General features: G+C 41.0%; 2 protein-coding genes and 1 pseudogene across 14 annotated transcripts; 2 read left to right on the top strand and 1 right to left on the bottom strand.

The window, feature by feature from the left end:
* Nucleotides 1-12320: 12320 nt before the first annotated feature.
* On the bottom strand, nt 12321-42121 carry LOC133493818 (oocyte zinc finger protein XlCOF6.1-like). 12 transcript variants are annotated; one of them, XM_061807701.1, is made up of 5 exons: nt 39568-39738; nt 39469-39494; nt 38699-38758; nt 32326-32471; nt 12321-17794 (listed from the first exon to the last, which is right to left on the bottom strand). In XM_061807701.1, the coding sequence occupies exons 1-5, from the start codon at nt 39607-39609 to the stop codon at nt 16650-16652; spliced, it is 1419 nt and encodes a 472-aa protein (XP_061663685.1). In that variant the 5' UTR covers nt 39610-39738; the 3' UTR covers nt 12321-16649. The 12 variants fall into 12 exon arrangements, with proteins under 12 accessions (XP_061663685.1, XP_061663689.1, XP_061663686.1 ...); XM_061807705.1 differs by having other exon boundaries at nt 38652-38758; nt 39185-39494; nt 39568-39682; XM_061807710.1 differs by lacking the exons at nt 39469-39494; nt 39568-39738 and adding exons at nt 30033-30130; nt 39745-39872 and having other exon boundaries at nt 17672-17794; nt 38652-38758.
* On the top strand, nt 42063-64408 carry LOC133493825 (gastrula zinc finger protein XlCGF17.1-like; annotated as a pseudogene).
* Nucleotides 64409-64479: 71 nt separating this feature from the next.
* LOC133493835 (uncharacterized) lies at nt 64480-70679 on the top strand. 2 transcript variants are annotated; one of them, XR_009793171.1, is made up of 7 exons: nt 65318-67178; nt 67553-67738; nt 68451-68808; nt 68873-69004; nt 69295-69478; nt 69858-69977; nt 70216-70679. XR_009793171.1 is itself a non-coding variant. In XM_061807737.1 (6 exons), the coding sequence occupies exons 3-6, from the start codon at nt 68580-68582 to the stop codon at nt 70384-70386; spliced, it is 900 nt and encodes a 299-aa protein (XP_061663721.1). In that variant the 5' UTR covers nt 64480-65134; nt 65291-67178; nt 68451-68579; the 3' UTR covers nt 70387-70679. The 2 variants fall into 2 exon arrangements, 1 of the variants encoding a protein (XP_061663721.1); XM_061807737.1 differs by lacking the exon at nt 67553-67738 and adding an exon at nt 64480-65134 and having other exon boundaries at nt 65291-67178; nt 68451-69004.
* The last annotated feature ends 1410 nt before the right edge of the window (nt 70680-72089 follow it).

The following is a 72089-nucleotide window of genomic DNA, read 5'->3' as shown; positions in this document are numbered from 1 at the left end:
ATTTTATTCTATCTTATTATTATTATATAATATTACAATATTATATTATCAACTGAATTATATCACATAATATAGAAGTAATATGTTTGAGTTAGACCACCTTGATTATATCAAATCTCATGGAAGTGATGGAGTTGAGTTGGAGTTGCAAAAATAAATGGATGGAAAACCTTCCCAAAATTTGCGTGTTTACCCAATGAGTCATTTTTTTAGCGTAGTCTTCGTAGTCGTGTAGCAGAGATGAAAACACATTTCCAATTGAATTTTTGTTTCCAAAAATTTAACTTAACAGCTATAGTGGTTTTGTCTTGGCATTTTTTGTTTCACCCACTTATCCTCTCGCACGGCCCACCGAGCTGAAATTCCTCCAAAGGCATAGATTCACTTTCACCTTCAACCCCCCTCCCAACCCCTGTTAATGTTTTTTTCAATGTTTTTTTCCTCCTCCAACTGCTGCAACTTTGCCTTCTATAGAGATCGTGCACGTGATGTCACTGTGTTTACGGCACCATATTGCCGGTCAAGCAAATAAGTAGAAGGAAAAAAAAAACACAGTACCTTTCAGTACTCTCATCTATACTTCTGACAATATGGCAAGTCAACAGATACATGAAAAAGATTTGGTGTGTTGCATGTTATAAAACAATTTTAACAATGGGAGCACACTATATAGGATGGTTGTTATGTGTCACTAAAAACTATAGGAGTACATAATATTTACAGCTGTGCTAAAAAATAATGCACCCCTGGGATGACATGATTTCAATCCATGACTGTTTAAAAAGACATACCTTTGACATACTGTCACTTGGAGCCAGTGGCCACTTTTTCTGTTTTACAGCTGCTGTTTGGCTACTCTTCTTCATCACGGTCAGGTTTGGACAACTCTTTCTTTTCCCTTTATGCACTCCCGCTATGTGTCCATATGGCTGACATTTATATAACATCTGAGAGGTCGTACCGGAACAATCACATCATTGCATCCCTTGAGAGCGACCGGACACCGACAACAGCTCGCTGACAAGCAATAGATGAAAAAGAAGCAGGTGAGGTGAACACGATAACCACTATGGAAACTGCTGCTGCACTTATGACCAGAGGCGAACTGGGACTAATTGACACACAAAGATAGATAACAAAAATAATAATAACCATGTGCAAAAGAAACAGCGACACAACTACTATCGACACATTCAGGAGAAACAAGTCATCGGGTCTTCATGAGGACACTTGTAAAAAGAAGAATCCTCTTTGTTGTCAGCAACATGCATGCATGAACACAAAATTTGTCCTCTGCATTTAATCATAATTTACACATACACTTTTTATTGGAACACACTGGAGCAGGGGGCAGGGAGCAGTTCAGGGAATAGGTGTCTTGCTCATGAACACCACAGGAGTGAGTTTGAGTGATCGAATGTTTGGGCTCCCCATGGTGGCAGCCGAACAAAACCCTTGGTCCATGGCCATCAAGTTCAGTCATTGTGTAAAGCTGAAATCAAAACAACTTTCATACAATTAGTTTTAAGATAAGAAAAACAAAACCATTGATGAAAAGCCGTGACAAACAGCTGCTTGCCATCTCAGTTTGATTTTCTTCTTTCTGTCTGTTTTCTGGTCCTCTCAGGCCCATCCACCTGAACCTCGATATAAGTCCTAATCTTTTCAAAATAAAAAAAGACTTAATTTAAAAAGTGAAAAATGGTAAATTAAATCTTTAGAATGAAATGAATTTAAAGAAAAAAAATCTGATGCTTAAATAAAAATTAACGAGGGGCGTCAAGATCAGAGTTCACCATCAGATTGGTGAACAAGCAACAAATGTGATCCCTAATTAACTCAAATAAACTTTGATAATTGCCAGATTTACTTTTCTACTGCGCAGCATTCTGAGCTAAAATGAAGAGTTCAGACGAAAAAGCAGATATATCCATTTTTGTTGTTTCTGAAGAAATAAAGAATCTACAGAAACAACAAAAACGGACAGTATCTGCATTTGCATCTGAACTCTTCAAATGTTCATTTTTAATTTCAGCAATCCTCTTTTGATGCCTTATTTGTGGGTCTGAAATTGTTTTGTTTACACTTTACTTTGTGTCATAAATGCCTGCCCCAAGGTCGGATGTGAGCCACAATGCAGAAGGATTGACCGACCTTTTCATTGGAGCACGACGACGGGTGGGCACAGTGGGAAAATGGCAAAATATTGCATTAAATAGATCTTGTATTTGTTCTCCAAATAGTTTGCATTACAATATTGTGAAATACTTCAATCCCGATCTATTGAAACCATCCTTGACGCCTTTTTTCTGTGCGGCCTGACTCTGTTATTCAGACATGACCTATCATTTTAAATATGAACAAATGAGCAGGATTACTTGATAAAAGAAAGCGTGAACACCCGCCCCCCACGCCCCCACCCCAGGTGGGTGTGTTTGTAATTTATGGCATTTTCTTACATGGATTGCCTTTGTGTATTAAGAACATAAGAGTGATTAATACTACTTGAGGCTGCAGCAAGCCCGGTTCAAATCTGGTACACAGCAGGAACCAATCCTGAAAGTTGATTTTTATAGTGCTGCTGTTTATAGTTTTTATGGGACCATGACAATCCTCAAGAGAGTCTTGGGTAGGGCTTGAAGCCATTCTGAGGCTAATGGATAACACATTTAACTATGGATCAGAGAATTCTAGCTTTGACTACAAGCTCTCTTATTTACAGTTTTGCATTTGTTCATACCACGTGATTTCGGTCATTAGCCTGAAAATTTGACCCCAATGGTGGAAAGTAACCAAGCCCAGTCACTTATTGCGGTCCCGCTGTTTCAAAGACTTTTTTTGAAAGCATAATTGCAGTTGTTGCTCTAATGTTATGTTTGTATAATTCATGCAATCATTCATCTTCTGCTCCACTTATCCTCACTCGGGTCGCAGGAGGGCAGGCAGGAGACGGGGTGCACTCCGAACTGTTGCCAAGCCAATCGCAGAGCAAAGAAAAAAACAAGTCAGGCTGGTATCCACACCTACAGGCAATTCAGTCTTCAATGAATGGACCATCCATGTTTTGGGGATGTGGGAGGAGACGGGAGCACCCAGAAAAATCCCACAGAGGTATGGGGAAAAATGCAAAAACCACACAGGTGGGGCTGGGATTTGAACCACACCTCAGACCTTTGGTGTGGATGACCTAAACACTCACCCTCTGCTGGAGGACCAATCCATCTATCATTCCTGTGATGTTTATCCTCACGGAGGGCACATGGGTGCTGGAGCCCCTCTCAGCTATTGTCAGGCAGGAGGCAGTGTACATGCTGAACTGTTTGCCAGCCAATCACATCTTGTAGGATCCTCTATTGTTAAAATGTTGGCATGTAATACACAGCTGTGTGTTTTTCTGGCACTTATTACACCACTGGTCGTGTCCTACAGTGTTTCTGTGTCGGCTCTTTAAATGAATTGCAACCAGTAGAAAGTAAAAGCTCAAGATCTGAGGGTCCCGAGTTATGACAATTCTGCTCGCGTTGTTGTGGTTGCACCTCATATTCTACCCTATGATAGAAAGGTTTTGGAAAATGGGCTTTTGTTGTTCTTTCATCTGTGGTCGTGTCCACCGCTTTGGCTGTTTAGGCCTTTTGAATGAGTTGCAACCAGGCAACGGGTTTCAAGACATGAAGCTGTAATAGCTCAGTTGGGAGAGCGTTAGACTGAAGATCTAAAGGTCCCTTATTCAATCCCTGGTCTCAGCACAGCTTTTTAGGTCAGTTAAATGAGTTGCAACCAGGTGATGTTTTCTCAGGAACCAAGCTGAAATGGCTCACCTGGGAGAACAAAAGACTGAACATTAAAAGGTCGCTGGTTTTTGAATTTACTACAAAGCTGTATGGTTTTCAGGCACTCATTACACAACTGGTCTTGTCCTCAGGTGTTTATCTATGGAGGTTTTGCAGCTACGTTACCAAAACCACATGACTTATTTCTTACGGTGCCATAATAGGCAAGCTTTTAGAAGGCAGAGGCTTGTAGTCTTATCACAGTGAAGAAGTTTTTAAAACGATATCTCAATGTAATACAGAGTATAAGACAAGAATGGTTACCACTTGCGTGGCAGTGAGCTGTCATAACAGACAGGATAAAACAAGAAAAAAAGTCATTGATTTCCTGCAGACCCACAAAAAAAAAACAGATGTGGATTGTCGCTATAGGGTTGGCAGTCTTCCAGTACCAGCCGTGTTTCCAGTGATGACTTTATAGAAAGTAAGTACATCGAGACAGAAGCAAATAGAATTTGTTTACATTTTAATTATCCTCAAGGAAAGAAATACATATATCAAAATACCTGTACAGTAGATCTGTATTGGTGTAAATGACTGTTTGCTTATTACACGATCATGATGTGTGGCCTACGGTGCAGCACACACTAGCTGAAACAATTTACATGTAATTTAATTTATGAAAAAAAATAATCACCATTGTTGTCCCATCATAATTTTCAGATATAGATCTACATAGGTTTTATTTCAAGTAGCCCCAACTAAATGTGATTGGATCTTAAAAAATTGTTTTAAACATAGTATATATTGTGTTCTTTCCCCAGATTACATTCTGACCCAGTTCAAACATGTCAGCTCATCCCAGAAAAGAACGTGCCAGCAAGTGCTGGAAAGGTTCCACAGGTGAGATCTTTCTAAGAAAAAAAGATCACGTGAGAACAACATCAGTCACAACAGTTTGCTTTTTCACAAATTTGGCCAAAACCAATCACCTCTACATATATTTTTACATTTGTAAACATATGACACACAATCACACATATTCATATACAATCAGCACATAATGCACAGAATCATTAGTATATGGTTATCAAGAGTAAATAAAATATTGACAATATAATGTATCTGTTTACAGAAGCATCAAAAACAGAAGCAGCTGAACAGTTGTGTGTGTGGGGGGGGGGGGGTCTCCTCCTCAGTTTTTCACATTTCACAGGGGGTTCTGGTCCCTGTTAACTGCGAAAACACAGGGTTACTGTACTTAGAAGAGAATCTTTTTTCACAAACTGGACATGAAAAATGTTTCTCACCAGTGTGCGTTCTTGTGTGTATTTTTAGGTTTTAAGGTTAAAAGCTTTCCTACACTATGAACATTTCCAGCATTTGTTGGAAGTGTGACATGTCATATCACTTTCCGATTGTTCATTTTCATCATCATCATCATCATCATCATCATTATCATGACCGTCTGTTCTGATTTTTTACAATGGTCTCCATCACTTGAGCTGTTCCTGTTTGGAGGCTGCGCCCCTTGTCTCTCCTCACTTTGACCTTCATCTTCACTCTTCAATGGACACCAGTGGATGGAACCTGGCTGATTTCCTCCTGCTCTTCCTCTTTCATGTGTATGACCTCTTCCTCCTCCTCTTTGATATGCTGAACCTCTTCACCTTCTTCTTCCTCTTTGATGTGACTGGACACGGACTGCTGCCAGACCGGATGAAGATTTTCACTGATATCTGTAAGACAACAGACAAACACAAAGTGGTTAAATGTCATTTGTTCACAGTATTTAACCAGAACTGCACTTTGTAGTCGAGGAAATGGGGTGTTATTACTCAGTGACTCAAAATCGCGGCAGATCAGCACTGAATGAATTACTTTTGTTGTGATGGAAAACAAACATTCAGAATGGAAAAAAAGTCCTAGTGGGCTTGGTTTTTGACATGAGTATCAAATCCAGAACTGAAATGGGTCCCCATTTACACAGTACATAATTCTTCATAAACTCATAAATTGTCTTAATATATTTTTAACACAATACAATGTCAGTCATTTAGAACAGCAATCAGTTTTGATTGTACTTGAAATGCTCCTTTTTTATCAGAAAAATTGAGCAGTCTTGATTTAACATCAATGCCAGAAGTGGAGACCAAATTTACTGTATAGCTGGTGTGGAAAAGGGAATTTTTTTGAAGGGGCAGTTTAAACTCATTTTATATAAAATCGCTCTCGGGCAAAATTTCACCACATTGAATTTGATCAGTTCTCATGGCAATAAAAAATCTTGATTTTATAAACATCATTTTGTTCTAGTCAATGTGATACTTTGTGACTGTCATGTACCATTTAACACTCACATGAACAAATCACTTCCCCAGAATCCAGAATTATGTTCAATTTAATCAGCTGAAAAATCAAAAATTTCCAAGGGTGTTGTAGCAGCCTGGTTGAATTTAAAGTTCCACTGACATCCCTATACACATTGCAAAGTAGATATTATATGTATTTCTAATAACAATGTGATTCACTTTAATGTCTATACAAAAAACAAAACAAAAGGGCAGAGAGCGTGTCGTTCATGCGCAAAGTTGCGGAGGTCTCACGCGACATCCAATTGCCTGCTACGTCATTTGCAGACATGACACTGGGACATTCGCCATTGTAAACACATAGTGGCACCTGCTATGGGAGAGGAACAACGGAGATATTCGGATTTTTCTGACGCCCCTTCTGACACGGAAGCTCTTTTCGATGAAAATAACATCTATCAATCGAGTGAAGTGACTAGGGCAATATTACCCTATTGTTTTGAGCCTTATTTAGATGATATCGGGATCACTTACAGACTGCCCGACATTATGGATGACAGTATGTAGCGTACTCAGCCGCGAGCGACAACGCCGCAGCTGGCCACGGTCAAGTGAAAGCCCCTTATAAACAAATCTTGCCTGATAACAACGATGAAGAAGGTGAAGAAAGTTCCAACCAACCTCACGCCAGCACGAGCACTGCAAGGAATGATTCTCCCCCTGGAGGACCTGGCTTTCCCGCAACCAAAGGCTGGTTCGCCAAACTTCAAAAGCGCTACGGCTTAAAAAGCGTTCCTCTGTATGGTGAGGCTTACTCAGTGGACACCAATGCCGCCCATCGTTATGCTGAGGAGAGATTTCCGAACCTCATCAGCGAGGGAGACTACCTCCCCAAGCAGGTCTTTATCATGGACGAAACAGGTCTCTTTTAGAAAAAGAGCTCGCGCACATTCCTATTCAGGGAGGAAGTGAAGAGGCCAGGCTTCAAGGTCATCATGTGTGTCAATGCATCAGGTTTCCTGCTGAAACAAGGCTGTATTTATAAAGCATAAAATCTACGAGATTAAAAAAAAAAAAAATAAGGCTCTGCTCCCAGTTTATTGGATGCACAATTTCAAGGCTGGGATCACAAAGGCACTTACAAATGAGTGGTGCCTCAATGGACTTTTCCGACTGGCGATTGTCAGCTCCGCCCCTCTTAGCGACAGTTGCCATACAATCTTCCAAAATGGCAACTGAACATAACAGGTTTGAACTGGATTCTCTATTGCATATTCCAGATAATATTGGGGTATGTTTTTTGCCAAATGCGTCAGACTTGTCCAAGAGAGTTCTACAGAGGAAGTTTCAACTATTTCACGCAAGGATATGTACACAGAATCAAGATTTTGGACGGAGCAGGACGCAATGTCCAACTAACAGCGAAACGTTGGCGATTGATGCAAAAAAGTTTACACCTCATAAACTTCATATTGAAATCCTAGAGTATAAAATAGTGGAATCGTACTGCGCATTTAAAGCAGGGTGAGTACTTTTTACTTGGAAGATCACAAGTAATATCATTGTAGTCTTCTTAGTGAGTGGGTGTATTCATTTGACTTGGCTCGTAATGGAACCCAGTGCTATGTCAATGTATAAAGCACTGATAATAATGGAATCAAACCCAGAGAAGACACTTCTCCCTCACTTACATTTGAACATACAGCCTTGTGTTTGTTGATATTGTCCACACTTAGTTGTACGCGGGCCCTTCCACGAGCCTTAATCCATCGTAGACACTTCTTCAACTGTATTTTAGGCTTTGGAGAATGCATCAACCGGGCCCCTTGTAATCTAGAAGGATATCTTTCATCAGAACTGCACGTTCCCCAAGCACATCTGAGGACCATTTTGTTCATAACATTAACGTTTCCAAGCGTACACGACCGATAACCAGCATTGCTTGTGGGACATGATGATTAGAGGGGTGTGTCAAGTCAGGGGTTACAACAATGCGACTATCTGATTGGCTATTATTGTACGAGTTAATGACAGGTCGGAAAGGTCCATTGTTTCATCCCTCAGGAAAAGTTGCATGTGGCTGAAAATGGCCTCCCCTTTAAGGTCCTTCTCCTGATGGACTGTGCATGAGGCCATACAACGGACCTGCAGTATGATGGGGTCCAAATAGAATTTCTTCCGCCAAACACCACATCTCTTATTCAGCTGATGGATCAAGGTGTCATTCGTGCCTTTCAGGCACTCTAACCCCGCTCCACGATGGAGGGCCTCATCTCTGCGGTTGACGACAACAGCAACGAATTCAGTGTGAAAGACTACTGGCGTCGTTACGACATGGGCACGTTTGCGTAGTATTCAGCAGGGGTTAAGGGAAATGAAAAGTGAGACGATCAAATCAAGATGGAATAAATTATGGACGAAAGTGGTGCACGACTATCTTGGCTTTATTCCTTATGAAATTCATCACTCAGCAGTGGAGAAGAGGGTGAAACTGGCTCACATTATTAGGGATGAGGGATATGTGTACATGAAACAGCAAGACATGTGCGCCCGAATTGATTGCCACTTGGAGCCACTGACTGACAATGACACTCTTGACATGACAAAGTCTGAAAGTGAGGAAGAAGATGATCGCAAAGACAAGGAGGAACCTGAAAACCGTTGCCTTACCCTGAAGAACCTGCAAAAAGCGTCCAACATGAGAAGGGAAGCGCAAAACCTCACACTGGAAATAGACAACACATGGTACGAGCTGTCGAGTTTGGCAATTGTGTTGAGGGGGTTATGTCTTTGTACAGAGGAATGTTGGAGCAGAACAAAAAACAAAAACAACTCCCCATCACGATGTTCTTCTCCAAAAATAAACCTGTTGCACCGTCTGCACCTCCTGCAAAAGAATGACCTGACATTATGTAAAGACATCTAGTTGTAATGCTGTCATATTTTTTGTCTCAAGCATGCAAATTAAAAATCCTGTACTGTTGACATACTTTAAACATTTGGGTAACCACACACACATACACACACGCACACACACACCACAGGAATTTTCATGGAGGTATATGTGACTCACTAACGTGGTGTTTTGCTTTCCGTGGGGCTCTTATTTTTGGAAAGCAGGCCAAGCAGCTTTGTTTCCAAACAGGGACCTCACATGTATGAAGCGAGTATCACAACTCCAGTTCTACAGAACTGAAACTGTTTCTTGCGTGCTGTCTGTCAGCTGGACCATTCGGTAACAAGAGTGGCCTGAAAGTGCAAAGCATAACAAATTGTGAAACATTTCAACCATCCGGAAAACAAAACAAAGAAGAAATTTTTTTCAATTATAAAAACACGAATATGGAGGTAATTCATTGCTATCAGAGTTTGAATTGGAATTTCTAATCTGGAATTTTTAACATTGAAATCCAACATGTAAAAAATTCAACATCTAAAAATATGTCTGAAAAATACAGCACAACACAAAGAGTTCTTATTTATGTAACAATGTGAAGATAAATTCAATGCAAATTCACCTTTTAAACAACTTAAATATTTTAAACATAATAACAGCATCTCGAGGTAGCCATTCAAGGTATATCTATCCATACAGGGTTGCGGGATTATTGCTGGACCCATTGCCAGCAATCTTCAGGGAGGCGGCAGGGGACACCCTGAACTGATTGCCAGCCAATCACAGGGAACATGGAGACAGACAACAGTCGAGAGCAATTTAGAGTCTCCAATGAATGCATGTGTTTGGGATGTGGGAGGAAACCAGACTGCCTGGAGAAAACCCATGCAGTCACGGGGATAACATGCAAACTCCACACAGGAGGGGCCAGGATTTGAACCCCGGTCCTTAGAACTGTGAGGCCATTGCCCTCCAGCTGCGCACTCGTGCTGCCCTGATTTGATCCATATAAAATAAAATATTGAGATGTTGTAATATCTTAAGAGGTTGAAGCTGCCAAGAGTAGAGATGTCTGCCTAAATTTAGGTGATGATTGTTGAGTTTTTTGGGTTCATGCATGAGGCCTGCAAGTGTAGTAAAATTTTGTGTCAAAAGTTTTTTTTCCTTTTCATAACTATATACATTGTAAAATACATATGAAAATTACAGAGCGGCATGGTGGCTCTGCTGGAAAAGCATTGGCCTCAAAGGTCTGAGGTCCCGGGTTCGATCCTGGCCCCACCTGTGTGGAGTTTGCATGTTCTCCCCTTGTCAGCGTGGGTTTTCTCCAGGGACTCCAGTTTCGTCCCACATCCCAAAAACATGCAAAATTAATTGGACACTCCAAAATTGCCCATGGGTGTGATTGTGATTGTGGCTGTTTGCTGACAACCAGTTCAAGGTGTACCCCGCCTCCTACCTGTTTACAGCTGGGATCCGCTCCAGCACTCCCCGCGAGTGAGGATAGGCAGCTCAGTAAATGGATGGATGTGTCACGACCCATCGGAACGGGAGTAGGACACAAATGCAGGACTCGGACGATACAAGGTAGTTCGGGGAGAAACGTTTATTATTTCGTGGTTGGGGATCAGGCAGCCAGTCAGGTGCAGCAGCGGTAGTTGGGACGTCGGGCAAAGAGAGCAGGTGAGCGGGCAGGCAGGAGTCGGTACACAGGAGAACGATCAAGGCAGGCAGAAGTATCAAAGGAGTCAGGCTTACAAGGTTGGTCGGAGAACGGGCGAAGGTCGGTACACACGGGTTGTCGATCAGGGATACGGGAATACTCGAACGGGACATGAAGCTCAACAATCTGGCGCCGCCCAGTCATCATCGGGGTCATATAAATACACAGCATAATCAGCCCGCATGAGGCGCAGGTGTGCGCCTCCCAATCAGCGCAACCGCGCGGGCACCCGCACAGCCCGGGCTGGAGCGGCAGGATCATGACAGGATGGATGAATGAAAATTACATGTTATTCACTTCCTTATCTATACAAAAAAATAAATATGAGAGGAGAGCGTGTCATTGATGCACAAAGTTGCAGAAGTCTCACTCGACATCAAAGTTGTAGCCATATTGTCTGCAACATCACCAGCAAATGTCCCACTGGAACAATCGGCGTAGTGGCACCTGCTTTGGGAGAGGAACAACAGAGATTTTCAGATTTTTCTGACGCCTCTTCTGACACGGAAGCTCTTTTCGAAGAAGAAAACATCTCACAATCAAGTGAAGTGGCTGGGGCAATATTACCCTATTGTTTTTGAGCCATAGGGTTGTTTAGATGATATGCGGATCACTTCTCACTCACGACAGACTCCTGACAATATGACAGTATATAACATACTCAGAGCCACCCCAGCCCAGTGCCGCGAGCGTTGTCATCACTCGCTGAAAGGATTAAGTCGTTCCCCCAAACTGTCATTTGGAACCCACGAAGCTCTCGTCCCTTGCACCTGCGCAATCAATTTTTCATGACGGACCGGGTCTTTTGGAAAAGTGTAGAAGAATGAAGTCCTAGACAGAGAGCGTCCCTCAGTGCACATTGTGTCCGGAAGAGGGAGACACCGCGTTGTGAATTCCTGTCTTTTCACTTTGCTCCTTCTGCAGGTAAAACTGCCATCAACAGCTTCAACTGTAGATGAAATATGTTGAATATTGTTCACGATCTGCCGAGTTTTAATTTTGGTGGCACACGCATTATTTTAAGGACGATATTAATGTCAGATGACGGTTGTTCTAGAGTTGCGTTAGTTACGTGGCAGTGCAGAGCCCTCCATTTTGTCTAGCGTACATGCGCCGACCTTATGTGTTGCGTGTCGTTGTGTTCCATGCTGTTGTGATTACTTTGTGACTGTGTCGCCGTATTTTCCAAGACAAAATGAAGCAAGTTTATTGGTACCTTGTTTATTGCAGTTGCAGAATTTAAATGCACTTTATTTGAATTGTAAATATGTGAAATTAACACTTTAAAAACGTTATACGTGTTTCATATGTGAGGAAGACATCGCCTTGTGGATATAATTCTTATCACTTTGCTCCTTCTTCAGAGGAGCACTACATTTAAAATCACCTTCACACTTTTTATGATCTTCGTCAGAGTGAGGAGAGTGTGACGTCATGTCGTCACTATCTGATCGAGGCCATCTGCTTGTGATACTCCACAGTGCCCATATTTAGAGTTTATCAAATTTGGGATTTTGTGCTTGAGCCAATGTTTTGCTTGAAAGTGCATTGGATTAAAGACATTTTAATTCTTTTTAATGGGGAACATGGATTTGATGTGCAAACAAATGGAGTCAGTCTCACCGGTTGAAGTGTATTTTATGAAGGATCACATACACTTTATCACCAAAAGTCAAAGTTTCTTTCCAGTCTATTTCAATTAATTATTCACATATTTGATATTGACACCACTAAGACATGGGACAAAATGCATGGATGCACAAGAAAATAATACATTTTGGAGCAATTGGTAAATAAAGAATTCCCTTTTGTACACTCGTTTTTCATCAACAAAATCCAACATTAAAATCAGTAGCACAGCTGTAGAGGGAAAAGGAATGTGCTGTAAAATGAAGTAAATCGTAATCAGTATTTTTTTATACATTCACATTCCTTTTATACATGATAGAAATCGGGTGGAACAAAAGAAATTATGGATTGTGAAATATTAAGGATGTCATAAAAATGACAACAGGGCAACAAGTATCACTTTCATTAGAAACCTCACCAAAGAAATGTGGCTTCATGTCCCCAAAAATATATGCAGACATTTCGACTCAAGGCAATTTAATACTGTTTGTTCTTAGGACCGGGATTAAAATCCCAGCCCCGCCTGTGTGGAATTTGCATGTTCTCCCTGTGGTTGCGTGGGTTTCCTCCTACATACCAAAAACATGCATTGATTTGAGACTCCAAATTGCCCCAAGGTAAGATTCTGAGTGTGATTGCTGCCTGTCTCCATGTGCCCTGCGATTCGCTGGCAACCAGTTGCGGGTGTACCCTGCCACCTGCTCGAACATATCTGTGATAGGCTCCAGACCTCTCGTAACTCTTGTGAGACTAAGCGGCCTAGAAAATGGAGGGATGGATGGATACATATATTTTGAATTGTTAGCCCAATATTTTAGCTTTTACGGATCAGATAAGGTCAAATGAAATCAGCCGCCATTTGGGTACAAAAGACCGTTGTTATGGATTGAAGATGCAATAAAAGCTTGTACACAGAATACAAGAATATTATTAGAGTAATTACTTTCATTTTAAACATTGACTTTTAAGGGCTCTTGATCATGGATTTTCCTACCGGCACACTTGTGTGTGCGAGCCTGATAGTTTGAAGAGAATCTTTGACAACGTACTAAGCAGGAAAAATGGTTTTCTCCAGTGTAAATGTTAATTGTTAAATTCTTGATCAGCGAGCCTACTATTTTTTTCTGCCTTGTGCCTGCTGTGTTAGGATACTCAGTCACAGCCTGCTGGTCCAATCATTATTGGTATTAGTAATTTATATGTATATTGCCAGTTCTCCCACTTAGGAATCATGGAGGAGTCTGAAATTTTCATCATAGGTGCATGTCCACTGTGATAGAGACAATCTAAAAACAAAAATCCAGAAATTATGATGCATGATTTTTTTAACAATGTATTTGTGCGATACAGCTGTAAAAAAAGTATTTGAACATCTGAGAAAACCAATGTTAATATTTGGTACAGTAGCCTTTGTTTCCAATTACAGAGGTCCAACATTTCCTGTCGTTGTTCACCAGGTTTGCACACACTGCAGGAGGGATGTTGGCCCACTCCTCCACACATATCTTCTCTAGATCAGACAGGTTTCTGGGCTGTTGCTGAGAAACACAAGAGTTTCAGTTCCCTCCAAATATTTTCTGTTTGGTTTAGGTTTGGAGACTGGTAAGGCTACGCCTGAACCTTGATATGCTTCTTACAGACCCACTCCTTGGTTTTCCTGGCTGTGTTCTTCGGGTCATTGTCATGTTGAAAAACCCAGCCAAGACCCATCTTCAATGCTCTGAGTGAGGGAAAGAGGTTGCTCCCCAAAATCTCACAATACATGGCCGCGGTCATCCTCTCCTTAATACAGTGCAGCCGTACTGTCTCATGTGCAGAAAAACACCTCCAAAGCATGATGCTGCTTCACAGTAGGGATGGTGTTCTTGGGATGGAACTCATCATTCGTCTTCCTCCAAACACGGTTAGTGGAGTTATGACCAAAAAGTTCCATTTTGGTCTCATCTGACCACAAAACTTTCTCCCATGAATCCTCTGTATCATCCAAATGGTTATTAGCAAACTTCAGATGGGCCTTGACATGTGCTGGTTTAAGCAGGGGAACCTTCCCTGCCATGCATGAATTCTAAACCATGACGCCTTATTGTATTACCAACAGTCACCTTGCAAACAGTGGTCCCAGATCTTTTCAGGTCATTGACCAAGTCTTATCGTTTAGTCCTGGGCTGATTCCTCACCTTTCTAAAGATCATTGAGACCCCACGAGGTGATATCTTCCATGGGGCTCCACTCCAATTGAGATTGACCGTCATGTTTAGCTTCTTCCATTTTTGAATGATTGCGCCAACAGTGGACCTTTTTTCACCAAGCTACTTGGCAATTTCTCTGTAGCCCTTTGCAGCTGTGTGGAGTTGTACAATTTTGTCTCTGGTGTCTTAGGACAGCTCGTTGGTCTTGGCCATTTTACAAGTTTGATTCTTACTGATTGTATGGGGTGGACAGGTGTCTTTATGCAACTAACGACCTCACACAGGTGGATCTGATTCAGGATAATACATGGGCTGGAGGTGGACTTTTAAAAGCGGACTAATAGGTCTTTGAGGGTCAGAGATCTAGCTGATAGACAGGTGTTCAAATACTTATTTGCAGCTGTATCACACAAATCGCTAAAAAAAATCATACATTGCGATTTCTGGATTTTTTTTTTCAATTATCTCTAACATAGTGGACATGCACCTAGGATGAAAATTTCAGACCCCTCCATGATTTCTAAGTGGGAGAACTTCCAATATAGCAGGGTGTTCAAATACTTGTTTTCCTCACTGTACATTGTATTCTTTGAGACTGGACGAAAGAAACAATATCAAGGAAACCGCTCAGCTTTTAATTTTTATCAGAGGGATTAATGAGAATTTCGAGATAACGAAGTTTTGGGATATGGAATCCCTGAAAGGAAAAATACAAGGAGAGGATTTTTTTCACAGCGTGGCAGTGGTCATACAGAAGCACAAGTTAACTAGAGTATGCTTGCCAACGTTACCGCTGATGGATCACCAAATCTGACCGGAAAAAACATTGGGATGCTCAAGAGAATTCAGGACAGGGCGAAAGAGGAAAACCCTGAGGAGGAGGTGATTTTTCTCCACTGCATAATTCACCAAGAAGCACTGTGTGAATCCGTGTTGCAGCTTGACCACGTAGTTAAGCCAGTTGTGAAACTTAACTTTATTCGAGTGAGTGGACTTTACCATTGTCAGTTTATTGATTTTCTTGAAGAAACTGACCCTGACCACATGGACTTACTTTACCATTCTAATGTCCACTGGTTAAGTTTAGGAAAAGTATGTCTAAGTGTGTGGGAGCTCAAATATAAGATTATTTCATTTTTGGAGAAAACTGACAATTTTTCTGTGCTGAATGACACAGATTGGTTTTGTGATTTAGCCTTTACCATGGACGTACAGACACACATGAATGAGCTGAATATTCAACTACAACAGAATTACCACCAGACTTTGATGAATAGGCTGAAATGTGTAATCAGCAACAGTGTTCTCTTCAAAAGATATTTTAATACTTCAATGACTTTTTTGTGGGTATGTTTGATATGTACTGTTAAAAAAATACCTTTTTTTCAACTTGAATTGTATCTTGTGCTGACCCAGTCCGTCTGTCAAATTTATAAGTCAAAGTGGCCCCCGAGCCAAAAAGTTTGCCAAAAAAGGCCCAAAAATCTTTGACCACAAACTGCGCAGGAAAAATGCTTCTAGCCAGTGAGTGTCCTTTGTGTGTGTGTGTTTTTTTAAAGTTCCTTTTTCAGAGAATCTTTTACCACAAGTTCAGCAGGCAAAAGCCTTCTTTCCATTGTCCATTCTTGTGTGTATTTTTAAGTAAGCCGTCTGTAAGAATCTTTGACTGCAAGCAAAGCAGGCAAAAGGTTTTTCACCAATCTGTGTGAGTATATCTTTGAACACAAAATGCAGAAAAACGTTTCTCACCAGTGTGTGTGTTGTTGTGTGTTTTTAAGTTTCTCTTGTTAGGGATTCTTTGACCACAAACTGAGCAGGAAAAAGGTTTCTCTCCAGTGTGGATTCGTGTATTTTTAATATTCCATTCTCAGTGGAACTTTTATCACAAACTGGACTTGAAAAAAGTTTCTCACCAGTATATGTTCTGGTATGTATTTTTAAGGTTCTCTTCTGAGTGAATCTTTGACCAGAAGCTTAGCATCCAAAAGGCTTCTCACCTGTGTGTATTAGGGTTAGGGTTCTGGTCCCCATTAACTGAGAAAAATGAGAGGTTACTGTACTTAGAAGACAATTTTTGATCAAAGTGAGCAGGCAAAAGTTTCTTACTAGTGTGTGTTCTTGTTTGTTTTTTTAAACTTTCATCACAGAGAATTTTTGGCCAGATTCTAAGGAGGAAAAAGGTTTCTCACCAGTGTGTGTTCTCGTGTGTATTTTTAATTTTCCATTCTCAGTGAATCTTTTATCACAAAACAGACATGAAAAAGGTTTCTCACCAGTGTGTGTTCTCGTGTGTATTTTTAATTTTCCCTTCTCAGTGAATCTTTTATCACAAACTGGACATGAAAATGGTTTCTCACCAGTGTGTGTTCTTGTGTGTCTTTTTAATGTTCCATTCTCAGTGAATCTTTTATCACAAAGTGGACATGAAAAAGGTTTCTCACCAGTGTGTGTTCTTGTGTGTCTTTTTAAACTTTCATTCACAGAGAATCTTTGACCACAAACTAAGCAGGAAAAAGGTTTATTACCAGTGTGTGTTCTTGTGTGTATTTTTAAGCTTCTCTTGTCAGAGAATCTTTGGCTACAAATTGTGCAGGAAAAAGGTTTCTCACCAGTGTGGGTTCTTGTGTGTATTTTTATTTGTTCCTTCCGAGTGAAACTTTGACCACAAACTGAGCAGGAAAAAGGCTTCTCACCAGTGTGTGTTCTTGTGTGTCTTTTTAGGTTTCCCTTCACAGTGAATCTTTGACCACAAACTGAGCATGCAAAACACTTCTCACCAGTGTGAGTTATTTTGTGTATTTTTAAGTGTTCCTTCTGAATGAATGTTTGACCACAAACCAAGCATGCAAACTTGTTCTCTCCTATGTGTATTTTCATGTGTTGTTTGAAACTCCTCATAGAAGCAAAAGCTTTCCTACACTGAGAACATTTCCAGCAATTGTTGGCAGTGTGAAATGTCACATCACCTTCCAATTGTTCATCATTATCATCATCATGACCATCTTTTTGTAATCCTCCACTGTGGTACTCTCCATCACTTGAGCGATTCGTGCTTGGAGGCTCTGCCCCTTGTCTCTCCACACTTTGACCTTCACCTTCACTCTTCAAATGGACACCAGTGGATGGAACCTGGATGATTTCCTCCTGCTTTTCCTCTTTCAAGTGTAGAAACTCTTCCTCCTCTTTGATGCGTTGAATCTCTTCACCTTCCTCTTCCTCTTTTATATGACGGCATACTGACTGCTGTCGGTCCGGATGAAGATTTTCACTGACGTCTGCAAGGCAAAAGTCAAACACAAAGTGATTAAATCTCATTTGTTCACAGTATGTAATCACGACTGCACTTTGTAGCGGAGGAAATGTGGTGTTGTTATTACAAAGTAACTCAGAATTGTGGCAGATAGCCACTGATAGAGTGACTTGTGTAGTGATAGAGGACAAATGCGTTTGGTTTTAGCCACCACTAAAAAAAAAAAAACATAACTGAAATGGGGAAGATTAGTTTCCATAATTTGTCTACAAATTGTCATATTTTTATGCTCAATACAATGAAATTGCCAATCATTTTCAACAATATCAATCAGTTTGGCCAATCATTAATTGCACTTGAAAACCTGCCCCTTTTTCCATCACAAAATTGAGCCATCTTTGTGTAACATCAGTGGCAGAAGTGGAGACCAAATTCACTGCATAACTGGTGTGTAAAAAGCAAATTACTCAAGTGGTAGTATTCGCTAATATTTTCTGTAAAGTCACTGTCAGGTGGAATTTCCTCATTTCCATTTTGACCAGTTTTAAGGGGAAAGATAAAAATCTTTCTCAAATTTCATCGCTTTGTTCAAGTTGGTATGATACCTTACACTCTACACAAACGACTGCACCTCGAAGCACCCGACTGTCAAACTCCTGGAGTTTGCAAATGACACCACAGTCATCGATGGCAACAAGCCTGTATCTTGACAGGAAGTGGCAAGACTGGAGCCGTAGTGTGGCCAACACAACCTGACATTGAACACTAAAGACTGTCAAGATGATTGTGGACTTCACGAGGCCCCTGATCTTGTCCAACTGTTTTGCATCAACCATCGAGACCTTCAAGTTTTTTGGAATTACAGTCTCAGAGGAGCTGAAGCGGGAGATAAACATCAACTCCATCTCCAAAAAAGCCTAGCAAATGATGTACTTCTTGCAGCTTTTGAGGAAGCATAGCTTGTCACAAGAGCTGCTGAGACAGTTTTACACAGTGATCATCCAATAAGTCCTGTGTGTGTGTGGCACATGGTGTTTGGAGTGGAATGGCTAAGACATTAATAACAGTTTTAAACATTGTTTTCATTATTTTTGGCCCACTCAATACACAACACATATACATTTTAATAAAAAACACTTTACCCCTCAAATTCAACTCTTGCGTGACTGGATATTTACTGTAATTTCTCAAAAATAATGTGCAAATTTTTCCCAAAATATTTTCAGAAAGTTAACAGAGCGCACTATATGTAGGTACGGATGAAAAATAAAAAATACAATTACATTGTATAGTTGTATACAGGTACATAGTTACACATTTATATTTATTACGGTAATGTGCGCTCCCAACCTGAACTCTGACCTCCTCGGGGAGATTGCATTTTAGGTCGTTACATCGTTAGTGTAGCATTTTTGTGCGACTGCACCAAAGATCAGAAATGACTGCCCGTGAGTTTGTTTGAACTTAAACAAAGACAAAAACTGATGACTACAACTGCTCGTTGTGTTTAAAAGAAATGTGTCATAATTCATGTCAATGACACCGCCAACCTGGAAGTAGTGCCGCAGTCCGAAACAATGATAGCTCGCCTCAATGGCTTCAGGTGGGTATAAAAACAACATGAGCTCAAACTACGTAATACAAGCATCATGGGCACATTAAAAAAACGGGAGAGCCCACATCATTGAAATGGTTACTTTTTTTAAATAAATGTGCCCATTACCCTCGTTTCTACGTACTTTGAGCTCACATTGTTTCGTTAGCCACCTGATGCCATTGAAAAGCTATGGCATCGGAAGGGCGAGAAGCTGCACTGCGAAACCAAAACTCTTCAAAAAATGTTTCCCCACAAACGCCATGGATGGCACAGAGGATGACATGCTGTGGGAGTAAAACAGGATCATTGTTCATGAATTCAGGAGGCACCAGAACTGGAACAAGTCACCAACGCTAGCTTTGATGGATATTTTTCAGACTGGCGATGAGCCAGATGTTGCTTTTGAAGTCTTGGATGTATAATGTAGAGGATAAACTGAACTATGCACATATTTTTTTATGCACAAATATTTAATGGAAAAAATGTTCAAGTCAAACAATGTTAATTATTAAAGACTGTAATATGTGTTATCAACAGTATTAATAAAATGTTATGCCATGATTGAGCAATTATTTCAGTTGGTTGAGGGATTCTTTTCTGACAATTACAGGGACCTTTTTCTCTGCAGATGGATGAGAGCTGTGATGTACATGGCAATGCCAAGCTGCTCATCTTCTTACATTGGATAACTGGAGACTTTCAAAGAATGGAGCAGGTAGAAGCCATGCAATCCTATGAAAGGGAACACCACTGGGAGAGCCTTGTTTCCAGAACTAACTACATGTTTCTGAAATGGGACAAGCTCGCAGGTGTGACAATGGATGGTTGTCCAAATCTGATTTGGAAAAATTATGGAATTTTGAAGAGAAGATAGGATAAGGTGGCAGAAATTAACCTTGTGCAGAAATTGACATTTGATTCTTCATCAGGAAGTTTTGTGTAAATCAGTTCTAAAAAATTATCCATGTCATTGGTGCTGTCACTACGAGGGTCTTTCAAAAAAAAAAAAAAGGTAAATATTTCTTGATAAGGACTTCTAATACAGATAAGTTTACTTTTAAAAGTTATCTTTTAAATCTTTTCCACAGGGATTTAATTTCTTTTCCATATTAAAAAAATACTTTGAGAGTTTTGGCGATTAAAAAAAGATGGCAGACCAAGAAGCATACTCCAGGATCAAACGGCAGTCAGTTAGTTAGCAAGTTTTTGGTTGGTGAAGGGTACAAACCAGTAGAAATTCAAAGGAGATTGTCAACTGTGTATGGTGCCATGTGTATCAGCTGAAAAAAAAAGTCTACAAGTGGCCTAAATTGTTTCAAATATTTTGGGCTCAAACATGTTTTTTTTTGGTTTCATTCGAGAATACTTCAGGAGGCCCCCGTAGCTCAGTGGTTAGAGCACTGGTTTGGTAAACCAGGGGTTGTGGGTTCGTATCCCACTGGGGCCTCCACTCCCTGAGAAGGGTTGCGTCAGGAAGGGCATCCGGGCTAAAAATTGTGCCAAACATGTATATGCATTCATCTGAGATGACACGCTGTGGCGACCCCCGAAAGGGACAACCCGAAAGAAACACACACATTCTAGAATACTTTAGTGTCCTCTTTTTTTTTTTTTTTTTAAGTACGAAGATTTGAACTTTGAGTGTTTAAATGAGAAGTGTAAGAAAATGTTAATCCCTGTCTGAGAAAAGTTGATGAAGTTGGGGGTTTAACAGCCTTCAAGCAGGAATTGAAAAAACAGGAAATAAAACAACTTAGCCACTGAGTTTCATCTATGTAAGGGCCCGTATTTCAAGAGCACGCAAATTCCCATTGCCAAAGTTTTTTCTTTTTTCTTTTTCTCATCCCCAGGCATCTTTATGCAGGCTTTTTTTTTGCTGCAATCAGCGGCCCTTGGTATTGGGACCGCCACTGCAGCAAAACAAGGGGGTACGCAGAAACGGTGTGGGGGCAGCCGCCCACCACTGTGCGACGGTCAACAATGCTCTACACTCCCTGAGCTAACTGGGATGCACCAGATGATGTGCGGTTTCCCAGAAGAAAAAAAATAAAAAGCCTGCTAAACTATAAAAAAATCCACAAACAAAAAATCCATTTGAATGAATGAATGCAATTTATTGTCATTCTTGTGCACCTTCTTGCATGTCTTTTGACATAAAACAAAATTAGGTTCAGTTCAGGTTGTACCCTGCCTCCTGCCCGATAACAGCTGGGATAGGCTCCAGCAATCCTGCGACCCTTGTGAGGATAAGTGGCTCAAAAAATAGCTGGATGGAAGTTAGCACTCATAACTTCTGTCTTTTATGTTGGCTCTAATTAATAAGAATATATGAACCAGACAAGAGCAGTGATTTCCAAATTTTATAGAGTCAAGGAACATTTTAGAATTGGAAAATCTCACAGCACACAAAGATGTCACAAAAAGATACATCTGCAAGGAGACCATGAAATCTGGTCTGTGTCACGATGCCTCATTGGCATGAATAGATTAACAAAGATACATTATTTATTGTAAATATGTTTTTACCTACCAAATTTATATCGTAAATGAACAACTTATTTCATTATGATCAGATCTTTTTTTTTTTTTAAATTCGCTGATCAGAGATGGGCCCCAAAAATCCTAATGGTTTTAACGTAAATATCTTAAAGTAGTATATTTAAAGTAAGTAAGTATCTATCACCGATGTGCACGTGGTCGTACGTCTCCGGTGTCCTTCGCAAAGCCACCTCAGACATTCAGCCAGATTTCAACACACCTTGTTCAAACCCAAGACAGACTGGATTATGCTCACTGAAGAGGTAAAATGAAGTGAAAAGTAGTTACAAATTTCAGTGTTTATGGAGATTAACAAATTCAAAATTAATTGCACTGATTTGATGTTTTGCGTATTACCTTGTAGGAATAATTGTGATCATAATTATCATACATTTGCTTCCAATAAAGAAATGCTTTGCTCTGCCCTAGATAACGTGGCAGCCTCCTAGCAGGAGATAGCAAGAACAAAAACATCTAATCATCAGAACTGTTACAACTGCTGCCTGTTAAAGAAATGATGACCACACATGTATTCAGCAATCTTCCACACATGCACAAGCACATGAACAAACATGTATACTTTGTTTCAAACTGTTTTGCTTGTCGTCTCCTTTTTGTAACATCCATGTAAATAAGGGGCGTCTCAAAACTAAATAAATAGAGGTGCTGAGGAGAGGATAATCAGAGAGTGCAGTGGTGAATTGTACGAGACAGTTCCTCTCCTCTTTCCTCGCGAGACTTGAACTGGTGTTTTTGCTTCCTTTTTTTGTCCTGTTTAATGAATGTCTGATTGGTGAACCTGACATTTACTTGGATCTCAAGATACATGAGGTTTCCAGGGGCTGAGTCGACGTCCAGGCAAAGACCGTGGCCACGGCACTTGAGACCCTTTCAGGGACTGGGCCTCGACTTTGCGTCTGGAGGCTGAGGGTTGACGAGAAGCCGAAGGAAGTGAAGACATCACTGGTGAGTAAGAAACTCCCACACTCATGAGGAATGAGTGAATGCGCATCTGGGTGACTGCGGCAGAACCAAACCTTGAGAATACTAGTCACTATCGAGTAGACTAATTAGTCTATAAAACTGAGAAAAGTGTCCTGTACGTGAGCTCCGTGAAACGTGTGCATGTGTAAAAGTGTGAGTGGAGGTTCGGTACCTCATTTGAACAGGAAATTGAGTGACAACTGTTTGAGGATGCAGAGGTAAGAATTCTCCGCCACTTGTGGTAGAAGCTTGAGAATTACCTCAAACGGAACGTAATTGTCACCCTGTTCAGGGGGAAGTCAGTATAGTCACCCTAGGTGAACCACTGACTCCAACATGGGAAAAACAAATAGCAAAATAGTTGATAAATAGCAAAATAGTTGAAACACAACATCTGAAAAAAAAATAATAATAATGATGATGTCTAAGGTGTAGAAGTTTGTAGAAAGCAAATGTCCTACTAAAACAAAACATCTAAATTTGTGGATAACACAATATGACTTTGCTGGCCAGCTCAACATACACACAGAAAATATATATAGTTAACCTGCAGAATAAAATAAAAGAAACACACACACACAAAAAAACAAAAAACAAAAAAAAAAAATGCTGGACTCAAGATGATGTGAAAACGGCCATAAAAGGTATCACAACTCATAAAGTTGATGTAACATAATTCGTCCAGGGAATGGAAGACTTGAGAAAATCTTACCACTTAAATGGTGTGGAAGTACAATAAATTTGGATGACAACAAAGTACTTTCTCAGAGCAGCAGGGAGTTTGAGGGTTAATATCGTGCACCTCTGCTAGATTTACAAAAAAACCCAAATTGTTCTACCATTGCAAGAGCAAAATAAAATGACAATGAACCATTTGAAGAATATATAATTGGAATGACTGCATGTTTTAAAGCAAACAGAGGCATTCCTGAAGATCACACTCCAGGAAGTGTGTATCAAGGGCAATTAAAAAAATGCTCTTCATGCAAATTCAAATAATCCTACAAAACAATGGATTGAAAAACATTGGGTTGACAAACCGATTGGTAGCCTGTAACATTGCGTTAACCAAGCACTACACGCAGAAAGAGTGCTACAAAATAAGAAAAAGAAAGTTGACACCTTTCTGACAGAGGAAGGACAAATTTATGGAGCCTAATGCCAAACATTTAATAATTGTGCCCACAGATGAGGAAGAGAGCAGCCATCTCCCATCAAAAATGTCACAACTAATGCTCCCAAAATACAACGTTTTAATTTGCCCCGTACGTTTTTTGGGAAGAGATGGCTTGCTGAAACTAGGACTGGGCTTAATTCCCTCTCTGACAGGAAAAATAGAAGTAAAAAGAAAAAAAAAAAATTACTGGGAGGACAGTTAAATATCTTACAAAATAGGAATCCAGCGCTCTATTATTACACCTTAGATATTCCAAACAAACCTCCCACAAGAACAGATTTCTTGCTGCAAACAGCTCAAGACGTGATTGAACAACCACAAAATGACGTAGGAAGTAACTCATTGCATGTGACAATGTAGTATAACATAAACTTATAACAGCCCACACCAGACAAAATCATGATTATCTGTACTCAGATGGTATATCAGTCGTGGTGACAGGAACAAGACTGACTGACAAACTAAATGCACTACACAAGGAATGGACACCACCACACAAGTCATTACAACAGGAGTGGGAGAGTTTGGGACAATTTGTTTTGGTAGTACGAAATGTTCCTGATTGGACAGAAAAAGAACCTGATTTGGATTGGGACGACTGAACTGTACAGACAATATCTTATTGGACAGTCTTAAACAATCTGGGACCAGATGCTGCTGTATTCACGGTGGTATCACAATCTACACAGACAATACTGGAAAAATAGAGGACTAGCAACAACTACAGGGAACACAGTGACACATGCAGAGCTACTACAAAATTTGCTCATAGCAGTTCAATTACTAAAAAAAAAAAATAGCCATATGTAAATGTGCAGTACACACATAAAATACAGACAAAGAATCATGAGGAAATGGATTTACAGATAAAATAGCAAAAGAAGCAGCAGCCAAAACCTCTATGGGATTAGCTGACCATGTAACAAATGAAGACATACTTTGAGATGTGTTAAACAAAATGCAACAACAAAGCTTACCAGTAGAACTAAAAATGTGGAAAAAATAAGGTACTACATTACAAAATGGGAATTATGTGAGCACAGATACAAAAAAAAATAATAATTCTACCAAAAAACATTTTTTAAGTGGGCGGCAATCTTGAGCCATGGGAAGTCTCAGGTCTCAACAGGGGGAATGGTAGCCCTGGTACAAAGGCATTACATGATCCATGGATTTAACTTCTATGCAAAAAAACTTTTGTAGGGCTTGTTTGATCTGTGTGCGTCATAATCCACAAGGGAATGTGCATCCAAAACGTGATCAGTTTCCTCAAGCTACACATCCATTCATCCCTCCATCCATTTTCTTAGCCGCTTAGCCTCACAAGGGTCGCGGCGAGGCCTGTACCCTATCCGAGCTGTCAACGGGCAGGAGGCAAGGTACACCCTGACCTGGTTGCCAGCAAATTGCAGGTCAAATGGAGACAAACAGCCGCACTCACAATCACACGAAGGGGCAATTTGGACACAATGATAGATTTAGTCCAACTATACATACATTCCAAGCACGTAAGGGTCTCATTCCATTCAAAACACTATTTGGGAGACCATACAAATTACCAATATTTTCCACACAATGAGAGATAGACAAATGAAGAAGGAAAAAAAACACACACAAGTGGGTCCCTTTCAGGCGTTATTAACAACCCCAAACAGCTTAAAAAAATTGCAAAAAGGGGTACTTGAGTTCATTTGTTCATTGTAGGAAAGTTTTTGCTTTTGAAACCATTGTTAACACAAACAAAACTAATTTGTTTTTATTGGCCACTTGTAAGATAGCTGTTCTCATTCCCACTGCCAAGGTCGCTGTAGTCCGGTTACACATGGGAGTGAGACTGCTGTCATAATGGCAACTAAACAGTTAAATTTTACTGTTGGGTGTTGGATAAAAACGCAACCCTTTATTTTCATTTTTCTGTTAGAGTGGTACAAAACAAATTGGATAACTACATACAAAAAACTTGTCCAAAAGATTGTGTTGTTCGCATAGATCCAGAGATAATATAAATGCTATTAATTGATAACAAATGCAAAAAAAATAAAAATATAAAAGTTGGGGGATTCTGTGTATCCATTAACTTCTCTTGAAAAACAAAAAAAAAACCTGTTTTCTAATGGCGTGTCACTCGGAAATTTCACATGCATCAATTTGATAGGACTAGAAACAAATTGGGAATTTTATCAGCATTGATGTGTAAAGCCATTTTTGTGTCATTGTCATGGTGGTGCGGCAGTAACTGTCTTTTTGATTTTTTTTTTACGCCGTATGCCTTTCCTGACGCAACCCTTCTGCATTTATTCGGAGAGAGAGCTGGAGCCAATCCCAGCTAACTTCGGCCAGCGGCAGACTACACCCCGAACTGGTCGCCAGCCAGTCACAGTGCAGATGTCGACACCATCACTGAGCGGGAATCGATCCCATGCTGCCTTCACTCGAAATGTCCCTCTGAGGCAAACCTGAACTACAACGTGGCCCGCAAGAGAAATGAGTTTGACATCCCTGCACTACACTATCAAAAAAAAAAATGTAACAAGTTACTGTGCTTTAATAACCTTATTACTGCCATTTGTTTATTCATCCTATGTCTGTTTATGAATTAACCTCTACTGTCCATGCAGTTTTACCCAAACACTGGCGTAGACTGAGCAAGAGCTGAATGACATGGACAAAATAGCAGAAAGAAACACGTTGATACACTTTACACACTGTAAAACGTCATCTCAGCTGAGTCACCCAAGGGGAAAGATGAGCAAAGACCAGCATACAGTGGGTGCAGATTTATAGTATCTGAAAATACCTGAAGGCTGGTGAAGATTTAAAAGACACTCAATTAGGGGTGACTTGATCGATATGACTTCAAAATGGCTAAATAATATGATAGCATGTTGGGCTGCAACATTGACAGCCGTAATGATATTTTTGTTCATATGCTACTTTTGGACACCTTTAAAGCTGACAAAAATATATAACAACAGAACCAATAATTATACTCAGTCAACTATGGCGACCACACATAAGATAAAGAGGCGCAACCTCATTTCAAATAACTGTGGTAAACAACTATGTGGGAGGCATGAGGCATGAGAGGAGGACTCCATGTGTGCCTCCCAGTGAATCAGTTCAGCACTTTTTCAATTCCTTGGCAGAGTCTAATTGCTGGGGATTCCATCCTTGGGCTTATGCTAAATGAAAAACCCCACTTTTTTCTCACCATTTGCCAATTTAATGCTACCTTAAACCCAAATGCCATACAAAAGAATACGTATACTATGGAGGGAGTATTTTAACCGAAAAGGCCTGAGGAACATTTTTTCATTATTATGATTGTCTTTTTTACAAATAGGAAACAAGACTGGTTGTTATTAATGTAGAATGCAGCTAACAATGTAAGCTATACTTAGATCACATGGATGGGCCCTGGGCCACAAATGCGTGTAATTCCAACAGAAATCCCAACACAGTGTACCCTGGAGGTAATGACTAAAACAACTCCCAACACCACTTGTTAGAAATGGAAAAGTGTTTATCCAACAACTAAGGCAGTAAATGATAAACTGATATTTTCTACTTATGTTGCATTGGCTAATTTCTCCTGTGTTAGCTTTACAGGGACAGATTTTAAGGTGGGAAATCTCAACAAAACATGGTGTCATGATATCCATCTGCAAACTCCCCCACTGCTCCCATGCAGCGATTTATTGTGGTGGTGTGTTGGTCAAAAGTTGTACGACACACTGATAAATGCAGCAGGAATGTGTACACTGGTATCACTGCTCTTATCTGTGACTGTGTTTCCATCCAAAGCAGAGGAAATACAATTGGCCGCATGCATCTTTGGACCTCCCCTTGGGTTCTCCCGAAGGCGAAGGTCCTCTTGAAAAGATGGAGATCTGACATACATTGATGTAAATGGCATCCCAACTGCATACCAGATGAGTATAAATTGGTTAACGAGATTGCTGCAGGATGGGAATCCATCTTGTTATGGATAACTCTGAATAAAAACGTTGACAGAATCAACTACATACATTACAATGTACAGAAACTAGGTAATTATACGGAAGCAGGCTTTATTGCCATAAGGGAACAACCAGCTGCAACCTCACTCATAACGTTCCAGAACCGCATAGCGGTCAACATGCTCCTGGCCGAAAAGGGTGGCGACTGCTCAATGTTCGGTGACCAGTGTTGTTTATTCCAAATATCACAGCACCTGATGGGTCACGCACACGAGCCATTCAAGGCCTCCGCACCCTGAACCACAAGTTGAAGGAGCACTCTGGTGTAAATACATCAGCTAGGTCTGAGTGGTGGGAAAAAAGTTTGGTAAATCTAAAAAAAAGTTGGTGTTCTCTGTCCTAGTTTCTATCGCTGTTTGAAGCTATACTTGCATTGTGTGGATGTTGTTGTATTCCCTGCATAAAGGCATTACTTAACCAACTTATAACCACTGCTATTGCCCCGACAAATTCAAAATTGGCAGAAATATATCCACTATTGGCACAACAGAGTAATGACAGTGATATTGTTGACCACGATGATGACGTTATGACTTCTCTTCCAGACCTGTTCTCTGATCCAGAAGATTACAAGTAATTGGTGCTATAATTTCCTCCGAGTGTAAGCCGAAAGGGTGATCTATTAGATGATTTGAGCAAATGTAGGATAAACAGGAGGATAATGTAGAAATAATTCTAAATACTATTAAGTAACTGCTTGTGACTGCAATGAAGAAATGCTTTGCTCTGCTCCAATTCAGTTACTGCTCTGCCTGCAATGAAGAAATGGTTTGCTCTGCTCCAATTCAGTTACTGTTTCTGCCTGCAATGAATAAATGCTTTGCTCTGCTCCAATTCAGTTACTGTCTCTGCCTCCAATGAAGAATGCTTTGCTCTGCTCTAGAAAACGTGGTAGCAAATGTAGGATAAACGGGGGGAAATGTAGGAATAATTGTGATCATAATTATCATACATTTGCTTCCAATAAAGAAATGCTTTGCTCTGCCCTAGATAACGTGGCAGCCACCTAGCAGGAGATAGCAAGAACAAAAACATCTAATCATCAGAACTGTTACAACTGCTGCCTGTTAAAGAAATGATGACCACAGATCTATTCAGCAATCTTCCACACATGCACACGCACATTAACAAACATCTACACCTTGTTTCAAACTGTTTTGCTTGTCGTCTCCTTTTTGTAACATCCATGTAAATAAGGGGCGTCTCAAAACTAAATAAATAGAGGTGCTGAGGAGAGGATGATCAGAGAGTGTAGTGGTGAATTGTACGAGACAGTTCCTCTCCTCTCTCCTCGAGAGACTTGAACTGGTGTCTTTGCTTCCTTTTTTGTCCTGTTTAATGAATGTCTGATTGGTGAACCTGACATACCTCTACAGGGGTATTTTCTTATTTGGCATATTATGACTTATTTGACCTCTATATTTGAAATGGAACTTTCATGAAATACATTATTTTTAGCATGTTATTGATGAAAAAAAGGCAGCCAGAATGCACCCATCCGTTTTTTCACCACACAACATAATATTGACGTACATGGCTTTTTGTTACTAATCGGGGAATTTGTTTTTGAGAAGAAGCAGGAAGTGACGTACAGGGCAGTACCGCACTCAAACAGCCTTGTATGTTTCCATTAGTTTTACCTGCTGGAAGGTAGCTCTTTGCTGCTTCGCGTTAGCCAAAATGCCGGCTCTCTGTATTGCTGGATGTTGTTTGAACGCGGGGGAGGAGGGATTCATTCTTCATACTTTTCAAAAAGACCCTGTGTGTCGTGAAAAATGGATTGCACGGGTACACAGGACGAGAGCTTCTTGGGTTCCAAATGACAGGTAGGTATGTATACAACTACTATGGAAAAAAAAAAAAAGTTTGGGGGGGGGGGCGTAATCCTCTCAGAATGTAACAAAAGATACCCGTACGTAAGTCGGGGGTGCTAAATGGGTCGATTTACCAGTTGACGCCGAGCACGACTTTGGCGGCGGCTCGTCCCCCTCGGATGGCTCCAGCTGGGGTGGCTCATCGCGGCGCCCCCCAAGTGGCTCATACACACTGTCAGGGAGTCTGTTGTTAGTTAGAAGTGATCCACATATCATCTAAATATGGCTCGAAACAAAGCAAAATGATATGGTAATATTGCCCCAGTCACTTCACACGATTGTGTCCACGGCGGATGGCTTCGGCAGCGGCTCATAACGGCGCCGAGCTGGCCCGCTTCACAGTGTTGTCGTCGCTTGCGACCAAGGCGTTCAATGTCGTCGCTCGCCGGCAGGGAGGTATTTTTGCGCATGCGTGAGGAGAAACGAGTTCTCCCCCCCCACCAGCCACAGGTGTTTCGCCCAGCATGGGTCCTCCTGATTACGCTACATACTGTCATTCATACTGTTGGGGAGTCTGTTGTTAGTTAGAAGTGAGCCGCATATCATCTAAATATGGCTCGAAACAATAGGGTAATATTGTCCGGGTCACTTCACTCGATTGTGAGATGTTCTCTTCTTTGAAAAGAGCTTCCGTGTCCCACAGTAGGTGACCCAGTGTGTTTTCAATAGCGAATGGCCCGGTGTGACGTCACTGACAGACGTTGAAGGCAATATGGCTACCACTTGAATGTCGAAGGAGACTTCCACAACTATGCGCATGGATGATGCGCTATCCGCTCATATTTATTTTTCGTATAGACATTGAAGTGAATAATGTTATACGTACTTTTCATTACAATATCTATTTTAGAATGTTTATAGGCATGACACTTGACCTTTAAATACAGTGGAATGACGAAGGTCTCGAGTAATGAAAAATTTAGGTTTCAAAACCCCTCTTCGGAAAAATAGGATATAAAAGGAAAAAATAGGCACTGGATTCCCCAAGTACCACTGGCCATAAACATCCTGTATATTGGTTTGTGTGGCGCGATAGAGCAGCTCTTCCATTCGCTTTTACGAAGAATTTCCTTTTTTCCATTGGCTCGGAGGGACATCAATCTTTACCCATGATGCACTTCCTGTATCTTGCTATGTGTGGCGCGATAAAGCTGCTCTCTGACATGCGACTATCACCAGATCACACTTGCGCTGTCACACACTATCACAAGCTAACACACATTGAAAAACTTGTTTATGTTTTTTACAAGTTTATTCATTTTTTCACTATGGACCCCGAGAAACTTTAGTGGAATTAGGCTGTGTTCATGCGTACGTTCATACATATGTTTTCTCTTGGCTGTCAAAGTTTGCCTTCTCCTTTCCTTATCACTTATGCTTCTTTATGCATAGTCACCCAATGCCAAGGTAAATGAACATACTTTTTTAAAATTATTATTATTGTTATTTACATTATGTACTTTAAATGCATATTTTTGGTGGTGGGGATCAGGAAGGATTCCGGAATTTACATATAAAATACATTTCGACTTACAAACAAATTCAGGTTACGAAACGAATTAACGGAACGAACAGATTAATTTCATAAGTAGAGGTACAATTGTATTGGCATAACACTTCGATTCCAATTCAGTTGATGGATTCACAATTTAGCTAACCAATTTTGAGCTGCTTATCCTTCACAAGGCTTGTGCGAGTGCTAGAGCCGAGCCTGCAGTTTTTGTGTATTACTTCTATAAGAGTATTTTCTCATTTGACATTATTTCACATAAGACTTATTTGACCCATTTACAGAAATATTGACAGTTTAATACTTTTCTTCCAATTACCAGTACAATCTATTCAAAATATACACATTAATGCATTTTACAATTGGAACAAGTTGAGAATTACGTTATGGTGCAACCCTCTGACACAATTCTGGTTTCTCATTTGGCCCCTTGCAAAAATCAATTACTCAACCATGATTTAAGTGAAGCAGCCTCAAAAAGAAACATTTTGATTTGGGCAGTTTACTACAGACATTTTGTTGCTCTGTTTACCCCTTTGGGAGATATTTTTTCCTCAGAACTGCAGACACATCCCGTGTGTGTGAGTGTGTGTCTGTGTGTGTGTGCGTATGTGTGTATATATAGATATATATCATCCATCCATCTATTTTCTTAACCGCTTAACCTCACAAGCGTCATGGGCATGCCGGAGCCTATCCCAGCTGACTTCGGGAGAACAGCGGACTCCACCCTGAACTGGTCGCCAGTCAGTCACAGGGGGGGATGTGAATAATATGTTACGTAAAATGCATAATCAAATGGGGCCCATAAATAAGAATATCATTCAAATTAGAATGCATGCAACAAGTGAAACAACCTGCTCTGCGTAGGACAATCAGAGGCTGCAGATTGAACACTGCATCCAGAAGTTGACGTTGTGGCTCCTCCTCCTTTTTTGGTCCACAAACTTCTTCCTCGTACACTCCAGGACTTCTTGCACACATTTTCACAACACTTTCAACGCTGCATAAGATGGATGAGAACACCAAGTGAAAATCGAACACCCTAATTGTATCAAGATTCAGATTTGGACATTGTGTGTTAAACAGTACATTAGTGAAAATAGCAAAGCACCAAAAAGTCAATAAAAGAAAGCCTAAAAAGATAGAGATAAAGCTTTTTTTTCTTCTACTCTGGAAGAGACAGTTTGTGAATCCATTCATCCATTTTCTTTTACGCTTATCCTCACAAGGGTTGCGGGGAGTGCTGGACCCTATTCCAGCTGTCAACGGGAAGGAGGCAGGGTACACCTGAACTGGTTGCCAGCTAATCGCAGGGCACATAGAGACAAACAACAATTCACACTCACATTCACACCTATGGGGAATTTAGGGTCTTCAATTAGCCTACCATACATGTTTTTAGAATTTATACCAATTGTATCAGCCAGTTTGGAATTGGCCAATAATTAGCATTTTCTGCTGATCGGCCACTCAGTTTTCATGTCATGTCTGCAAAAGACATTTGTCATCGACGTCTTGGACACTATATCTGAATTCAAAACCCAGTTTATTTTTATGTAGTACTATTTATTTGGCTTTACAAGATCAGGATCCACCAACACAATTCCTCCTCCCCTTTTCTTTGATAATACAGTTGACGTAAGCCACTCTTGTTGTTGTCGCTACGGAAAGGAGTGTATAAAGTCGCATTTGAGTTGACCAGATAAAAACCCACTGTTCGTAAAAAAATGGATGCAGTGGTATCGGAATGCAAGATTTTACTGCAGCAGTCTGGCATCGTGCAATCGTGAAAGAGCAAATATGTCTTGTATTCTGATCTGCGCATTATGTGCTCTCGCATGTGGCTCGTCTCTCGCATCATTTGTTTTATTCTATTGGCCATCAGATATTTAAAGTACTGCGTCAAACGACGTGTGAAAAACTATATAAAAATAAACTTGCTTTAAGATTGCGATATACTGTGCATGATGGTGATGCAGAGTAAATGTCTTTCCCGGAGCCAATAGATACTTTTCCACGTGACGTCATGAATCACATGACATTTGTTTACCATGCCCACTTGATGGCAAAACTACAATACAACTCGCGTGTTTTAGTAATCTTTTGGTGAATATTGGCATCTTGCGGCCTTTTCATTAAGTGGCTTATGGTTGTAAGAACAGACAGAAAAAGGGGTCTGAGACTTCAGGCATTGTTTACCTTTAGCTGGGCATTCAGCTAATTTACTGTGGTGTCATCCACACTTGTTACATATTATTACGGAGGTCTTTGGGCTGTCCATATGCCTACTAGCATCCACAGTGAAACTTTGCTTTGCAGGTTTGCGGTGGATAACGTGAACTTTGTGGCTGTCACTAGCCATAGCCTTTAGCTGCACTTTTGATAACTCTTGGGAGCTGGCGATGCCGATCGCTTTTTTCAAGCGTGAGCGCCGGCCCCTGGCTGAGTAACTTTTCGCGCACACTCAGTGAGTTGGTGAATGAGTCTTTGACCATCTCATCGCTGTTTGTGTAGTTACAGTCTTTAAGCAACAGGTTGAGCTCTGTCACAAAGTGCTCAAATGACTCAGTTACCTTGGCTTTCTCGTGAAACTTATATCTAGCAAATATGAGGTTTGCTTTCGGAGTGAGGTAATCAGAGATTTTTTTGTAATAGGTTTTTACCAACTTATCTTCGTCCCCGGTCAGTGTCCACGTATTGCTGAAATCCTGTCCTTTTTCGCCAATACACAGCCGGAGGAAACTGCACTTTTCCTCTTCACCTCATGAACATGAGTTCAGCGTGTTGCTTGAATCTATGGCACGCATCTGGTAAATTGGATGAGTTGGAACACAGAACACCTCCTTCTCATCTTCGTTCACCCCCCCCAGTTCATTTTTCTTTTTTTCCTATGAGTCCGTAGTTATACTTCCATCACTCTGACACCATGTTATGATCTTGCTGTCATGTGATTGAATAATGTAGGAATAATTGTGATCATAATTATCATACATCTGCTTCCAATAAAGAAATGCTTTGCTCTGCTCTAGATAACGTGGCAGCCTCCTAGCAGGAGATAGCAAGAACAAAAACATCTAATCATCAGAACTGTTAGAACTGCTGCCTCTTAAAGAAATGATGACCACAGATCTATTCAGCAATCTTCCACACATGCACACGCACATTAACAAACATCTACACCTTGTTTCAAACTGTTTTGCTTGTCGTCTCCTTTTTGTAACATCCATGTAAATAAGGGGCGTCTCAAAACTAAATAAATAGAGGTGCTGAGGAGAGGATAATCAGAGAGTGCAGTGGTGAATTGTACGAGACAGTTCCTCTCCTCGCGAGACTTGAACTGGTGTTTTTGCTGCCTTTTTTATCCTGTTTAATGAATGTCTGATAGGTGAACCTAACAAATAACGTTGACGCGAGTCCAACTGTACTTTTTAAAGTGGGTGATATTTATGTCCCCCTCTCTCCCTCCAACCTCCCCCACTGATGTCGACGCAATGCTCTCGAGTTTCACATGTAGCTTCTTTCTTTCATTCTTTATTCCTCAAGCCAGCACAAATGCCTCAATCACTTCTGGTTACAGTGTTTGTCAAAGATACATTTATCGCTTCCTAGCCACTATATGTAGACACGATCTTGCCGTCCAAACCAAACAAACACGTGATCAGCGTGACGTCAGTGAAAAGTATCTATTAATGACGTCATTGATCTGATCTGTGAATTATGACACTAAAATCTAATAATCATAAAGTCTCTTTTATAGTTTTTTTCTTATCTTTTGATTTTGTACTGTAAATATCTGACAGCCAATGTTTAAAAAAACTGACAACATGGAAGAGATGAGGTGGCTGACAGATGACACGTATTGTGCGGATCAGACGACAAATTATCTCTTTGGTGACTGTACTGTGACACTACTGCAATAAAATCTTGTATTCCAATACCACCACCATCTGTTTTTTACCATCATTAGGCATTACCTTGTCAACTCAAATGTTACTCCTTAACATGGGGGTGACAACCCAAGTGGAGCAATCTGACTGGATAAGAAGAAAATGGGAGAAAAAAAACATATTGGTGGCCATCGGTGCTGAGGACAGAGGAGCACATTCGTGTAAGTCTTGCTTAAGGTATGTTCACGTACTTTTTATATGATATTGCTCACAACCAGGCAACAAAAGGTTAAGTAGCCTAGCAAACTATTGCTATCGCTCTTTCTAGCGGTTGTATGTAAACATGCTGCCGCACTGTCCACTCATGCTCTCAAGTTTTGGTGTGGGGAAAAGCCTTAATTACAATAAAGTTATTTAATTACAGTAGGTTAGCACCAATTATTTCTGTCTTGTTGTAATCTTGATTTTACCTGAAGAATACAGAAAAGTAGATTCAAACCTATTTGAGTCAAGGCACATATTTTACAATTGAAAAATCTCAACACATCAACATACAAGAATATTATAAGTAGATGCCTTAATTGCTGTATTAATTTACTGCTATCAATTATAAGACCATTAATTAGTTCTGCAGGTAACCTTACCTCACTGGCATAAATAAATGAACAAAGATGCATTATTTTGTGTAAATATACATGTATTTTTAATCAATTAAGTCTTCAAGTGTACATAGTAAATGAGCAGGTCATTTAAATAGTCATGGCTTCATCTTGTGATGGGATCGTTTTGTTTTTCTTTTTTTAATTTTCTTATCGTGTTAAACCTAGTTTTTAGTAGAAAATATACACAGGCACGAGGAGAACGTGCAAACGCTACACGGGCGAGGAAGGGATTTGAACCCCGGTGCTCAGAACTGTGTGGCAAACGCGCGAATCAGTCATCCACCGCGCCGCCAGAAAACGGTAAGAAAAATTAACGACTCAGACAATCGAGAACATTTTCCTCTCAGACATAGCCGAAAGAATTTAGTTGTTGGTGTGTGTTTTTTAACCCTAGAAAACCGAAGACATCCAAATCCTCTTTTAAAATGTTATGTACTGGCCAAATTAATCAATAAGCGTCAAAGGAACACAAAACCATCACAATTGGGAAAAAAATACTAATTTACTTCCGGTTTAGATAATGGGTCACATAAGACCCAGTGGACCAAAAAAAATATATATATATATATATATGCATTTATTGCAGAGACGGTGGGCTTTAAGGGTAAAAAGAGTAATTGACCCCTCCGTGGATATTGCGCAATCCGCGTCACTGACCAATCAGAGGCCAGATATCTGCATAAACCAAAGCCCGTTTTTGCTCCCGCCATTTTCTCAGACAACATTGCATGGTCCAGTATAGGTTTTGTTAGCGTTTTATCGCGTATTTGGGTTATTTAACAAAAAATATGGTTAAGAGGTGTAGTCATGGACTTTGTAATAATGACGACAGGTATCCTGAAAGGCTAGTTGGTGGAGTTCGATTCGTACCCTTTCCAAAACCGAAGACCCAGGACGAAAAATGCCTTCGATGGATCAAACTTTGTGGAAGACCGCATCATCAACTAAATCCATCTAATATCAAACGGAACAGATGTTTGCACAAAGGTATGCCTTATATTTGATTTTCAATACATGTCTCATATCAATGAATTCGAAGTTCTTCGATAGCATAACATTGCTACGTGTGAACGATTGACACACTTATTCTTTGTTGAGCGATATTTAGCGATGATCGGACTGCACAAACGTGTCGCTTTCTTGCCGGCTCGCGGCCGAAGCTTAACCAGACTGTGTTTGCACAAAGATATGCCCTATATTTGATTTTTAATACACGTCTCGTATAAATGAATGAGACGTTCTTCGCTAGCATAACATTGCTACGTGCGAACGATTGACACACTTATTCTTTGTTGAGCGATATTTAGCGATGATCGGACTGCACAAACGTGTCGCTTTCTTGCCGGCTCGCGGCCCAAGCTTAAACAGACTGTGTTTTCACGAAGATATGCCCTATATTTGATTTTCAATACACGTCTCGTATAAATGAATGAGACGTTCTTCACTAGCATAACATTGCTACGTGTGAATGATTGAATCAAAACAGAAGCATGGCGTCTCTCTCAGTTAAGAATGTATTGTATTGAGAATCTATAATATATCGTTGATTTGAATGAAATCCGAAGCATGGAGTCTGTCTCAGTTAAGAATGTATTGTATTGCATTTGCCATTTTTCCTGTTTGTCTTACGTCAGCGCACGTGGCGTGACGTCACTTCAGGAGGCGTGGTTAAGTGCCCTGTACGGAGGGGTCAATTGAACAAAACATGTCGCCCAACCCGCTCTCTTTCTTGACTCCCGAGTACAGCTCGTATATTGTCAGCATTTTTTTCAGTACGTGTATAATATAGTATACTCAAACATACAAATGACATAATTAAACATTTAATTACAAACACCTACTAATACAATGGAATGGTTCCTTCACTTTATCATTTGTCATGCGAGCAACCAATAATAATTGACATAAACAGCTTTTATAAAATATATACGTCGCGCTGCCATTTTCCATGTGTTATTGGAAGCAATAATCCGGCGACCAAACATCTCTTATTGTGTGTGACTATTAAAATTTGATGAATGATGTTTTAGTATGGTAGTGATGAATTGCCGAGCCTTTAATCCAGCCTCCCCAATTTGGAATAGAGTAGATCCGGAGTGGGCAGCACGTTTGGTGTGGAGTTTGCATGTTCTCTCTGTGCCTAGGTGGGTTTTTACAGGCACTCTGATTTCCTCCCACATCCCCAAAACACAAAAGGTAGGTTGATTGATCACTGTAAACAGCCAATCATGTAAATGTGAGAGTGAATGGTTGTTTATTTGTGCCCTGTGATCGGATGGCAACCATTTCAGGGTGTAACCTGCCTCTCACCCGAAGATAGCTGGGATAGGCTCCAGCACTCCCGCGACCCTTATGAGGATAAGCGGATCAGAAAACGGATGGCTGGATAAAAAAAAAATCTGTATCTCCCACAATTTCTCATTTTATTAATAGGTTAGGTATTTATTGGGTTCAAAGACAATGAGGCACAGTAAAATGTCACTCGGTGAGGAAAACAGTGTAATCCAATATATATAGTTTTATAATCAATAATCTCTAAATGTATCATCAAATAACCTTAAATTTAAAAAAAAACGTTGCAATATCCTTACATTTAAATGCATGCAACAAGTGAAACAGAAGTCAACTAACCACTGCTTCGTAGCACAATTCGAGGCTGCAAATTGAACAAAACGTACAATAGTTGACCTTGTGGCTCCTTCTCTTGTTGGGCCCCTAAATTCCTCCTCGTACTCTTCCTGCACACATTTTCACAAGACGTTCACTTTGGAGGGATGAGAAAAGCAAATGCAAACCCAACATGTGAAACTATTAAAGATGAAGACCAAAACGTTATACACAAACTTCTAAAAAAAATAATTAAAAAAAAATTCTGAATCTTGATTCAATTCAAGACCGTTATGAGCCGCGTATCCACACAAGGGGCACACCCGAACTGGTTACCAGCCAATCGCAGGGCACATAGAAACAACGAAGCATTCGCGGTAACATGCATAACAATGCAGAAAATTGTTTCATGATATTATTTCAGAATTAGATATAAATTACGCTGTCGAATGGAACGGTTGATATTTTGTTTTTTATTTAATTTTTCCTACGAAACATATTTCTGTATTTTATTCGACATTATTTCTAGTTTGGTGGCGGAAAGAAGAAGACTTTACCTCAATCTTGAGCTCTGCTCAGCGAAGTGTTGATCACAAACGTCTCTCTCTTTGTTAGCAAGATAAGCTAAGCTAAGCTAAGAAAAGACACGCCTAGAAGTTTCAACGTGGACGATACGACTCCAACCGGACACGAAGACAACACGGATGAGGTTTTAGTCCACTAAAGTACTGATGAGGTGTGTCCGATGTCGAGGATTCAAATTTGGTCCAAATTCAGGAAGATTTGCTGAAGGACGATCGTTCACCTCCCGAATAGAGAAATGTGAAAGGAGATGTATTACCCATGATCCTTTACTCCCAGATCGTGCTGCATTAAAAGAGCAACAAAGCTGCATTGTCAATGTCGAATAGCCCTTGACCAAACAGGCTCAAGAATTTACCCAGCCTGATCGGGACATGGACCCTAAGCACGAGACCACCATGGACTAATGCTGACTGTCCTTAAACGGGTCGGTTGTGGCTCAGCATCCGTTCTTGCTGCAGCGTACAAACTTGAGACATTCAACGTTCGTGGGAGTTTCTACCAAGATGTGATCACATCCTGGTTTGTAACTTACGTTGTTTCCGCAGAAACCCTCGTTCAAGAGTGTGTTACGGTAGGGATAAAGTGGTGCGTATGACGTAGAGTAAAAAAAAAAAACAGACTGTGCACTTTGCATCCATCATTGGTTCCGTTATGGTCAAAAGGCTCTGACTTCCGGTCAGGGCAAAAAGCATTCTAAACATACATACATTGTTATGGAAAACGATGCAATAAATATATAATAATTAATTATGAAGGGTCAAGATGAACCACACTAGCTGGTGAAAAATCACATCTTTGCGACCACCTCCACGGTTTTGACAACAAAGTTGACACACAAAAAAAAAAAGCTTACCCTAATGCATTGCAACTAAATTTGATGTTACGTTTCATAATGTACAATTGTAAATATGTTAAAGGACGTCAACTTTCATGCGAAATGGTACCCAAAGCAATGTTTTGCCCTGACCGGTACCTGTGGAAGTGACGTATTGAATCGATATATATATATATATATATATATATATTACATTGGTAGCAATAACAGTCATCCTCCAATATGATGAGTACTTGTCTCTCCTTTTAATGCCAGACATACGTAAAGCTACATGTATTGCATTTATTATTATTATTTTTGTGACAGAATGACACTGCGGTGCAGCTGTTAAGAATTGGCCTCAGTCCAGGGTTCAATCCGGGGCCCACCTGTCCCAGAGCCACACACCTTGTCAGATTGAACGCTTTTGTCCCACTTCCAGATTAGCATTTGTCTCGAAAAAGGGGCACCACGTTCATTTTTTAGATGGGTTATATAAAGGAAAGAGGAAGGAAAAACCTTTTATTAATCAGTTTCAATAATCGCAAGATTGCTACACGTTAAATGGTGAAAGTTTTTCGTGCGATTCAGAGAAAGCCACACCAACTGATGCTTTACTTGTTGAGACGCCGAAAATTGGATTTTATATTGAAAAGGGGAAGCTGGCTTGATTTCAGTAGGCTGGGGTTGGTGGTCTGTCGCATTAAATATTGCTGGCGCAGGGATCCTGGGTAATAGCGCTTTATTTTACGATTTTGTCTTCTCGACCTGCGGTAGAATATTCGGTAGACTTGAGTAAATCTTGCACAGCAAGTTGTGAATCCTCGACGCGGGACGCCTTTGATCACTACTTTCTTTGACAAAAACATCATTCGTGCATTCTTCCTGTCCGGTTGGAGTCGTTTCGTGCACGTTGAAGTTTCTCGGCATAGCTTATTTTAGTTTAGCTTGCTAACAACGAAACGCGTTTGTGATCATCACTTCCCTCAGCAGAAATCAAGCCTGAAATAAAGTCTTCTTTCCTCCACCAACTAGTAAGGAATGACAAAACTGACACTTAAGTGCGTTTAAAAAAAACACACCAACTAAATTCTGTCGGCTTTGTCCTGGAGTAAAACAATATTATCCAATTTCTGAGTCGTTATTAATATCGTAACCTAAATTCTGAATCCGGCGGGGCGGTGGCCGATTGGTGAGTACACTGTTATGAGGACTGTGGTTTAAATCCCCACTTTGCCAGTGTAAGAGTTTGCATGTTCTTGTCTAGGTGTGGGTTTCCTCCTACAAAGTAGGTTCAACACGATCAGAATTTTTGGTGGCGATCAGCGAGTTTAAAAAAACAACACCAATAACGATCTAATCACAAGATGTGGCAATGACTATATTTAAATACATGTTCATATGTTCCTTTACTACATACACTTGTGGGTGTCATTGCTTGCAATATATATTTACAATAAATAATGCATCTTTCTTCATTCATTTCTGCAATCCATTTATCTTATCTATTCATCACAAACTGTTTCTCCTCAAGTAAAAGAGAGCTGTTCTTATCTTTCTTTCCCGATTGTTCTCCATGGCCACGCTTGCGAACTGCTATGAAAGCCGAGGGTTAAGTTGGGTGTTTGACAGCAGCAACAGTGGGCGGCAGCGTGGCCGTGCCTCTTCTTTGTGCACCCTGCTGCACCCCGTTGCATCCTGATCACGTTGCATTTTTGCCTCGTTTTTCATGCCACTTGTTGCCAGATCGTTGTGTGTGTGTGGGACCCCTTTTTGAGACTCCTCGGTCTACAATCCGTTCCTACACTAGCGAAATAACCCGAATTTCGGCATGGGATTGGTTCCAATACTCCCGTGACCCTCGTGAGGATAAGCCTCTCAAAAAGTAGGTGGATGTTGGTACTTTGTATAAAAAAAATCTAAATTACATTGAAATAAAAACAGGTGCTATACTTACCATTGCTGGGAGAGGTGGATGACGAAGAATGAGGGGAAGCTGTGCGTAGCTAATGCTAAATAAGCATGTGCTGGTAGCCCTTGCTCACAGTCAATTTCTCCTTAGCGTCCTCGCCTTTCTGCTCTTTCAAAGTTGGGAAAATGCACCGTGCCATTTCCCTGAATGAACATTAAGCTGATATTAAGCCTACGTTGATTTTTATCCACGATCCATAATGTAAGTAATCTTTCCACCTCTACAACGCTTGAAGAACGTTGCTTCTTTTTTTCTTCTCAAAAAAAGTTGCTTCGTGATCACTGTATCCACCAGAGGGGCAAAATCTTTCACGTGCGCTAAAATAAGGGCTTTGTCCTGAATAATGATTGCCGCGGTTGACCGACTGAAGCCAAGTCTTAACTGATGTTCGTCGGTGTAACTCCTTTCTCCGATTTATTTTTTTCCCCTGATGTTCAGCTTCGTTTCCATCACAATTGCTTTTATTTCAGCTGGAGCAGCATTGCTACAAAACCCAGCTTTATGCAATATCCATGATCTAAGCAGAAACGCTATGGTTCTGTGGCCAAAATGGCAGACGAGACACTGGCGTCGTAAAATCTAAACTTTGTCGGTCGAGACCGTTTTAACCCAAGGACTCCCTGTATATGCATGTGTAATCGTGAGCGTCAGCGAGCGTAACTGCCTTGTCCCATGTCATAGCGTTACTGAGCCATGACAAGTCAAGTTATATTTTCATGTTTTGCCTTGTCCGATTTTTTTACATTGTTTTTTGGACCAAGCCTTTTTTTCCTTGTGCTTTTTGTACCGTTGGACTGACTTCCACTGTACAACCACTTGCTGGGAATAACCTTTCTTAAAATCAATGCTTACATCTCAGCTTCCTGGATCTGGATTCAACCCTCCGCCTCGTTTGTGACAAAATGAAGTTTATTTACCATCTCTGCTAATATTCCGATGTTTTGCAATGTGAGACGCTGTCATGAATTTTCATCTCATTATGCACGCGAGAGCGGGAATTTAGGAGAACTGACAAGAAAATGGCGGCACCATGTGCTGTAGACGGAGTAAAGATATTTGTATTTAAAAAAAAAAAGCTGACTGATTGATCCATTTTCTTTGCCACTTATCCTCATGAGGGTCAAGGGGAGTGCTGGAGCCTATCCCAGCTGTCAAGAGGCAGGAGGCGGGGTTCACCCTGAACTGGTTCCCAGGCAATCACAGGACACATGGTGACAAACAGCCGCACTCACAATCACACCTAGGGGCAATTTAGAGTGTCCAATTAATGTTGCATGTTTTTGGGATGGGGGAGGAAACCCACAAAGGCACGGGGAGAACATGCAAACTCCACCCAGGCGGGTCCGGGATTGAACCCAGGACCTCAGAACTGTGAGGCCAACGCTTTACCAGCTTATCCACCATGCCGCCAGCCGACTGATTATAGTTGTGAAATGTAGGAAATGGGAACCACAATATTGTTTGTGGGGGGGCCCTAATTTACTGTTTAACACACAATGTCCAAATCTGAATCTTGATATAATTTAGGTGTCCAATTTTCACTTGGTTTTCTTGTCCTTCGTATGCAGCGCAGAAAGTGTTGTGATAGTCGTGTGAAAATGTGTGCAAGAACGACTGGAAAGTACAAGGAAGAAGTTTGTGGACTAAAAAAGGAGGAGGAGCCACAATGTCAACTGCTGGACGCTGTCTTCAGTCTGCAGCCTCGGATTGTCCTACAGAGAGAAGGTTGGTTCACTTGTTGCATGCATTCTCATTTGAATTATTTTCTTACTTGCGGCCCTTTTGAGGATGCATTTTATGCAACATTATTCACATTCCACCCTACAACTGACTGACGACCAGTTTAAGGTGGAGTCCGCCATTTGCCCAAAGTCAGCTGCGATAGGCTCCGGCAGTCCTGTGACCCTTGTGAGGATAAGTGGCTTGGAAAATGGTTATCCACAATGTACAGTATATTGTATTGACCATTTACACGTCACCATTTGCAGGCTCACATGTTTGCAGATTTTTATCTCACAAGCTTTATAATTTTCTATTTTAACTATACTGTAGTTTCATATTCTTACAGATCTAAAATTCTCTTCTAAATAAGATACCATATGGTATTGCTCATGAGGGAGCATGGAACATTTCTCATCTGGAAGCAGAAGAAACTTCGATTATGCCACACCCTGCTTGTGTAGGAACGTCATTACTGACAATGTTGTACACAGTCACGGTCTTCTCCTTGTTTTCCTTTCGGCTTGTCCCATTAAGGGTTGCCACAGCATTTCATCTTTTTCCATCAAAGCCGATCTCCTGATTCTTCCTTTCTAACATCAACAACCCTCATGTCTCTCCTCACAACAATCATCAACCTTTTCTTTGGTCTTCCTCTCGCTCTTTTGCCTGGCAGCTCCATCCTCAGGACCCTTCTGCCAATATACTCACTCTCTCGTTTCTGAACATGTCGAAACCATCGAAATCTGCTCTCTCGAATCTTGTCTCCAAAACATCCAACTTTGGCTGTCCCTCTAATGAGCTCATTTGTAATCCTTTCCAACCTGCTCACTCCGAGCGAGAACCTCAACATCTTCATTTCTGCTACCTCCAGTTCTGGTTCCTGTTGTTTCTTCAGTGCCACCGTCTCTAATCCGTACATCATGGCTGGCCTGACCACTGATTCATAAACTTCATCCTATCATCTGCGAACATCAAGGTCCAAGGGGATTCCAGTCTAACCTCATCTGTCAGCCTATCCATTACCACAGCAAACAGGAAGGGGCTCAGAGCTGAATCCTGATGCACTCCCACCTCCACCTTAAATTCTTCTCTCACACCTATGGCACACCTCACCACTGTTCTGCTGCCCTCATACATGTCCTGTACAATTCTAACATATTTCTCCACCCCACCAGACTTATCCTTGCAGTACCACAGTTCCTCTCTTACTACTCTGTCATAGGCTTTCTCTAGATCAATAAAGAGACAATCAAAAATTAAACTAAAGGTTAGAAAGAAATTAAATAAAGAGTGCTTCTCCATAAGGTGCTTGCGTGAATAAAGTATAATAAAAATAAAAAGAACATCTTAGGTATGATATAGCAGATAAAATACGTACGATCAAGGCACAGTTTTTACTAACTAAAAAATAAATAAATTGTGCCTAAGCTGTATTTCCCAGTCATACTACCTGTCCAGGTCTAGGGAAGATTAATCAAACCAAGAAAAGCAAACAAAAGTGCAGTTGCACAGCAATACGTACGTGTAGTGCTTTTAAGTTCAAGGAGTTGATAGCTTGCGGCAAAAAAAAAAACTGTCTTTGAGTCTGCTTGTCGGTGTTTCGTTGTACCTGTAACGCTTTCCAGGGGGGCTGCAGGTTAAACAGGTGGTGACCAGGATGGGAAAAGTCCTTAACTGTGTTCGTAGTGCTCATGTAATTGTGGGTGTTGCCAATGTCCCCTAAGGAGGGCAGAGAGCATCCAGTGATCTTCTGGGCGTTTTTGATCACTCCTTGCAGAGCTTTCCTGTCTGCTGCTGTACATCTAGTATACCACAATGTGATACAGTGTGTGAAGATGCTCTCTACGGTGGTTCTGTAGAAAGCCTGGCACCAGTATAGTTTCCAGATTGTTCATCCTGAGTGCTCTCAGGAAGTAGAGTAGCTGTTGGGCCTTTTTTTACCACTACCGTGGTATTTACAGTCCAGGTGAGTTTGTCTGTGATGTAGACTCCCAGAAATCTGAAAGTGTGGACCCCCTCGGCAGACTCCTCATTAACAAACAGTGGGACCGGGTCCATCCCGCACTTCCGAAAGTCCAGGATGATTTCCTTCGTCTTTGCTGTGTTCGGTGGGAGGTTGTTTGGAGAACACCACTTTGACAGACTTAGATTCTCGTTTCTGTAGGAACACTATGTCTAACGGAAAGGAAAGGAAGGCTACTATAAATGGTTTTATTTGTGATTTTGCAAAACGTACAAGGAAAATGTCAACAAACAAAATACATTGCTAACCAAGCAAACTATGAAGTATAGATTCGAAAGTTCACTTCCAACTTTGTGCCTTTTTTTTTTTTTACCCACAATGATATCCCTGTCTGTTTTTCTTGATGTAAAACTGAATTATTGCTTGCAGAATATCTTTAGCAATGCATGTTGAAAGCTGAATGATGCTCCCAAAAAGTTTTAAGGCGAATGTTATGTTGCCTCCTATATTTAAAATACAGAATTAGCTTTTTGTGCCCTGTATTGTGTCTGTGCTTTCATCCTTGATCAGCCTGGGCCAAAGTGGAATTTTAACATTACACACCATCTCATCCTGCACTTTCTACTTTGGCTTCAGACCAGACCTTTCTCACTCAAAAAAGAGAAAATCTCGTACAGTTTCATCACTTTTTTTTATTATTCACATACTCCGACACCCATGGCATCTTAAAGCAACAGCATATTTTTTGTTTTTTTTTACTTTTGCCATTATTATCGAGAGTAAACATAAGCAGCATGTCTAACTATCTTTGCTGTACGTTGCCCGGCCAACTAGGGTTAGGGTTGTTGTCACACATTATCGAAGCTTTCATGTCTGTTTATGAGAATGTGCTTGCCCTGAAGAAAACAAAAGGCGCCAATAATGACCCACAGCTGTTTTTATTCACCTGCAACAAGGTGCTTCACCAGAAAAAGACACGACAGCAGAGCCGTGCCAGGAGGAAAAGCAATGGCCAGTCACTGTTAATAATTTCTTTTGTGTCCAACCTCATAGATTGGTCATTAAAATAAAATTTGTTTTGTTTAGAGGAAAATGCTTATACCAGGTCATCAATAAAGTGGAACAAAATGTACGCTTATATAGTAATTCCTCGATTTACTATGCCACTGTTTCGTCCGCCATTTTGTCCCCAGCACCAAGGTGATTCTGCTTTGCTGATGCATATTGCCGACCTGTGTTTGTGAACCAGGAGTATCTTTGCCTTTCGCACCTTTTTACACATTATGGCCCAAAAGAAAAAATGTGTTGTTGTTCTTTTAAAACAATGCTGGTCCAGCCGAAACAAAAGGAAATACCATGGAAACGAAGCTTAACATCACAAAAGATCAGCGAAAGGAGTAACACCAAGGAACATCGGTTAAGACTTGGGTTTCAGCTGGACGACCGTGGCGATCATTATTGAGTACAAAGCCCATATTTTAGCTCATGTGAAGGGTTTCGCCCCTATGATGGATACCGTGATCACAAAGCAACTTTTTTCGTGAAGACAAACTCCAGCAACATTCTTCGATTGTTGCCGAGATGGAAAGATTATTTACGTAATTGGCCAAGGATCAGAATCAACGTAGCCTTAGTCAAGGCCGTTGCACCCGGCAGCACAACCAAGTCCTGAAGTGTCTCGCTGGTGTTCTTGAGAACCGGCGGATGAATGCCCTCCCACCCTTGTCACCCAACTGGCAACCAAAGCTGTTTCTTCAGGAGGGGGAGAGTCAAACTGGCCACACCAACAAGCTACCAGACAGCGGACAGCTGGGCAGTGCGTGAGACTTGAAGCTGCGAGCAGACCTGGACAAGAAGCTCTGCTTTCCATCTGACATTGCAACTACAGTGAAGAAAATAAGTATTTCTACACCCTGCTATATTGCAAGTTCTCGCACTTTGAAATCATGGAGGGGTCTGAAATTTTCATCGTAGGTGCATGTCCACTATGAGATAGATATTTGAAAAAGAAAAATCCAGAAATCACAATGTATGATTTTTTTAACAATTTATTTGTGTGATGCAGCTGCAAATAAGTATTTGAACACCCATCTATCAGCTAGAATTCTGACCCTCAAAGACCCCTTAGTCCGCTTTTAAAAGTCCACCTCCACTCCATGTATTATCCTGAATTAGATCCACCTGTGTGAGGTCGTTAGCTACCTGTCCACTTCATACAATCAGTAAAACTCAAACTTGTAACATGGTCAAGACCAAAGTGCTGTCCAAAGACACCAGAGACAAAATTGTACAACTCCACACGGTTGGAAAGGGCTACGGAGAAATTGCCAAGCAGCTTGGTGAAAAAGGTCCACCATTAAAGAATCATCAGAAAATGGAAGAAGCTATACATAACGGTCAATCTTAATCGGAGTGAAGATATCACCTCATGGGGTCTATATGATCCTTAGAGACGTGAGGAATCAGCCCAGGACGACACGACAGGACTTGGTCAATGACCTGAAAATAGCTGGGACCACTGTTTGCAAGGTGACTGTTGGTAATACACGAAGACTTCATGGTTTGAAATCATCCATGGCACGGAAGATTCCCCTGCTTAAACCAGCAAATGTCAAGGCCAAATGAAGTTTGCCAATGACCTTTTGATTGATACAGAGGAGTCATTGGAGAAGGTTTTGTAGTCAGATGACACCAAAATGGAACGTTTTGGTCATATTTCCACTAACCGTGTTTGGAGGAAGACGAATGATGAGTTCCATCCCAAGAACACCATCCCTGTGAAGCACGGGGGTGGTAGCATCACGGTTTGGGGTTGTTTTTCTGCACATGGGACAGGACGACTGCAGTGTATTAAGGAGAGGATGACCACGGCCATGTATTGTGAGATTTTGGGGAACAACCTCTTTCCCTCAGTCAGAACATTGAAGATGTGTCGTGGCTGGGTCTTTCAACATGACAATAACGACGCACACAGCCAGGAAAACCAAGGAGTGGTTCCGTAACAAGCATATCAAGGTTCTGGCGTAGCCTAGCCAGTCTCCAGACCTAAATCCAAAACAAAATCTTTGGAGGGAGCTGAAACTCTGTGTTTCTCAGCGACAGCCCAGAAATCTGTCTGATCTAGCGAAGATCTGTGTGGAGGAGTGGGCCAAAATCCCTCCTGCAGTCTGCGCAAACCTGTTGAACAACTACAAGAAACGTTTGACCTCTGTAATTGCAAACAAAGGCTACTGTACTAAATATTAACATTGGTTTTCTCAGGTGTTCAAATACTTATTCGCAGCTATATCACACAAATAATTTGTTAAAAAAATCATACATTGGGATTTCTGGATTTTTAGATTATCTCTCTCACAGTGGGCATGGACCAACGATGAAGATTTCAGACAACTTCCGTGATTTCTAAGTGGGAGAACTTGCAAGATAGCAGGGTGTTCAAATACTTCTTTTCTTCACTGTATCACACTCCGACCAGATGTAGTGCTTTGGTCTGCCTCCCTCAAGCTCGTCTCCATCATCGAGCTCACAGTGCCCTGGGAGGGGGCAGTCGAGGAGGCGTATGAGCGGACGCCGCTGAGGTATGCAGGACTTGCGGCTGAAGTGCAACAGCAAGGTTCAAGAGCAGAGGTACGCCCGGTACGCTGCAGATATATAGCATCTTCAACATCCAAGATATCTCCAAGGCGGTGGAAAACGTTAGCCAGTGGCTGTGGATAAAGAGGAAAGACCCCAATCGGGCCTTCAGGAGAATTGATGGCACCTAGGGCGTGAACCTGGGACAGTAGGATTCACTGCTGAACCCTCTCAAGAGTGTCATGGGCCTATCAGCGAAACACTTGATGACGGAAGGAAGGCCACTTGATAACCCGTAGGGTGCCATAACTTATTTGAACATCCCACAGAGCCTCATCGGAGCTGAATTATGCATGAATAGAGTGATATTAACATCTAGTCCTACATAATACATACATACATACATGTAAATTTATACAGTGCACAAAACAAGTATTTGAACACCCTGCTACAGTATATCGGCCTAAGGATGGTAAAATATCTCTTATTTGTTGGAAGTGTGGGGGGATACGGGGATCTGACAAGCGAATGATGAGGTTGGATATGCACGGAGCAGCCGTGGTCCATGAGAGGCGAGCGCCCTCGCCAAGCAGCCGTCATGCCCAGTGAGCTCACTGCTTGCGTGTGCGTCCACACGGAAATAAATGCAAACCCCGAACACTTCAAAATAAAAGCAACACATGTTTTTTTTTTTTTTTTTACAATGTATTTTCTAATTTATTATCAGCTTTGCTAGGGCCGGGCAGGGTCATCCATCAGGCCGAATGTGCCAAATAATTTCAGTATTTATCAGTTGGCATCCATTTCTTGACCTCTCGGCACTCGTTGCACAATGCTCATTGCAATCCACAAATTTTCTTTAATTTGATTTCAATTTTGAAACTTCTGTTAACGCTAGAGGACTGCATCTTTTTGTACAATTGCCCAAAAAAATATTTAACCCGCATAACAACATTAGTGGCAAACATTTATTGGTCAGTGGCTATTTTTTCTTTTTTTTTTTTTTTGCTCATTGTCTCGAAGTACTCTTGTCAATTGACTGTTATTGTATTTGAGTGGCTCCAACTACCAGAGACAAATTCCTTAAACATGTTTCTGATTCAAGTTGTGTACAAAAGAACACTACATCATTTGGTGGGAGAGTAAGAAAGGAAGTTATTTGTTGTATGTTTTGAGTGCTTTGATTTTGAAGTTTGTATGCCCGGATGTGTTTTTATTTCTATGACAGAACAGGAAGTTGTTTTCTTGGGTAATGGTGAAGACTAGAAGACCTAAAACAAGATACACAGGGACAATTGTTCAAGATAAAGGAAAGAAAGAACAGTTATTAAATAATTAGAGTGCTGGGTGAGATGGGAGATAAGTGGGGAGAGAAGGTCTCACAGTGATCATAGGAATGGCAGATATTCAAGGCCATTTGACCATCAGTGTTCTGGACCTTAATTTCAACCAAGCTGTTAGAACAGCCGAATAAATTTTGGATTTTTCATAGTATTAAATTGATCATAATTTGGGGATACTGCTGTGGTAATATGAGTGTGCAACAGTATATGGTAGCAGTGTCAAGTATCAATCATACCAACTTGAACAAAGCAATGAAACTTAAACAAGATTTTTTTTCTTCCCCCTTAAAACTGGTCAAATTGGAGGTAGGGCAATTCCGCCAGACAGTGACTTTTTGAACATTTGAGTTAATACTGCCACTTGAGTAAATCGCTTTTCCCACCCCAGCTATGCAGTGAATATGGTCTCCACTTCTGCCACTGATGTTACAAAGTCATCAGACTGCTCAATTTTGCCAATGAAAAGGGGGCAGGTTTTCAAGTGATATTAATGGTGTTGAAAATGATTGACAATTCTAATGTCTTGAGCGAAAAACAAAACAATTTGTAGACGAATTATGGACCATGTAAACTCCTTCCCCATTTGAGTTATGGATTTTTTTTTTTTTACTGCTGGCTACAACCGAGCCCATTTGTCCTCCCTCACTACAGAAGTCATTTTTATCTGTCGCAATTGACCCCTCCATACAGGGCACTTAACCATGCCTCCTGAAGTGACGTCACGCCACGTCCGCTGACGTAAGACAAACAATTAGTAAAAATGTCCAATACAATACAATACATTCTTAACTGAGACAGACGCCATGCTTCTGATTTCATTCAATCGTTCACATGTAGCAATGTTATGCTAGCGAAGAACGTCTCATTCATTTATACGAGACGTGTATTAAAAATCAAATATAGGGCATATCTTCGTGCAAACACAGTCTGGTTAAGCTTCGGCCGCGAGCCGGCAAGAAAGCGACACGTTTGTGCAGTCCAATCATCGCTAAATATCGCTCAACAAAGAATAAGTGTGTCAATCGTTTACACCACACATGTCCAAAGTCCGGCCCCCGGGCCAATTGCGGCCCGTGGACAAATTTTTACCGGCCCGCGGCCTCTATCATGAAATCAATAATATGCGGCCCGCCAGCACTGTTGACCACAGTATAAAATACATGTGTACAAAAAGCTATTTTTCATATTTTTCATTTCACCAGAAGATGGCAGTAGCCCTGTGGCCGCACTCTGGCCGCCGTGACCCTTGACCTTGCGTGATCGTTTCAGCCCAGCCCATTTCTAACATGGCGTCTGTAAACAAAAAAAGGAAAGTTGACCGCGAGGGCCGCCGCTTCCAGGACAAGTGCAAATTTGAGTATTTTTTCACTGAAATACGAAACAACTGTGTCTGCCTAATTTGCCAAGAGACTGTGGCTGTTTTAAAGGAATTCAACATCAAGAGGCACAACCAGACGAAACATGCTAGCTACGACAAGCTAACTGGGAACAAACGCGGTGGAAAAAGTGAAGCAACTGGAAGCTGTTTTAACGGCACAGCAAAGCTTTTTCACAAGAGTCCGTGAGTCAAATGAAAATGCCACAAAGGCAAGCTACGAAGTGGCAACGCTGATTGCAAAGCACTGCAAACCTTTCACTGAGGGTGAATTTATTAAAGACTGTGTAATGAAAATGGTTGAGAAAATTTGTCCCGCGAAGAAGCAAGAGTTTGCCAATATTTGCCTGGCTCGTAATACTGTGGTACGGAGAATTGAAGACGTTTCATTAGAATCTAATGCAATATCTAATGATTAGATATTAAGAGACAGAGGCAAAAGGAACTGAGTTTGACTTTTTCTTGTTAGCGTGCGATGAAAGCACGGATGCGTCCGACACCGCTTAGTTACTGATCTTTTTAAGAGGAGTGGACAATGACATGAACGTGAGTGAAGAGCTTCTGGACCTCCAGAGTCTGAAGGGCCAAACAAGAGGAACGGATTTATTTGTTTCTGTTTGTTCCACCGTAGATGACATGAAACTACAGTGGAATAAAGTCACCGGGATTATTGTTTTCAGCACTTTTCCTACAGTGAGCATATAATAGTGAATAATATGTAATGTTTCACATTAACTTAGATATCCTTTATAGTTTTCTTAATTTTTTGTGGTTTGTGATTTCGGTAAAAACTTAAATGTAAAAAAAAATGTAAAAGTAAAAGTATGCCATTTGTAATTAAATTAAAAAAAATCCCAAAAAGTTAATTTGTATTTAATGTTAATGGTTCAAAGAATGTCAGGCTAAATAGTCGGCCCACACACATTTTCACCTTACCAAATCTGGCCCTCTTTGCAAAAAGTTTGGACACCCCTGGTTTACACGTAGCAATGTTATGCTAGCGAAGAATGTCTCATTCATTTATACGAGACGTGTATTAAAAATCAAATATAGGGCGTATCTTCGTGCAAACACAGTCTGGTTAAGCTTCGGCCGCGAGCCGGCAAGAAAGCGACACGTTTGTGCTGTCCGATCATCGCTAAATATCGCTCAACAAAGAATAAGTGTGTCAATCGTTTACACGTAGCAATGTTATGCTAGCGAAGAACGTCTCATTCATTTATACGAGACGTGTATTAAAAATCTAATTTAGGGCATATCTTCGTGCAAACATTGTCTGGTTAACTTTCGGCCGCGAGCCAGCAAGAAATCAATACGTTTGTGCAGTCCGATCATCGCTAAATATCGCTCAACAAAGAATAAGTGTGTCAATCGTTCACACGTAGCGGTGTTATGCTAGCGGAGAACGTCACATTCATTTATACAAGACATGTATTGAAAATCAAATATTGGGCATACCTTCGTGCAAACATATTTGTTCCGGTTGATATTCGATGGATTTAGTTGATGATGCGGTCTTCCACAAAGTTTGATCCATCGAAGGCATTTTTCGTACTGGGTCTTCGGTTTTGGAAAGTGTACGAATCGAACTCCACCAACTAGCCTTTCAAGATACCTGTCGTCACTATTACAAAGTCCGTGACTACACCTCTTAACCATATTTTTTGTTAAATAACCCAAATATGCGATAAAACGCTAACAAAACCTATACTGGACCATGCAATGTTGTCTGAGAAAATGGCGGGAGCAAAAACGGGCTTTGGTTTATGCAGATATCTGGCCTCTGATTGGTCAGTGACGCGGATTGCGCAATATCCACGGAGGGGTCAATTGTGAGTGACTTAGTAATAATAACAGCTCATTTCTACTACTACAGTGCAGTTACATTTGCAGTTAAATAAAGCAAACAAATCACATTTGAGGGCTTTGTGTTGTCATTTGTCTTGCAGAAATCAGTAAAAATTCAGAGCGGCAGCAGTCAGTGTCCTGTCACATCAAAGAGGAAGAAGCAGGTGAAGAGGTTCAGCGTACCAAAGAGGAGGAGGAAGAGGTCATGCACATGAAAGAGGAAGAGCAGGAGGAAATCATTCAGGTTCCATCCACTGGTGTCCATTTGAAGAGTAAAGATGAAGGTCAAAGTGAGGAGAGACGATGGGCGGAGCCTTCAAGCAGGAATAGCTCAAGTGATGGAGACCATGAAGGATCACAAATAGACGGTCTTGATGATGATGATGAAGGTGATATGACATGTCACATTGCCAAAAAATGCTGGAAATGTTTCAGTGTAGGAAAGTTTTTGCTTCTAAGGGCAGTTTAAAACAACACAGGAAAAAACACACAGGAGAAATGCCTTTTACATGCTCAGTTTGTGGTAAAAGATTCTTTGACAAGAAAAACTTGAAAATACACACAAGAACGCACAGTGGTGAGAATCCTTGTTCCTGCTCAGTTTGTGGTAAAAGATTTACAAATAAGGGAAACCTAGAACTACACACAAGAACACACACTGGTGAGAAACCTTTTTGCTGGTTAGTTTGTGGTCAAAGATTCACTCAGAAGGGATATTTAAAACTACACAGAAGAACACACACAGGTGAGAAACCTTTTCCCTGCGCAGTTTGTAGTCAACGATTTTCACGGAAAGGACACTTAAAAATGCACACAAGAACACACACTGGTGAGAAACCTTTTTCCTGCTCAGTTTGTGGTAAAAGATTCACTGACAAGAGAAACTTGAAAATACACACAAGAACGCACACTGGTGAGAAGCCTTTTTTTTTGCACAATTTGTGGTCAAAGATTTACAAAGAAGGGAAACCTAGAACGACACACAAGAACACACACTGGTAAAAAGCCTTTTTCCTGTTCAGTTTGTGGTCAAAGATTCACTCAGAAGGGACATTTAAATATACACGCAAGAACACACACTGGTGAGAAACCCTTTTCCTGCTTAGTTTGTGGTCAAAGATTCACTTGTAAGGGAGATTTAAAAAGGCACACAAGAACACACACTGGTGAGAAGCCTTTTTCCTGCACAGTTTGTGGTAAAAGATTTGCAAAGAAGGGAAAACTAGAACTACACACTAGAACACACACTGGTGAGAAGCCTTTTTCTTGTGCACTTTGTGGTAAAAGATTTACAAAGAAGGGAAACCTGGAACTACACACGAGAACACACTTTGGTGAGAAGCCTTTTTCCTGTGCAGTTTGTGGTAAAAGATTTACAAAGAAGGTAAACCTCGTACTTCACACAAGAAAACACACTGGTGAGAAACCTTTTTCCTGCTCAGTTTGTTGTCAAAGATTCTCCTCTAAGTATCAGGCTCAAAGACACAAGTGTGCCAATGGGAAAAGCGATGATCAAGAAGCTTTTAATGTAAATGTGTAAAATGAAAGTAATTCCTATTAATGACTGACAACATTCTTGTATTTTGTGTACCAACTTTTGTGTCTTTCTTGGACCCATCACAAAGGTCTCTTGTCCCCAAACAGCGGCTGAACTGATTTGAGCGTATCTGATCCGTAAAAGCTAAAATATTGGGCTTATAATTCAAAATATATATCCATCCATTTCCTTAGCTGTTTATCCTCACAAGGGTCACCGGAGTGGTGGAGCATATCACAGATATCTTGGGGCAGGAGGCAGGGTACACCCGAAACTGGTTGCTCGCCAATTGACCCCTCCGTACAGGGCACTTAACCACGCCTCCTGAAGTGACGTCATGCCACGTGCGCTCACGTAAGACAAACAGTAAAAATGGCAAATACAATACAATACATTCTGAAATGAGACAGACTCTATGCTTCTGATTTTATTCAAATCAACGATATATTATAGATTCTAAATACAATACATTCTTAACTGAGAGAGACGCCATGCTTCTGATTTCATTCAATCATTCACACGTAGCAATGTTATGCTAGCGCAGAACGTCTCATTCATTTATATGAGACGTGTATTAAAAATCAAATTTAGGCCATATCTTCGTGCAAACACCGTCTGGTTAAGCTTCTGGCCGCGAGCCAGCAAGAAATCAATACGTTTGTGCAGTCCGATCATCGCTAAATATCGCTCAACAAAGAATAAGTGTGGCAATCGTTCGCACGTAGCAATGTTATGCTTGCGCAGAACGCCTCATTCATTTATACGAGACGTGAATTAAAAATCAAATTTAGGGCATATCTTCGTGCGAACACAGTCTGGTTAAGCTTCGGCCGCGAGCCAGCAAGAAATCAATATGTTTGTGCAGTCCGATCATCGCTAAATATCGCTCAACAAAGAATAAGTGTGGCAATTGTTCGCACGTAGCAATGTTATGCTAGCGCAGAACGTCTCATTCATTTATACGAGACGTGAATTAAAAATCAAATTTAGGGCATATCTTCGTGCAAACACGGTCTAGTTAAGCTTCGGCCGCGAGCCAGCAAGAAATCAATACGTTTGTGCAGTCCGATCATCGCTAAATATCGCTCAACAAAGAATAAGTGTGGCAATCGTTCACACGCAGCAGTGTTATGCTAGCGAAGAACTTCGAATTAATTTATACGAGACATCTATTGAAAATCAAATATAGGGCATACCTTCGTGCAAACGTGTTTCGGTTGATATTATATGGATTTAGTTGATGATGCGGTCTTCCACAAAGTTTGATCCATCGAAGGCATTTTTCGTACTGGGTCTTCGGTTTTGGAAAGGGTACGAATCGAACTTCACCAACTAGCCTTTCAGAATACCTGTCGTCACTATTACAAAGTCCATGACTACACCTCTTAACCATATTTTTTGTTAAATAACCCAAATATGCGATAAAACGCTAACTAAACCTATACTGGACCATTCAATGTTGTCTGAGAAAATGGCGGGAGCAAAAACGGGCTTTGGTCTATGCAGATCTCTGGCCTCTGATTGGTCAGTGACGTGGATTGCGCAATATCCACGGAGGGGTCAATTGCAGGGCACATGGAGACATACAACAAATAGTCACACTTGCAATCATACCTTAGGGCGATTAGCAGTGAGAAATCAATGCATCTTTTTGGCAGAGTTATTTTTTACTAAACTGCAGTTTAGGGAGAGCTTGGAGGAGCAGAACATATCCTCCACACCCGCACGTAAGACTCTCTCCGAGTCTACCCAAAACCACACATTTTATTGAGCTTCACACATAGAGAGGGGGAGAGAGGTTTCACAAGACAAGTAAAGTTGTTATACAGAGACAGTTAATCTTCTCAAGGCCGGGTGTCCTCTGAGTAGACACAGTTCTTCCTGTTACAAAAACCCACAAGAATGCAACTATCATAAATTTGCAGTCACCTTGAGCTCTTAAACTTCCCATAGACAAACAGCACACACACGCATCCCTGCACAGCAACAGAGTAATTAAAAGAGATTTATGACACATGAGGAGATACATTTCACAGGCCTCTGTGAAATATGTAAGCTTATCTTACACATACCTGTTGTAATGGGCATGGTCTGGTAACTGCCGTGGGCGGCGCTTCCTGTGAGGACCGTGGCCAGGCTACTGCTCTGGGCGTTGTCACCTCAGACAGGTGTCACAGCTGTATCACACTTGGGACACTAATTAACTAAGTACTTAAGTGGTAAATCTGTCATCGGCATTTGCCAGTTCGTTGCGCATGCTTCACTCCAGTCTGTGATACTCCGCTACTGTATGTGAGTTTGTGTAGAGCAATGTTTTGTCACAGTGAGTCTTTGCCATTTTAGTTTGATCACATCTTGTTATGCTTCTTGGTTTGCCTCATAGTCATCGGACCTGGTTTCACGTTTTTTTGGGTCTTGGCTAGTCTAGTGTTTTGTTTTGTTTTTTGCCTCTGCCCTGTTTTGGAGTGCCTTTTGGTACTGACCTGTTTTTGGAACAAAACCACTCTGAACATTATATCTTTGCCTGGAAGTACTGCATTTTGGCCCGACAGAACGAACTGGCCACAACAGGACCCAGCAAGGAAGACGCGGCGTCACCAACCACGCCATAGGTCATGCTGCTGCTTGCCTGCCTCCCAGCGCTCCCGGGTGGGTTCCATCTCGTTGTCCTCACTTACCGTACCACCCATGTGCGCTCGTTATATTCCTCCAATCCCTTCTGGGGGATCCATTTGGTTATCTATCCTGCCCCTCCGCACAGCGGCCAGAGGGGACGTCCAAGTTGGGTGCCCCCTTGTACCTCCCGGTGCTCTCTGACCATGTTACAGCCAACGTATGTATATGTCGCAGCGGCAACAGACTCGCTGCTGAGCCACACCCAAGCTTCAGTGGCGGTCGACCCGCTGTCGAGCCACACTCACATTGTGGTGGTGACCGACCCGCTGCTGAGCCATGGCCACGTCGTGGTAGTCCCCGCTGCTGAGCCACCCTCACGCCTCGGTAGCGACCATGCCAGGCCCATGCTAGGCCCATCCCTTGGCGGCGATTGAGCTCCTGCCGATCCACATCCACGCCTCAACGTTAACCAATCCTCGGCGACCTGAAGACCACACTTCAGCAGCGACCGATCCTCGGCTGTCCGATGACACCGTTCTCGCCTCGACGGTGACCGATCCTCAGTTGCCTGACAACCACACTTGAGCAGCGACCGATCCTCGGCCACCCGATGCCCACGCCTTGATGGCAACCAATCCTGAGCCAACTGTTGGCCCTGTTCACTCTTCGACGGCAACCCAACCTCGGCCGCCTGACAACCATGTTCTCGCCCCGATCCTCTGGCGCCCGATGGCCACGCCTTCTCTGTGACCAATCCTCGACAACAACAACGACAACTCCTTTCACTCCTCGATGGTGATCGATTGTCAGCCCTTTGATGACCACACTTCAGCAGCGACTAATCCTGGGTCACCCGCTGGCCACATCCACACCTCGTCGGCGACCAGTCCTCAGCCGCGCAGCAACCATGTTCATGCCACATCGGCGACAGATCCTCGGCCACCCAATAACCCTGTTTACGCCTCGTCGGTGACCGATCCTCGACCTTCTGGCAACCATGCTTCAGCTGCGACCTATTCTCAGCTGCCTGATGACCACGTTGATCCTCGGGTCCCCAGCTGCGACCTATTCTCAGCTGCCTGATGACCACGTCGATCCTCGCCCGCCCGATGTCCAGGCCTCAACGGCTGCCAGATAACCATGTCCACACCTCTTTGATGACTTATCCTCGGCCATCTGATGACCACGCTCTAGCGGCAACTGATCCTCGGCCGCCCGATGACCACGACCACGCCCTGGCAGAGACACGTTCACGGCCACCCATCCTGATGGCGAACCTTCCACGGTCACCCGTTTCAGCGGCGATGACGCTACGGTGGCCTCATGTTCATGTTCCGGTGACGACCCATCCTTTGCAGCCAAATTTTCCTGTTCCAGCGGCGACCCGTCCTTTGCCATCTAACTTTAGTAACAACATGACGTCTCACTCTCCTCACGCTGCTGATGATAAACAGTATGAACGTGATATGACATGTCTTACGGACAAGAAGTGATCAAAATGTTGTCAGTGTTGGAAAACATTTACTTGTAAGAGCAAATGACTCATTTCCTGAGCATAATAAAGTTTTGTCGTAGAATGTGAATATAAGTTAGTTTAAAATGTTTGCAAAGCAGGTGTTGTCACAGAGGTGCAGTGTTTAATGTGTTTCATTAACTCGCGAGCTGGAGAAGTGGTGACATCGAGGTCAATCTGCATCGTTAGGAGATTTTGAGGTTTTGAGAGTACTTGTAAAGAAAAACTGTGAACATCCGTGAATGTGTCTCCTTTATAATACAGGTATTTGAGTTCATGCAAGTTTTTTGATATTCTTTTGATCTGTTGTGATGTAAATCATGTTATTTATTTTTGTGATATATTTCCTCTTGTTTATGAGATTCCTGAGTGTTAGTGTTTTGAGAGTAATTATGAAGAGAAATCTGTGAATCTGTCTTTTTTATAATATAGAGAGGAGATTAAACCAGGTTGAGACCAGCCAACGTGTGTGTCTTCTCATTTATCATCCATAAAAATACACAACCAGGGTTCGCATGCGGCCCTAAAAGTCCCTAAAAACCCCTAAATTTTCAAAGGCGCATTTAGGGGCTCCTAAAAGTCCTTTAAAAACGCGAAAACCGGTCAAGCCCCTAAAAAGACATTAAATTAAAAAAATATCAAAGGGAGGACCTCTACCGCCAAAATTCTCCCTAAAAAATAAATTTGATTTGACGAAGACTCTCTCATCTTCCGTTGGTATGAATCTTTTTCTAAAATATAAAGATAGTGAAGCATCAACTTCAGACAGTGGTAGTAGCAGTGCATGCGCACTAGGGATCGCAAAAAAACGCTTGCTTTCATAACCGGTTTTAACCGAACAGCTGTAGCAAAAAAACGATTAACCGGTTTTAAAACTGGTACCATTGTGGTGTTTACATAATTCACCCGCGGGACCTCGAGTTGGGGTGCAGGGTTCCGCACGGACTGTTTTTGTTGTTGCTCTTCCGGAGTGACGAGTTCACAGAGTTCCCCCCGTTATGCGAGTAGTGTTTTGATGTCTGCCAATAAAACAAGTTTACTCCCATACTTTGAAGCGTTTCCTCAATGCCATTTTTGATGTTTCTTTCATTTGACTGAATGTTTTTTTGAGTCCAACTTTACTCTAACAGCGAAACTTGAAAAACGTGGTAATGATGTTGAAAAAATACCGCAATGTGGAGTACCAGAACCGGAAGAAATGATTGGAAATTTTAACCGATTTCGAAAGTCCGATTACGGTTTCGGTTTTAAAAAAAACGAAAACCGGTTAGAACTGGTTATTTGTAACCGCTTGCGATCCCTAATGCAGACCTACAGTTGTCCAGCCAGAAGTCAGGCTCTATGAACGTAGTTCAATACACAAAGGCGGACTCGTTAAAGGCAGAGATCGTGTGGACTTTAAAAGTGATCTGCAGCCATTACAGTTACAAATCTTGTGAAAATAATTCGAAAGTGTTTGCAGTCATGTTCCCAGACAGTGACATTGCTAAAAACTACCACTGTGGAGAAAGGAAGACTTCGTACCTACATTTGGCATCGCTGCCCACTTTTCATCGTTACTGCCTCAAAGCCAAAAAAGCCAGAATAGAGACTGACATATCTACACTTATTGAGAAGGCTGACAGGCTGTGTGAGGAGGCAGAAGAAAAGAGGAATCTGAGGTTTATCACTGAGGCCAATGCACTCAGAGGCAGAGCAAAGGACAAGAGAGCCTCTTTGGCACCTCTGCAGCAGCAAATAGAGGAGGCACTGGGTATGCTCAAGGAGCTAGAGTAGGGGTGCTGAAACAGACATCAGTAGAAGACATTTGTGTATATAGTTGCAATTGTAGTTAGAATCTGTTTTTCTGTATACTGTTATGTGAAGACGTTGACAATGGTCATATCAATGAGAACTACCACAAGGGGCGACAGGTGATCACTGTCACAGGTACTGAGGTACTGGAACATTTGATGAACCAAGAACGGTTGATGGCACCATGGGGTGAGTCTTTTTTCCTTACTCTTGATTTCCCACAATGGCCCTAAATTTTTTGTGTCGGCCCTAAATTTTTCGTGTCAGCCCCTAAGAATGCCCCTAAAAAGCCCTTAAATTTTTTTGGTCAGACTGAGTATGAACCCTGGTTTACTTCCTTCTTTTGTTGTTTCCTTCCTTCATTCATTTATCGCTATCTCCAATCCTTGTTTTCTTTGTTACTTCCTTCATTTCCTTGTTCCAATGTTTTTTCGTTCCTTCCTTTTTCCCATCATTTTATCCTTGTTTTTCTTACTCAATTCATTCTTTGCTTCCTTCCTTAATTCGTTCCTTCCTACCTATCCTCCCTTCCTTCCTTCCCTGTTTTTCCTATCTTCGTCATTTTCTGTTCCCTTCCTTCCTCATTTTGTTGTGTGTTCCCTCCTTTTCTTCCTTCCTCCAACCCCTCCCTTACAAGCAACCAACAAAACAATGCCTCTTTCAAACCAGGGACCTGTCACGTGTTAGGCGAACGTGATAACCACTATACTATGGAAACAGTGGCGCTTGGCACTCAACCCACAGATCGTCATAAAATCACGTGACTTTTGTTTACACGGTTAAAGGGTCACTGTCATGAAATGGATGATTTTTAGTGTGTTATTAATGGAAAAAACGGCAGCTAATATGAGCTAATGCGTTTTTTCACCACAAAACATGATTTTAACGTATACAGCTTTTTGTAACTTCCGCCATGAAAATCCTCTCAAGGGATTTGTTTTCGAGAAGAAGCAGGAAGTGACGAAAAGGACCGAAGCACCCCCAAGTCGACTCGTTTATTTCCATTAGTTTTACATCCGGGAAGGTAGCTCGTTGTTCCTTCGTGTTAGCCAAAATGCCGGTTCGTTGCATTGCTGGACATTGCTTGAACACTCGGGAGAATGGATTTACCCTTCATTAGTTTGTAAGAGACCCGGTTCGTCGTGAAAAATTGATTACAATATCTATTTTAGAATGTTTATAGGATGACACTTGGCCTTTAAAACCCCAATTGATTTTACATTTTTGTATTCACATCTTTCTTTATAAAATGAAGACAGGATAAATTTCAGCAGCTGTTCACACCCTGCAGTTTGCAGTGGTGAAGCAAAGCTGTCTTCAAGCGACAAACAGGATGTTTGCAACATTGTTGAGTTCCTGAACAGGAAGCCTGCGACACCCTTGAATTACCACACAGGATGTTTGCGATCACTGATCTTACTTTTTTTAAATGCAGGTTTAACTTGCTGTTTTGATATTCGTTTTATCTCGCTTATAGTGAAATAGATGATGCTTTGAAACTACTTTGTGTAAAGATTCTAACCTGTGTATGACTGTCTCTCTCAGACAAGCCAGCACATGATGTGCTACCAACGAGAACAAGCCTGTTGAATACATGAGAGAATGAGAGTTCCTTAGCCAAAAAATGTTTTTGATGAGAGATATATTAAATATATTTTTCTAAATACAGGGTTGCTCAAACACAGTTTTGAAGGAAGGACCATTTACATGTTAGGTTCTCATAATCTCAACTAAACTATGGAAGGTTGTGCTCAACTCACAATTAACAACATGACAAGCAAACACAAGTCAACAGCTCCCTTACAAGAAACAAACAGCCTGTCTCCACACGGTCTCAAACCAGGGACCTTTTCGCGTGTAAGGCAAACGTGATAACCACTACACTATGGAAACTCCTACCAGCTCCTAATTTCCACCCACTGACGGACCTGCACACCATTGGCGCAATGCAAGATTCCAACAGCTTCTTCCCTTTTGCAAAGCTTACAATTCCATTGTAACATGCTGCCAATTTTGTCTTGATTTTTGTTGTCACATTCATGTTGGTCCAATTCTACATTGCTCATGCACTCATTGTAGAAGTCCTGTGTTCCGTTCCTGCACTACTCGCATATCTATTGTTGATCAATACTGGCCACTCATGCTTGAGAAATATTTTCAAAGTTTCTACAATATGCAGATTATCGCACAAAACTAGGCACTGTAAATTGCATTAATTTCTTTTGGTCTGAAGATTCAATGTACAAAACATTTCAAATTGCTTGAGTTGCAGGACTCGGCTTTTTGCACAATTGTCAAAAAACAAAACTAAATTAATGGTATTGGGATTTGCACAAATACATTTCATTTCATGCATAACCCACTGCACAACAGGCAAGATCACAGGTGTCAAACTTAAGGTCTGTGGGCTAGAACTGGCCCGCCGCCTCATTTTATTTGGCCCGCAAAGGCAAATCATGTGTATCAACTTCCATGATTTTTGTTCAGATGTGTAGCAAAATTTGAAATTGTCATATCACAAATGATAATGTTTCGGTGTAAACCAAACAAAAACAGTTCCAAAACCAATAACCCAAACTTGTGCATACATTTCATGTGTAAATATGATAAGTTGGTTCAACATTTTTATGGTTTCACAGTCATAATGACCCTCTGAAGGGAAACTGTAACTATAATATGCGTGACAAAAATGAGTTTAACACTCTTGGCTGGCTGAAAACACTTATGGACATCCACAAACTAATGGAGTGTTTTCAACAAAAACGTCATGATTTGAGGACATTTAAAAAAAGCTTTTTATGAGCTTTACAAGTGTCTCTTGTTTAAAAAGCACAAATACTGTAATTCAAGTTTATTCTGCCTTTATATTTTAGTTTGGTTTCTGAAATTTGATCAGTATCACCAGTTAAGATTTTTTAAAACAAGGATGTTATACCTGTAATTCAAGTGAATTTTATTTTATTGTTTGATTCAAGAAGTCTACCTTTTTCAACTACAAAAAAAGAAGTTTGTCTTTATTTACATCCTAAAAAGTCACTTTTTATTTCCCATTACGTCTTTGTTGTGTTTGTTTATGTTTCAAATATATGAACTATTTTCATGTTTTCAAGAGTATACAGGCTCTTGTATTTGTGGGCTATTTGTGTGTGTGTGTGTGTGTGTGTGTGTGTGTGTGTGGTGTGTGTGTGTGTGTGTGTAAAGTAAATTTGAGTTGCTAAAAAAACAACTAATTTAAATTTTAGGTCTTGAGGCAAAACCAGATGGAAACCACTGAGTAGCTCAAAATTTGAATTTGAAATTTTTATCTACAGTGGTGTATTCTCCCCGACATTTTTTTTAGGCTCGAAGTGGGGATTTGTTCACATTGCACAATTGTAAGTGATGGTATTTATAACAAAACTGGCCTTTTTACAAGATGAGAGTATTTGTGAGAGTGACTGGATAACTGTGTGAGTGAGTTATTCTGTGATTATTGGAAAATTGTTGTAGTTTTGTTTCTGTGTTCACTGTGTTGTAATCATTAATAAACTCTCATTTATCCACACATACCTCATCCTCTGTGTCTTTTGGATGTACATTGCAACATTTCGAGACTCAGATTGCAATTTATTGGTCGAGAAAGAAATTCATTTTCATAGTCTGTGGTTTCCTGAAATAACCTTGGCCTCCCCCCTGGCCACCCTAAGGATAAAGGTGGAGCTCCGCCATCCACATCCAGAAGTGGGCTGGCACTCAGGATGTGAGGCCGGATATTGATGCGCTGGTGAAACTGAAGACATGCCAGATATCAGGAATCAAACCAACAATGCACCGCCACTCAAAGTCTTGCATGAGACACTCTGACATACTTCTGTGAGTCACTCAGGCATTGTGTGTTGTTTTCACTTTGAATTTTCACGACATTTGAAGTGTTTAATGTGTAATAGTAATGTTGCCCTTGTATTATTGTGGATTGTATTAAAGTAAAGGAAACAATCTGAAACAGTTTTTTTTTAAACGTATATACAGAACCATGAGTTTACCGGCCCGGCCCACTCATGATCCCTGAGCCAAAATGAGTTTGACACCCCTGGTAGAGTGTGAGGTGAAAGACATAACACGATTTTGTATTTGAGCCAAGCAAACTCATGATGACATCAGATGTGAACCATCTGTTGGCAATGAAAATGATACTGGTCGATATTTTGAACCAAAATTATTCCCCTTTTCATTCCCATCTTTTTTTTTTTTCCATTTGAGGTCTCATTCGAAAGCTGGTTCCATCCATCCATCTCCCAAGCAGAGGTCACGGATGGTGTAGTGGTACACACACACCCGCCTTTGGTGTGGGCAGCGTGGGATCGCTTCCCGCTCAGTGATGGTGACAGCGGCAGACTGGCGACCAGTTGAGGGTGTGGTCTGCCCATTGCGCGAAGTGAGGTGGGATAGGCTCCAGCTTTCCCGCAACCCTTGTGAGGATAAGGGGCTTGGATAATGACATGACTTCTTCCAAGCTGCTTATCCTCACAAGGGTCACGAAAGAGTTCCTTTTTAAGGACCGTTGCACCTAGAAAAACAAATATATTAACTACTTGTGGAAGCGTGGCTGACTGATTAGTTTGGCGATGGGCAAACGTTTTGTCTAATGGCCCAGAGGCACTTCGATTTACTTTTAATGGGATAGGCTTTTTTGCCATTCCACCAAAGTCTGGTGTTAGTTTTGTTGTGGCAGAATCCACCTGATGTGTTCACCACTCAGCCGGGATCTGCAGGATGTTTTCTTGGTGTTCATCACCTTATAAATCTGTCCATGCACACCACTAGCATCCTCTGCGCCATATTCCAGATTTTTGGAAAACTTGTCTCAAGTGAATGAAGCATAAAACTCATCCAGGTTGAGAACTGAACTTCTCTTTTAGGACAGTATCACATTGGCGACCAAACAGCTTCCATCTGCAGATCCTATGGCACAGTTTCACGGTATGGGTCACTTGCACAAACTTCAGAGCAAGTGCATTGTGGGTAAGAATTTTTTGTGTGTCGGCCATGTTGGGTGGTTGTAAACAGTTCTTAAAGTTTGTCTCCATACCAGCATCGCGTTTATTGTATCTGCACTTTCTATGGCGTTTTCCAAATATTTCGAGGATCATTCGGCTGATCTGAAAACCTACTACAGGCAGAAAATCAGTTTATGTGAGGATCTGGACCCGTATAGTCTATCGAAGGCTGATTTTGCGACTGAAAAATGTTGGCCGAGAGTGGAATACCCCGACATTGTGAACTACTTGGTGCTTACAACCAACAGTCTTACTAGCCAACAGATGAAGGCCTCCAAGTCCTTGGAGGCTTACAATTACTTTGTAAGCGGGTGGATTCAGAGTGTCCTCTGCAAAATGTTGTCTGAAGAAAAGGTTTAAATCGTTGCCCGAGTAAGTAACTTGTAATCACCCGGGACAGAGTGCGTAACTCACTGTTGTTGTTGTTGTTGTTTCTGCTTAGCCATTATGGCCTTTTCAGGTCCGACAAATCGGACCGATTAGGGAAAAAGATCTATGACAAATAAATATTACACCATCTTTTAAATTTATTTGAAGGAGCATTAAGTAATGTGACAATAATTAAAATGTACAAGGTGTAAATTACTAAGTACTATCAAATTATAACGTGAATGTCTGAATGTAGCCCTATTAGTAATGCTAGCCCTAATACAACAGTAGCGGCTTTCTATTTGTTCACATTTGACATACTCAAATGTCAGCTGCTACTGTTGTATTAGGGCTAGCGTGAATGATGCCTTGCCAACATCTTGTTCACAGGTTAATCATTCTCAGAGGATGTCTGCCACGCCATTGACCGCCTGGGTCCTCGTAAAACATGACGGGGAAGTCATAACAGTGCACTGCAACTGCATGGCTGGGTAAGTACATTTAATGCTGGTATATGTATCATTCAGCTGTTCGGACCTAAGAAGCTCTGGATCAAGTTCAGCTTCCTTTGCAGATTGTGCATGAATCTGTTGCTCTGTTTCTGGGGCCTTTGTAGTCAAGTGGTTGATGGCACTGGTGGGCGTGTATACGCAGGGGTAGACCTAATCATGTTGTCTAGATTATTCGCCTTCATGCTTGGCGCATTTCCTTTTTTTTTTCTCAGTGCATGAAATTGAATGTATGTCATTTGTGGGAGAGTCTGAAGTGCTCGGCATAGGCCTTTGGTTCTCTCCAGGTACATTTTGACTATTGATAATTGCGTGAGAATATAAAATGAAAATGTGTCATTAATGTTATTTTACAGATTAAGTGAAAGCTGTTCTCATGTTGGAGCTGTGCTGTTTTACCTTGAAGCAGGTGCTAAACTGAATGGACCCAGTGCATGTACAGAGGAGAAAAATAAATGGATTATGCCACCTAGCTTGAAGAACGTAAATGGAATTGTGATAATGGATGTATTCCGCAGTACGTCAGTTAAAGTGGCAGCCGTGTAGGTTGTTTCATTCAGTTTTGAGATCCCGTCTAGTATGTAAAGGTACCATGTACTTATGAAATGCCATTTGTTAAAGGACAAGACCGCCGATTTTTAAAGTATCATTGATATTAAAGACATTCTCATGCAGATTCCAAATATGGTTTTCATTATTGTGTACCATCTTTTCAGAGAAACTAAAATAGAAATAAAAATTGGTAGATCTGCACACGTGACGTCACAGATTTTTTCAATAGCCTTTTGTAGATATGTCCACATGTATATATGACAAAATACCTCTGGCTATGGTCACTGCAATGCATATTGAACCATAACAGTTGCTAAAAAGACATACTTTGGGTATGTATAGCACTTTCATTGAAATCTGTGACGTCACGTGAACAGATCTATCAAATTGCATTCCCATTTCAGTCTTTCGCCAAAAATGCATAAAAATAAAGAAAAGTATATTTGGAATCTGCATGAGAAGGCCTTTCATGTAAGCCCCACTTTAAAAATTGCCGGTCTTGTGCTTTAAGTGTAAACAGTAGTTTCCGTTAAATGCAATAATGTTTTTAACCTGCAGTTGAAATCAGCTTACATGTACTTCACTTTTATTTTTCTTATAATGATTGGTTGTCTGCACTGGTGAAATTTCAGACAAGTTTTCTTTAAAAAAACACTATTGTTTTATATCTTTATGCATTACCGTACTAAAAATGTGTTTTAGATTCCATATCTTCCGGTGAAGGAAATTGACTTTTCCTCGGCCAAACGTCAAAAGTCGATTCATCAAGGAGGAGCAGTTTTGAGCCCTCTGTCTGAAGAGAGGAGAAGTCGCAGTACTCACACTGCTGACATGGAACCAACGCTGCAGGAAGTTAACGACTTCTACGAGGCTATCTCCAAATGTGGAACTAAACCAGCAATCTTGTCATTGATTCTTGGCTACTTTGATGGCTACATTCCCAAACAGAAAAGAGGATTGTTACCAGCACCCTTGACTTCGCTGTATGAAGAGGACAACCTGGCACTATCATTGGAAGAGCTACAGGAACTAAGCAGGGGTGTCACCTTGAGCCTAACAGGTGAAATGGTAATACCAGTACAAAGGGAGACAATTGGACAATCTAACACAAAACTCTGGTTCAGACTACGTGCAGGGAGGATCACTGCATCACAGCTAAGATCTGCTTGCCAGAGTAACCCCATGAATCGCTTGAAGAGCCTGGTGAAGAAAATCTGTTACCCAGGTTCACACAACTGTGCCACAAAAGCAACGAGGTAAATATCCCTGGCTGTCTTGTATTCGGTATTTTTTTACAATAGAATTTATTGTTTACTGTTGTAATTAGTTTACTTCATTTATGGTAATTAATTTACAATCCTTTGTTCATACTAAGTTTAACTCTGCCAAAACCAGTCTGTTACTCTATAAAAGTAGTGGTAGGTATATTTTTAATGCTCATTCAGATATCATATGTCACTCTTCATTCAAGGATATTTCTTTGCTTTTAATACCGTTCTTATTGCTGTGGAGTCATCCCTTATAAATTGTTTTCAATGTTTTACAGATGGGGAATACAGCACGAGAAAGTTGCGACATTCAAATATGAGAAGTTCATGGCTGATGACCATACCAATTTTGCTGTAATTGATACAGGGCACCATCTCAACCCACGGTGGCCATTTCTTGGTGCATCTCCAGATTGTCTGGTCCGGTGTTCTTGCTTTGGCATGGGTGTTTGTGAAATTAAGGTGTGTTGAATTAACATAGAATTGGATCTTACGACAATGGATCCCGAAGCTTTTCTGACACTTAAGTCAAACTAAGTGAAAACTTCAAAACAGTCTACAGTGCTTAAATTAATTTTACCATATTAAACTGATTCTATTTAAACCACAGGCCAACTCTTTCATTTTGTGGCAAAAAAACAAACATTTTGGTACATGTACAAATCCAAGTTCACGATAGATGCCTTCAGTTAAGACTATGTCAGAATTCAGTCTCAGAGGGTTTCGTATTAAAAGTTTCAACTCAAGCAAAATGATTTTTTTAACTTCTTAGTTCCTCTGAAAGACAATTCAGATACATGTAATTCATTCCATTTTACTACATGTCCTAATTTTTTTTCAGTGCCCATTCTCAGCTAGAGATCTGACTGTAGATGAGGCAGTCAAAACTCCCAATTGTTGCCTTGTATCTATTGCCAACAATGCACATCACTTGTCTCGAAACCACCCTTACTATTATCGGGTATGTACATCATGTCTTTTTTTTTTTTTGTAAGTCAAATCCAAGGCCTTGCTGTCTCAGTAATTCAGTCTGTGTAGCTGTACCAAACTGGATTCCACGACCCATAATCGAAAGTGTCTTGAATATGGTTATAAACACCAATCAATGAAACAAAACAGACTGAATAAAGGGTTAAAAAGTCTTTACGCATTCTGTACTTTTCCATACTCTTAGTGAAACTTTGTTTTTTTCCCCCCAGATTCAGGCTCAACTCCATGTATCAGGCAGAGATTATTGTCACTTCATTTTTTGTACATCGAAGGACTTCTACGTTGAACGAATACAACCTGATTTCGAGATGTGGGAAGAAGCTGTTGAGAAGACAGAGCTTTTTTTTCGTCGCGCAATCCTTCCAGAGTTAATGGCATGAGTGTTTTCAAGATCTGCAGTCACCAGCAACACACATGGACTCCCCAGCATGCCTGATGCTGGACAACAAAGGCCATGTATATGTGGAAGAAAGCTGAGAAGCAAAATGGTTATCTGTGCTTCTCCAGACTGTCAAATTCCACTTAAAATGTGTGAATTTAAGGACGATACCAAGGCACTAGTGGTTTTGTAATCAATGTGAGAACAAGGAAAATTAAGTAACAAAGACTGTGATTGTTTTATTGTCTATGAAAATAACAAACTACATATATAACTGAAACACCAAAATATTTATTTCAGTGACAGGATTATTTGTACGCAAACTTTTTTCCTGACACATGTATGTAAATAGAATAAAGTGATGGTCCATAGAGAAACCTGGTGTTGTACATCCCCTATTGTGCATATATATGGTTTACATTGTAAATAAGATCGAAACTTCAGCCGTCAAAAATATCTTAAACATAAAATTACATATTATACTCAAGGAAAAAAGGTGAAAAAAAGGAAACATGGTGTGCTTCCTTTTTCCTTGAGAAAAAATACATATATTCATAAAGCACGTATATAGATATATATATATAAAACCTGTAAATATTTTCAACTTCTTCTTTCAACAACCCGGTGATGTCTTGAAGTTGCAGTTTCCACTGAGACGGTGAGTTTAGTATGACCAAGCTTCAATGTAGGCGCCCGGTCTGGGTGTTCAGGTGGGAACAGTGGAGCAGGCTGACCTATCAAAGAAAAAGTATATAAATATATATAATTGTATATATAGAATAGGGTTGTATTCCAGATTCAGGCCTTGACTTAATTACATAAGTACAGGGTGACCCAAAAAGATACGTACCCATGAAAATTTCAATTGTGGCTTTGATTAAAAAGCTATTTATTTCAAATTACAACCACACATTATTCAGTTTATGGAAGACCATGGGCTGGCTCGGACAGTTTTGGTCGGACTATTTACACATAGTAAACTGCACAGTGCATTTCACCAAAAGTCCATTGTTGAAAATTCCTTGGGTGTGGGTGGGGCGTGGTTGTGTATGTGTGTTATGGGGGAGCGTTACTTCTCAGTTTTTCACATTTCATGGGGGGTTCTGGTCCCCGTTAACGCCAAAAAACGAGTGTACGATGTAATTTTTAGCTATTATACTCACATGACCTCTATTGCTTGAGTGGATGATTGTACTTAGAAGAGAATGTTTGGCCAAATTGAGCAGGCAAACATTTCCCACTAGTGTGTACTCTCGTGTCTTTTTAAAGGTCAAGTGTCATCTCTATAAACATTCTAATTCTAAGATATCGAAATGAAAAATACAGATAACATTGTTTATTTCAATGTCTATACGAAAAAATAAATATGAGCAGAGAGCGCGTCATCCAAGTTGCGGAAGTGTCATTCAACATCCAAGTGGTTGCCATATTTGCTAGATCTCCTGTCCGTGACGTCACCCCGGACATTCGCCATTGAAAACATGCTGTGGCCCCTACTATGGAACACGCGCCTTCAGACACAGATGCTCATTTCGACGAAGAGAACATCTCACAATCGAGTGAAGTGTCCGGGGCAATATTACCCTATTCTTTCGAGCCATATTTACATGATATGCGAATCACTTCTAACTAACAGACTCCCAGACAATATGTATGAGCCAGCCCGGCCGAAGCCGCGCTCGTCCACAAGGCACAATGCAGAAG

The sequence above is a fragment of the Syngnathoides biaculeatus genome, chromosome 20 (genome assembly GCF_019802595.1).
Source record: "Syngnathoides biaculeatus isolate LvHL_M chromosome 20, ASM1980259v1, whole genome shotgun sequence".
NCBI lineage: Eukaryota > Metazoa > Chordata > Actinopteri > Syngnathiformes > Syngnathidae > Syngnathoides > Syngnathoides biaculeatus.
This window is presented reverse-complemented; position numbering and strand designations above follow the sequence as displayed.

What these genes read in the sequence shown, in the direction of transcription:
- LOC133493835 (XM_061807737.1), top strand. Translation starts at nt 68,580, where the DNA reads ATGGAACCAACGCTGCAGGAAGTTAACGACTTCTACGAGGCTATCTCC. An exon ending in TGTGCCACAAAAGCAACGAG is followed by an intron (nt 69,005 to 69,294) that starts GTAAATATCCCT and finishes AATGTTTTACAG; the next exon opens with ATGGGGAATACAGCACGAGA. An exon ending in TGGGTGTTTGTGAAATTAAG is followed by an intron (nt 69,479 to 69,857) that starts GTGTGTTGAATT and finishes ATTTTTTTTCAG; the next exon opens with TGCCCATTCTCAGCTAGAGA.
- LOC133493818 (XM_061807698.1), bottom strand. Translation starts at nt 39,846, where the DNA reads ATGCAAAGTGCACAGTCTGTTTTTTTTTTTTACTCTACGTCATACGCA. An exon ending in AGGGTTTCTGCGGAAACAAC is followed by an intron (nt 38,759 to 39,744) that starts GTAAGTTACAAA and finishes AAATGTGTGCAG; the next exon opens with GAAGAGTACGAGGAGGAATT. An exon ending in GATTGTCCTACGCAGAGCAG is followed by an intron (nt 17,795 to 32,325) that starts GTTGTTTCACTT and finishes TTTGCCTTGCAG; the next exon opens with ACGTCAGTGAAAATCTTCAT.